Below are 72,089 nucleotides of genomic sequence, written 5' to 3'. Positions count from 1 at the left end.
CATGCTATTGATTTTTGTAAGCTTTGCAATTTCTATTTTTTCAGTCTACTGTCTCTTTCATGCTCTGGCTTATAATTTGTCTCACCTGCTGGGCATACTGCTGGTGGAAACATTTAATCTGAACTTCAGCCATTTTCCATCTGGGCCTCAAAGAAAAAAAGAGTTTTTTGATTTCTGTTCACTTATTTACTGGGGGAAAAGTGTAACACATTGCAGAAAGAATTAACTGAACCCAAATTATGTTGAGATAGCAACAGATCTTGATAAGATACCTGCCATGTTGCTGGCTTAATACGCTTTATGGTTTGTGTGCACAGATTGGTTCCTTTGCAAATTGGTCTGTTGGGCTTAACAAGTCAAGAGAAAACTTTAAGAAAAGATTTTTGAGACTTAACATTTAATTTGAAAGAGAAATTTTATAGAATTAGGAAATAATTGTGCAAAACAGTCAAAGAAAAGCAGAAAATAAATTTCAATATTGATCTACTCTCTGAAGTTTGAGGCAGGAAGCAGCACTGAAAAAAATCACCTAAAACTTTTTCAAAAACAAAAAACCAGACTAGAAAATACTTTGTGAATTCATGTATCGGATTTTATAAAGAGCTGTCTGTAGACACAGAAACATGGTAAGCAACCAATACATAAATTTTTAAAAAAGAAAATAAAAAATATCCAAAAGATGAAAAGAACTTGGACAGCATATATAAGGACATATCTCAACACTTGTAAACAAATATTGCCATGTGGTAACATTTTGTTCAAGTTCATTAATCTGTTTTAGGATCCCTCCTGAATGTTAGTAAAGGTAGAATGAAGCTGGTTGGGATTGAACATGCCCATTGGCATGATACTTTTTTGGTAATATCCATCAAGAGGAGAAAAATGTCAACACTTAAAATAAGTTATCCCTCCTCAGGACATTTGTGCTGAGACATACTTTAGAGAAAGGAACATATCTATCTAAAGATTTTCGTAGCATTTTAAAAATAATAAAAAGCTATAAAAAACCCAAAATGTTAGTAATGACGGCACATGCAGATATTTAAATAGCTTTTGTGAATACCATCTACTGCAAGAAAAATGCTGCTGATTATATTAAATAAAACTTTGGATAAAAAAACTATATGTCCAAGATTCTTGTAAGGATTAACGAGAGCCTAGCTCCATTAATATAAATGTATTTATTTTTCTATTTTAAGTAATAAAATGAAAAATCAGAAAAGAATATGATAAAATTTCTTGCCCTGAGAAGCAAGAGACTTACCTGGTTCTTATTCCATGCCTGATAGAATTTTTTTAATTAATTAATTAATTTTTTAATTGACATCCAAGTTAGTTAACATATAGTGTGACAGTGACTTCAGGGGTAGATTCTTTAATGCCCCTTAACCATTTAGCCCATCCTCCTTCCCAAACCCCTCCAGTAACCCTCTGTTTGTTGTCCATAATTAAGAGTCTCTTAGGTTTTGCCCCTGTCCCTGTTTTTGTATTATTTTTGCTTCCCTTTCCTTGCATTCTTCTATTCTTTGTCTTAAAGTCCTCATATGAGTGAAATCATATGATACTTGTCTTTCTCTGACTGACTGATTTTGCTTAGCATGATACCCTCCAGTTCCATTCACGTAGTTGCGAATGGCAAGATTTCATTCTTTTTCATTGTCGAGTAATACTCCGGTGTGTGTATATGTGTGTGTGTGTGTGTGTGTGTGTATGTATATATATATATATATATATATATATATATATACATACACACCACAGCTTTTTCCATTCATCCCTCGATGGACATTTGGGCTCTTTCCACACTTTGGCTATTGTTGATAGTGCTGCTATAAACATTGGGGTGCATGTGTCCCTTTGAAACAGCACACCTGTATCCCTTGGATAAATACCTAGTCGTGCAATTGCTGAGTCATAGGGTAGTTCTATTTTTAGTTTTTTGAGGAACCTCCATACTGTTTTCTAGAGTGGCTGCACCAGATCCTCTTTCTCCGCATCCTCACCAACATCTATGGTTGTCTGAGTCGTTAACGTTAGCCATTCTGACAGGTGTGAGGTGGTATCTCATTGTGGTTTCGATTTGTATTTCCCTGATGATGAGTAATGTTGAGCATTTTTTCATGTGTCTGTTGGCCATCTGAATGTCTTCTTTGGAGACGTGTCTATTCATGTCTTTTGCCTATTTCTTCACTGGATTATTTGTTTTTTGGGTGTTGAGTTTGGTAAGTTCTTTGTAGATTTTGGATACTAACCCTTTATCTGATATGTTGTTTGCAAATATCTTCTCCCATTCTGTCAGTTGCCTTTTAGTTTTTCTGATTGTTTACTTTGCTGTGCAGAAACTTTTTATTTTGATGAGGTCCCAGTAGGTCATTTTTGCTTTTGTTTCCCTTGCCTCTGGAGACGTGTTGAGTAAGAAGTTGCTGCGGGCAAGATCAAACAGGTTTTTGCCTGCTTTCTCCTCAAGGATTTTGATGGCTTCCTGTCTTACATTGAGGTCTTTCGTCCATTTTGAGTTTATTTTTATGTATGGTGTAAGAAAGTGGTCCAGGTTCATTCTTCTGCATGTCTCTGTCCAGTTTTCCCAGTACCACTTGCTGAAGAGACTGTCCACTGGATATTCTTTCCTGCTTTGTCGAAGATTAGTTGGACATACGTTTGTGGGTCCATTTCTGCGTTCTCTATTCTGTTCCATTGATCTGAGGGTCTGTTCTTGTGCCAGTACCATACTGTCTTGATGATTACAGCTTTGTAGTATAGCTTGAAGTCTGGGATTGTGATGCCTCCTGCTTTGGTTTTCTTTTTCAAGATTGCTTTGGCTATTCGGGGTCTTTTCTGGTTCCATACAAATTTTAGGATTGTTTGTTCCAGCTCTGTGAAGAATGCTGGTGTTATCTTGGTAGGGATTGTATTGAATATGTGGATTGCTTTGGGTAGTATTGACATTTTAACAATATTCGTTCTTCCTATCCAGGAGCATGGAATATTTTTCCTTTTTTTTTTTTTTTTTTTTTTTTTTTTGTCCTCCTCAATTTCTTTCATAAGCTTTCTGTAGTGTTCGGTGTATAGATTTTTCACCTCTTTGGTTAGATTTATTTCTAGGTATTTTATGTTTTTTGGTGTAATTGTAAATGGGATCAACTCCTTGATTTCTCCTTCTGTTGCTTCATTGTTGGTGTATAGGAATGCAATCAATTTCTGTGCATTGATTTTATATCCTGCAACTTTGCTGAATTCATGAATCAGTTCTAGCAGCTTTTTGGTGGAATCTTTTGGGTTTTCCATATGAAGTATCATAGAATTTTTTAAATGTGTGCTTCCTAGATACCCTGTTTTAGCCTTGGTTGCTTGATCTATGAAGTGGGACTGATCTGGATGAGTTATTGAAGTTCTAACCTTATTGGTCCTTAAAAGTGAGAGCTATCAACACAAGCATAATTGTAATTTTTTTCCATACCCCATTTTAATAATAATTTTACTTCTAGTCATTGCGAATGTTTGTCCCCGATTAGGAATATTCTCCAACTTTAGATTTGTAACTGGAGTAGAACCCTGAAAGCACCAGATATCTAGCTTGAAAATTGAAAACAACCACAGCCTAGAGATAATGTTGCTTTTGTTTGATTATTGGACATGAGTCACAGAATGTGCTGAGTCAGCTTGGGTTGTGTTCAATCATCTGAGAACATGCTCAATTTCCTGGGATTGGGGTAAGTGCATGAGTATGCTGAGTCAGCCCAGACTATGCTCAGTCAGCATGGACTCAAAGGTAGGGATGCACAGGAGAGACTCTGGTCACTCCCCCACATCTCTCAACTCCATCAAAATTGTGTTCCTTATTTATAACTATTGGTTACCCACATGCTACAGGTAATATATCTGCACAATGATTCCAGTTGTTTTTGAAAATTCCTCTAGGGGCATCTGGTTAGCTCACTGGAGCATGTGACTCTTGATCTCAGGGTCATGAGTTCAAGCCCCAGGTAGGGTGTGGTGCCTACACTAAAAAAAAAAAAAAAAAAAAAAAAAAAAAGGAAAAAAAAGAAAGAAAATTCCATTACAAGATCATGTTAGTTCCTCGAAAGACTCAATGACCTTAACTATTGTGCCCTGGGTTTTGATGACAGGCTAATTTTACCCGGCTGTCAACACAGGATTGTCTTGAACTGAAAACAGGAGAAAACTGAAAGGAAAGCAAAATCCATTTTCGCAAGAGAGAGTCATCAACCTGAGTAGTAAACACTCAAGCTCCACTTGAAAGTCAGGCTTTCTCTCCTCAGTGGGAAAAACAAAGATTTGAAGCAGGAATGAAATGTAAAGAGAATACAGAAAAGAAAAAGAAGCTCAATCAGATGTCAACAGCATGAAGATCCAGGCTGACCTGGTGCTGTGTGTAGGGGTTCAAGCCAGGGCCCCTCAAAGAAAGCTGTGTATTATAAAGCAGGATATAGATTAAGAACTCCACGGAAGCTGTAACAACACTTTCCATGTTAGTGAGAAGGGGATTAAGAAATAGGACTGAAGAAAATGTGCAGACTGGAATGAAAACAGGGAGGGTTTCATGCATTGTTGGTAACATTGACAAGCCTGTTTCAGGGTTCGTATCCCTGACCAGCAGCCTTGCAGCAGAAGGCCTGTCAGTGACAGGGTCTTCCAGAGTGCACAATATTACATTTTTATGGCTTCCTTTTTTACAGCAGATATTGCCTAATTAGGAAAAGAGGTTTAACTGCAGATTTTATTTTACTGTAAAAGTCAAAGCACTTTCAGGAAATGAGTGTAGCCATTTCCCAAGGTTCCTAGCTAAATGAGAATTAAAAAAAAAAAAAATGGCAAGTGGCAAAATCCTCTCCTTTCCTGTGAATGATTGGTGAAAAGAATAATAATGGAATCTTCTGCCTGAAAAACATAAATGCCTATCAATGTAGATTAAATCTCTAGTATTGGAAGCTGTAAAATTCTTCATTGAGTTTTATACAGGTATCAACCATCGTGGGAATGGCAGATTTGAACTTACACATCCATTCAGCCTTGATTATCTAATATGCACAGCGTTGTGCTGGATTTTACAGATTCAAGTTGGTTCTACTAATACTATCCATCACTCCATTTCTGTTCTGGATCCGTTAAGAAATATGACAAAACAGAAGACTATCCCAAGTTACTGATCCTTTAAGAAATCCCATCAAGGATCCTTGCTCAATCCGTAGACCACCTACCCTCTTGGAGATTACCAATTAGTAGTTCTGTAGGAAAATATAGACTGTAAGTTTTTCCTAAAGATACTAATAAAGCAACATTAATGAATACAATAGGAAGGATTACAGAAAAGGGGGAAGAAGAAGATTGGATAGGATGAGTCACACACTGCGGTACAGCTATGAGAAAATTTCCTGCTCAATGGATTCTGGATTCCTTCCTGCTCATCTAAGGATTGGACTGTACAGTCTTTCCCACCATGCTCGGTCATTTGCTGGGACCAAGCTGTGTGGTAAAGGCTCAAGGCAAACACAGTGTCACCCAGAGGGCCTCAGTGGGGTTAATAGTCAATTACGACCCCAGCAGCAAGAAATTGGTGTTGCATTTTCATGGCCACCACACATAGTGTGGTCATGATGATTGTTTTTCCTTTCTGACTTAAAGTTCAGTCACTATAGTAAATATTAGTACAAAGCTCTCTGAGTTTTTTCATCTGCAAACATCTTTGTTTCACCTTCCTGCTTTAAATAGATTCACTGTGTGACGATATCATATCGACAGATACTACTTCACAGTCCTTTGTAAATATCATTGCATGGCTTTCTAGCTTTAATTTTGCAGTAAGAGGGCAGATTTAAGTCTAATTCTCTATTTTCAAGTCCATGTTTCCTTCTGGTTATTTTTAAGATAGTTGTCTTTGATGTTCTGCAATTTGACTACAATGTGCCTAGGTATAATTTGGATATATTTGTACTGAGATTTGCCGGCATTACTCAGTCTGGGCATTTGTGATTCCTCCCGACTCTGGAGATTTTTTTCTTCCACTTCTCTCTTGCTGGTACTCATATTAGACTTACAGTAAGACCTGTTTCTCCAATTGTTGGGAGGTATCTGGAGATAGATTTTGCTCAACTCAAGGAAGAGTTGATTAAAAATTGGATATTTCTAAAGCTGTCCTACATCACGTAAGCAGTAAGAGTTGTTTTTAGCATTGGACATGTCTGAGCAGAATCCAGGCACATTTGAAGAATACCTACTTCCTGATATTGAAATATGATAGTGGTAAATTTATAAGATGATCCTTAATTTCCTTCATATCTTGAAATTCTATTATTGAATAACAATGTTCAAATAATTTTATTTCAAAAGCCTTCAAGGGTTGTTAAATATAGTTATTTAACATAAATCTTATAGTAGTATGTGCAAAAAAGGCCTATCTCATCATTGTTTCAATAATGCTGAAATTAATGTAAAATGTTCTAGATAGTTGACTCTGATGTTCACTTAACAAGGATTAATGTTGACATGAATAGTACAGTTACCTGTCAAAATTATTTTAGATTGCCTCAGTGTTCTTGTGAAGTTTTAGTCAATTTAAAGGTGTGTGTTAAAGAAGCAAATCTTCCTACTTTGGATACAGTTCATATTTATTGTTTTGTAATTCTTTTTTTTTTTTTTAAGTCTTGACAATAGGGTCTTTGAAAAAAAGAAAAAAGACACCGAAAACCAAAAAAAGAAAACCAGTTGGAATGATGGATAAGAACTATTTAGTAATTAGAAAGAGCAAATACTTCTGTTTGTCCAAATGCTTGTCTTGAGAAAGCATTTCCACCACCTCCATCCCAGATTTCTTATACTTGTTAGATTCATAATGTAATTCATATCAGCCTACTTTCCCCCCATACTACTGAGCTGCCTTTATTATCACTTCCTTATAAATCAAACTGAAAAAGTAAATGAATTTATATACATAGAGCATTTAAGATAGTGCCTGCAGATAGATGAGAAAGAATATGTCAGCACATGGGAGCTCACAAAAGAAGAGCTTATGACCCCTTTTACCCTTTTCATGGTCATTTGGGTCATCTTTTCACTGCCTTGTACTGTGACTGATCATTACAGCCCCTACCTTCTCTCCATCCAGTCCAAAGGACCTTCTTAGTTACAGCACAAAAACATAATTGGAAATGTAACCCAGCCACGAGAAGGCTGGAAGACTGTTACAGTTTCCTGGACCAAGAATCAATGTGTTGGGTGTCAGGGTTTTTGCAGAGGTTGTGACCTGAAACTTTTTAAAGAGCCATTCACTCTTTGGAGATGCATTTCTCAACTGTCCATCACAAACCATTTCTTCTAAAATATCATCATAAAACACTCATTTGTTGATTGGAGCTGTCATCTAATGTGATGCACGTCTAGATCCAGATGAAACATTAAGCTGTCTTCCTCCTGGGGCACCTGGATGGCTCAGTCAGTTAAGCATCCAACTTCAGCTCAGGTCATGATCTTGTGAGTTCAAGCCCCACACGGGGCTTGCTGCTGTCAGCCTGTCAGGGTAAAGTGTGGTTGGGATCCTCTGTCCCCCTCGCTCTACCCCTCCCCTGTCTTGCTCTCCCTAAAATAAATCTATATTAAAAAATGTCTTCCTCCCTCCTCTCACAGGTCTTCTGAAGCCATTATGCAGTATGTACGTGGTCCACAGCACAGAAGCAGCATCTAGACTAAAGCAGTTTCTATTTATAATGTTTTCACATCGTCGAATAGATCAAATCTTTAACTGAAAAAAAATGAATTCAATAACTGTTCTTTTTCCACTTTAACAGACCTGCCATATTGTACAACTCCTGGGAGCATCTATGTAAATGGCACCCATGTATTTATGTAGTACATAGCCTGTGTGGCTGTACAGGTGGCCATACATATTAATGTATCTGGCAAAAAGTTATCACATTTTCTTGCATAGTTGAGAAAAATGTTCTCATTGCAGCGGTCATAAAGCAGCTCAATAGCTATTATGACCACTCTGAACCACTTACCAGTAGCATTAATCATTAAAGTGCATCCCTTTGATCCAGTATTTATTGACATATGTATGTATAGTCATTTATAATTTTCAAAAAGTTAAAATCGCATGCAAATACAAAATAAACACACGTCAGCAATGTTATTCAACTAGAGGATTAAGGAGCAAACTAGTAATATGTAGACTGGTTGAAAGAGAATTTGGAGAACATCCATTCATATGTGTGTGCTGTAAAAGATAGGTTATATGATACTAAACAGGTTCACATCTCTTAGGGCAACAAATTGAAATTTTTGTGGTTATCTTTTCTACATGGCAGAGATTGCTTGTATCTCTACTGAATGAAATCCATGTGTATTACTATGGACACATATTGTTTACATTACCAGTAGTTCTGTGAAAATTAATTTTTAAGTCACAAAATTATAAAATAGCCTACAAAGAGAAAATCAATTAAATGTGCACCCTCAGATATAATGAGATCATCGCTGGCGGGATTCTTGGGAAATGCCCACTGAAATCCTTTACTCATTTCTAAGTCTCAATGCAGAGAACTACAGAATACATTAGGGATATGAAAAATGTGAATATGGTTGAAGACACATGAACTGTATTGTCCTGGAGCAGTTTTCTGTGAACATATAAATGAAGGCTGTGTCTGTTTAATTACTTATTCATATAGTTACATTTATCTTGGAGCTAAGAGTAGTATTTATTCTTGAGCAACAATTTTTTTTTCTGTCATATAGTCTTTCTGGGTTAATACCTCACGTGTAGACACAGGTGTGTGTTGTATCTTTAACATATTACATGCGTAGTACTTTGTATATGTGTCTGATTACTTACATCTTTAATATGTTGCGTGTAAAAAATTAAGATGTAACATCAATGGATATAAGCAAAAAGTCTTTCCAAGTCTTTACAAAAGCCCAATGTTAAGTTTAATTTTTAAGCAATTCCAAATAAGCTTATTATCCATTAATTCCATCTGCTGTGACAGTTTATGTAATGATTTCAGTGAACATTATCTCATAATTTAAAATTTTTTCTTTCAGGTATCTAAAGAGTAAATTTATTTTCAGACTGTTCTCAGAGAGTTTAGACATCATCTGATCTAGTATATTTCTTTTTTTTTTTTTAAGTGTTTTTCAATGTTTATTTATTTATTTTGAGAGAGAGACAGAGCATGAGTGCGGGAGGGGTAGAGAGAGAGAGGGAGACACAGAATCTGAAGCAGGCTCTGGGCTCCGAACTGTCAGCACAGAGCCTGATGTAGGGCTTGAACCCACAAACCCTGAGATCATGACCTAAGCCGAAGTCAGATGCTTATCTGACTGAGCAACCCAGATGCCCCAGTGCTAGCATATTTCTTGCCTAACAATTGAGCTTAATTTTTTTTTTTAAGTTGTCTTAAACTGTTGAGCTTTTGTTTGGGGTGAGATGCTCTATGTTCTTTCTTCCTTTCACATTTTCCAATTCCTTGATCGTATTCCAAGGCATTGATTGGCTCGTATTTATTAATGGCAGAGTCACTACAGCCTGAAATACTGTGGGTAATACTACAGTTCAGGCTTTTTGCCCCAGAAGTGTTGTTATGTTACCTTGTGTACTTAGTTCCCTAGGGAAACCTGTGTAGAGAAGGACTGATTGGTAACTTTACTTTCACACCTAATGGTTGTGACTATTGATTCTTTCTGCAAAATACATATATTGGTTAATTTTGAGTATAGATGGCTGTACTTTTACATTAAAGTTCTTTGTGATATAAAAAGAATAATGTTTTTCATTAAAAAGAATAAGAATGGAAAATAGGTTTTTTAAAAGCGTTTTTCCTACCCCTCACCACTCTGCCAAAATGTCATCAAAATACTTAAAGAACACAAGAAAAAAAAGAAAGCAAAGCAGAAGAAAGAGAAATTAAAGAAAAGGGAATTGTGAGTCTTTAGTGAGTTTCTTTTATGTATCAGGGGCTCAGGCACTCCTTGAGAGGCAGTATATTGCCCTAAGGAAGGGATTAGACTGAAATCTTATTTCCTGGATGCAATCTTCTTTTTTTATTTTTTATTTTTTTTATTTTTTATTTTTTAATATATGAAATTTACTGTCAAATTGGTTTCCATACAACACCCAGTGCTCATCCCAAAAGGTGCCCTCCTCAATACCCATCACTCACCCTGCCCTCCCTCCCACCCCCCATCAACCCTCAGTTTGTTCTCAGTTTTTAACAGTCTCTTATGCTTTGGCTCTCTCCCACTCTAACCTCTTTTTTTTTTTTTTTTCCCTTCCCCTCCCCCATAGGTCTCTGTCACACCTCTCAGGATCAACATAAGAGTGAAACCATATGGTATCTGTCTTTCTCTGTATGGCTTATTTCACTTAGCACTGGATGCAATCTTCTGCTTCTTACTGGGCTAGGAGGTAACTTGGGGCAAATTCTATCACCTATTTACTCCTCAGTTTCCTCATCTGGAAAAAAAAAAAAAAAGAATGGTTGATGATAGGATCAGGTGACTTATTCTTTATAAAGCATATGGTAAGTAGGTGATTTTGTACTGTCACCTTCATTTTTCACAATCACCCTGTGAGAAGCACTTAACATTTAAACGAGAAAAAATAACCAACATGGAAGATGACTTCTCAATTATTAGCACTGCTTCTTAATGTAATACAAGGTGTAAGTATGTGTCTTTATTTTGGATTTATTACAAAGATTTGACCCAATGTGGAAGTCTTCAAGAGTTAGTAAATAGTAGTCTCTAAACATGGAGTTTATCTATTTTTCTCATCAAGAGTGTCCTAAACATATAGCAAAGAGAAGTAATATAGTGAAATAACTTTCTCTATTTTCAAGAAAGACTGACAAGAAAAGACATTTCATTTGGAGAAAAGTTAAATCCCTTTTACTAAGTCTCCTTTGTATTGTGGTCACTATTTACCTTTTCCAAATTATTATTATTATTTTTAACATATCTCAGTTTTTTAGGCAAATAGTGCTACTTGTTTTTCCCATATATGTGCCATTTTTTCTCATCTCTGATATAGACACTATGGTATTTGAGTCAGCCCTAGAAAGCATTTATTCTCTCTGAATTATCTTTGCCATACTTCTAGGCCAGCCGAAATGCAAACACTTCTAAGAAGTCTACACTGAGTGCCCCAAGTAAACACAGTTTCTCCCTCCTCTAAACAGACTTCATCCCTGAAATCTAAATCTAGAAAATGAAGGGAATAATAAGGGAATAAAATATAGCTTGTTTGATATAATATTCGTATGTCCTATATAACCCCTGTCTCTCCTGCTAGGACTCTGATAGGAAACTTCACAGAGAATCTGTACAGCGGCCAGCTTAGTACCATATGTGGATAATGTAAAAACAAACAAACAAACAAACAAACAAACAAACACCTGTGAGAAGCAAAGAAATGAAAATGGAATAGTATTTAAGTAACAGGCTTGGGGGGCGCCTGGGTGGCGCAGTCGGTTAAGCCTCCGACTTCAGCCAGGTCACGATCTCGCGGTCCGTGAGTTCGAGCCCCGCGTCAGGCTCTGGGCTGATGGCTCGGAGCCTGGAGCCTGTTTCCGATTCTGTGTCTCCCTCTCTCTCTGACCCTCCCCCGTTCATGCTCTGTCTCTCTCTGTCCCAAAAATAAATAAAAAAAAAAAAAAAAAAAAAAAAGTAACAGGCTTGGTGATTTTTAGATCCTGGCTATATGTCTGGCAACAGTAATGCATCATGTATTTCTTATTTAGTATGTACGAATTACATATGAGAAACTGTGTTAGGCTCTGTGAGAGACCCAGTGAATAATTAGAGTTGACAAATGTGAGAGCAATATAATTTCCTTAACAAAATGACTGGCCTAAGGGGAAATTAGAAATCAGGCATTCTAGTTATTTCACACTATTATATCAGCAGCCTTGTAGTTGGCACTAAATTTCTTCAAGTTTTTTTTAGCATATCAGAAATCTAGGAAATAAATCCTTCCTATTATTGCAACAAAATAAAGCACAAATAACTTAGAAACTGCCTCAGATTTTCTTATCATATATCAAAACAACAAATAATGAAAGTTAGGTATCCTTATTCACAAAGAGTGAATCATTTGTAATATAAGGCTACTCATATTTCATTTTCATAAAGATTCACAAAGCAGGAGCATATTAAAGACCCTAAAAGCAGTAGCAGTAAATAATCCTACTGAACTAAATCAATATTTGCAAAAATACTTCAGTAAGGATTTTTTTTCATGGTATATTGGTCTTCTACTGAAGTGAATTTGAAAAAATGTTGATTTTTTCAAAATATTTAATTAGAATAAATTAAATTATTAAAATGCAGGGATTAATTTTAACCATTTCTTTTGTCTTTTAACTAACCAAAATTGATAATATATGACAAATTTTCACTTTCTTAAAGTGTTTAACTGATTGATTTTTCCAAGTAACAACAAACTTAACCTTCATGACTCTGAAAAAAGTTATTTAGCATTCGTACCTTTGTATATATACACACATGCATATATATATGCATATGTATATACATACATACACAATTATGTGTGTGTGTGTGTATACACATGTCAAGAATTACAAATGAATGTGGGTTGTTGAAATGTTCAACAAATTAAATGAGAAAATAATTTGAAAAATTCAAATTCTTACAATGTATACAAATATACTAAAAAATGTATATTCTTTAACACGAAAAAACATAAAAATTTGAAGAAAATAGAAAATATTTAATGAATATGTTATTATAAACTAACTTGTAGGCATATGAACAATGAACATATTTTTTCAAGTCAGTATATATGACTGTGCTGATAAAAAAATACCTGTACATGGGGCACGTGGATGGCTCAGTTGGTTGAGTGTCCAACTCTTGATTATGGCCCAGGTCATGATCCCAGGGTCATGAGATGAAGCCCCACTTGTGGCTCTATAGTGAGTATGGAGCCTGCTTAAGATTCTCTCTTGAGCCCCCTATGCCCTTTTCCCCCACTCGTGATCTCTGTCTAAAATAAAAATAAATAAATAAATACATAACTCTGTACATTGAAAACATCATAACTAAGATTGAAAAGCAAACATCAAGTTGAGAAATATGCCACGTGGAAATGATTCAACCTACCGTTGTTGACTATAAAGGTGTTGAATGGGAGTGAGTCAAGGGACCTCTGCAAGCTGGAGAAGAGAGAAGAACTCTCTTCTAGAAACTCCCAAAGGACTGCAGCCCTGTCATCATTTCAATTTTCACCCAATAAGATCCACTGAAGACTTCTGATGTAAAGAACCATATCATAATGAATGTGTGTTGCCTTGAACTACGAAATTGGTGGTAATTTTTTAGAATAGCGGTAGAAAACTAATATATCAAGCGTAACTAAATGTATTTTACTATTTTGATCTCATTCTTCTACCTCTGAAGGTAGAAAGCACATATTCTAAACAACAACAAAAGAGACAAAGGAAAAGTAAGAGTCCTTTTCTATTTAAGGCATAAGGTTTGAGGTTCTCTAAACCCTGGGTCCAGCTAGAAACTAATTCCAACTGAAGGGTGTCTCTCATCAGTGCTAATGAGTTCAGAGAAGAGTTTATCCACTGGGCAGATGACTATGATGGAGCACCAAGAAACAAATCCACTTTCTGAATACTCAAAATCATTGTATTTCTATTTCAATATTAAATTAAGCCATTATTTTCTGTATAGTTATCTTTTAATTGCACCTTTTGGGATACCTCAGCAGGAGAGACATAATTATAAGGTGTGATATGAGCAATTTCACTTTGATTTCTATTTATTCAGTGACTAAGAATGGTTGAAAATTGTCCTCTTATTTTTCTCGTATAGTATTCAGGTATTTAATCTGATTTGAATAGACTGCAAAGGGTTTCTAAGCAATTACTTTGCTCACACATTGAAACCACAGCCCTCATTAAAATATAATCATCAAGTTCCATTTTGTACAAGAATGGAAACACACAATGCATTTATTGTCAATTTACTCTATACGAAAAAAAGATATTTATGGGAGAAAATCTGCATCTTTAGGAGCAAATTACTGATTCCTTTTAAAGTCACAAATGACAGTGCTCTAACAACTCTCTAAATCTATGAAAAAGTTTAAATTGACAAGAAGAATGGCTCAGACTTACTTTCGAAGCAGTACACCTATTTGCCTGCCTAACCCACATAGGTACACATTCTTGGGGAAAAAGAACCATGTTTTTTGAGCATCACTGATGTGGGGAATATATGATAAGTCTGGTGCATTTTGTGCACTGAGTTTACCAGTATCACTCATTGCTGGCCAACTGCCGATAACAAGCTAGATAATCCTACAGAACTCCTAGCACCATGATGAAAGATGTCAAGCAAGCACCTAAGCATTCCCACATCCTTGCTGTCAAAACAATAGGTTATCACTAGATCTCAGTTGCTTAAAACAATAGAAGACTTCATAAATATGTAACTGCACTTAGTCAAATTTTACATTTTGAATCGAAGCCTTCACTTTAGTAACCACCATCGAATATACATATTTCTGGGTATATACATGTAAGCATTTAAATGTGTATATACATATATGTATACACACACCACACAACATCATACACAGATTCCACAACTAAGGTTAAATGTAATCAAAGTTTTTCAGCCAAAATTTATTCTAGTCATTAAAATCTATAGTTGGAGAGCAATAGGATCTTTACAGTTAAACTTTTTCTGCAAAAGGAAATCTAAGACCCCAACGTGTTAAGAAACCAAACTGTATACAAATCAGGACTAAAAGTCAGGTCTTCTCTTGTTTACACCTGTTTTTTTTCTCTTGGCTTTATTCTCACTCTACAAAGAATACATAATATGCATGAATTTTATAAGCATGTGCAGATTTTACATTATTTTTTAGAGGAACACATCTGGCTTAAAAGTTTTCATTTAAGAAAGAATGCCAGGGCACTTGGGTGGCTCACTCAGTTAAATGTCCAACTCCTGGTCTCAGCTCAGGTCATGAAAGCACTGAGCCTGCTTGGGATTCTCTCTCTTCCTCTCTCTCTGCCCTTTCTCAGCTCACACTTGCACCCTCTCTGTCACTCTCAAATAAATAGAGTTTTTAAAAAGGAATGCCTATATAGTTCCCAAGTAAGGTAGGTAGGAGGTAGATATAAGGATTAAATGTATACAAACTCATATTTAACATACCTGGCTTATATGAGCAATGAATTAACTCAAATCTTTCCCAGGTATTTCTAATACAATGTATTTATCTACCAAATTTGTTTGATCTTGTATGTCTCCTTCCTTCCTCAGCGACAAGGAATTGACACAATTGCAGATTTTATGCAAATGATTTAGAAAACTAAATGTTTTCTAATATTCTTTGATCTGTTTGAAGTCTTTCGAATGAATCTCATTTAAGACATGTAAATATTGGATACTTCCTAGTGTGTTTTAAAAAGCGAGGCAAAATAAATCTTCCCTGCTTTTTTTTCCCTCTTCTTCTGATACACTAACCGTGGTGGGGTAAATTATCCCATGTGCTCCTTTCTTGTACCTCTTCCAAATTTTCAAAGTTTCTGTTCCCTTCTTCCTTTTGCTTCTATCCATATAACACTCAGTCTTTAAAAGTGTCTTCCTCTCCCTGAAACACCAAAGTACATGTGTAGAAGTTCATATATAGATCTTGTTAATTTGATTATTCACTAAGCCGGGCTAAGTCTACTCGAAATGGTTTGTAGTTTCAAATCACATGTGTGATTTGCTAATGTGACCATTTGGAAGTTTCTCTTTGGCATTAATTGATTTTATGTATAAACACAATTGTTTTTATTTTTTACTTTTAAAATCATATACAAACCATATAAAGACTCTGTTGAAGCCAAAGCCCACAGAGGAATGTTATGGAAAGAAGAAAAACAAACAACCTTCAGAAACGTCAACATTGTTCACTTACTTGTTTTGACATTTCTTCATGCATGTTCTTTACAGCAACATCCCTTAATCACTCTCTCCCATTGTAACTATCTCTCTCACTCTCTTAGAGCTGCTCTGGTCTTTTCTTCTGGACTCTCCTTGTTCCTTAATTCATTAAACTTTCAAAAATAGTCATGGAGCACATACTATCTATTTGCGAAGCCCTGGAGAGACAACCATGAACCACAGAGTCTTAGTCTCATGGAGCATTTATTTGGTGAGAGACTAAGATAATTTACATCTAAATAAATGACTGAATCAAAACAAAGCAAGATGAAGAACTAGAGAGTAATGAGTGAGCCACTGACTTCTGGGGCCAGGAGGCACTGAAGGCCAAGAGAAGTCTCAGTACTTTGGCGTCCCATCAGGAGAACAGGTTAGAAACTTTCTATCCTTGGCAGAGAACTAGCTTTCCTGGCCGTAAAAGTGGTGACGAGGTGGACTGCTAAGTGAGTTGTTCCCTAGGCTGGGAGATACAAGGAAGCCACACACCTGAGGACTTACCCCAGGTCCTTTGCAGGGTATGATGGCTCATCTGTTTCTATACAGTCCATCTGTAGGGCGGAAATGCTGTTGACTTCCACTATTTGTAGGACCATTCCCAGCTGTGGCCTGAACCTCAGCAGTTAAATAAAAGAACAACCTGTCTGAAAAAGACCAACATTCAAAGAAAGAAGGGCAAGAATACATATCTAGAGAAGTAAAGCAACTGAGGAATCCAGATGACGATTGGGTTAAAAATAATAAGAGTATGTAAGGTGATTCAAGTACAGAGAACACTCAGAAAAAGGATATTTGTCAATTAACAACATGTTTTATCAACCAAAAAATTCTAGAGATGAATTGAAGGACAGGATGTTTACTACTCAAATGTGTGTCCTTGAAGATCACGTGCAAGAAATATTCCAAAGCACAGAGGAAAAAATGTCAGGAAAATCGATGCAAAACCACAAGTGGGGGGAAAAAAAAAAGAATCCTGGAGGATATAACAGGAGACTTAATATAAGATTAAAAGAACTACCAGGAAGAAAAAAAATGCAGACTGGGGAGTCAATAAAAAGAAAAATAATAGGAAATTTTTGTGTGTGTGAACTCAAAACCTGGTGCCACAGATTAAATGGGCTTTCTGAGCCCAAGGCCAGACTGATGAGAAAAGACCTGATGCCTAAAGACATGCTGTAAAATTTCTGAACTCTCAGGGAGAAAGAAGAGAAAGGCAAAAAATGTTATAAGATTCCGGGTAAAAAAAAAAAAAAAAGAAAAATAGGGAAAAAGAATCCTCATCTACAACCCTAGAAGCCAGAAGATTCTAAAAGAGCAGCTACCAACCACTGTGAGGAAAATGGTATACTTCAAGAATCCTGGACCCGGCTAAGATTTTATTTCATTTCAGGGTTAAAGAAAAAAAAAATTTGAGAAACTACAAGAGAAACTCTCATGCAAGTAATCCATCTAAAAGAAAAAAACAGTAACGTGTCTTAAGTAAAGGAATCAGAATAGAAACCTAAAGGTGGCAGAATAGAACAGGAGTGTGTGTATGTGTATGTACGATACAAGGTCAAGTGAATAATAAAATTTTTTTCTTCTTCTTTTTGATGCTTTCCTGATCTAGTTTTGAGGCCCTGGCTACAAGCCAATTAGTTCCCCTTCTTGAGAGTCTGATGGATTCCACACCCCAACTGCTTCCCTTATCTGGCCCAAATACACTTACCCTAATTTCTCCAGGGCCAGATACCAGACAACTAGACAATCCCTCTGCCCCAAAGCCCAGAGAAATTGTTCAAATTAGCCATTCTCCTGGAATACAGCCAAATCTAGGTAAACCCCTACCCCACTTGCCATAGGAAAGCTGCTTCCCCCAGCTTCAGTCTGTTGTTATCCTGTCCCTGTTTTACAACCCTGGAGCGGCCCTGCCTGGTAGCTTTCTTCCATCTTGAGACATAAATAACAAAGATTTCTGCCTTTCTTCTATCAGAGTATTATTGTATTGTGTCTCACTGCCGAAAGAATCTTTAAATCTTATAGAACAAGGCGTGAAAGTACAGTATATTTCTGATTATGAAATCATTAAGGAAAAATTATTTGCCCTATAGAAAATTCTAATAACCTAGGGGCAAAATACAGAACTACCTAGAACCTTAGAGTGAAGCATAGTGGAAAGGGCTGGAGACTCGGTAAAATGAGAGTTGCAGTGGTAAGGAGAAATCTTGAGTTGTATTTTATGTATCCCACATTTAAGCTATGTACTGGACATCCTACTAGAGATGTCAAATAAGCAGTTGGATTTTTAAATTTGGCACTCAAACCTATAAATTTGGGAGTTGTCAGTGAATAACTAAATGTTAAGGAGCTGAGATTACTTAAAGGTACCATGTGGAAAAATGAATGGTGGACATTGGGAATGCCAACATTGAAAAGTAGAGGAGGAAGATCTAAGGAGAGAGACTCATAGGAAGAGCCCAGGGATGTCAGGGACAGCTGGAGCCAGGTGAAGGATGCATTTAAAGAATGAGAGAGAAGGGTGCCTGCGTGGCTCAGTCAGATAAGCATTCTCCTTTGGCTCAGGTCATGATCTCAGTTTGTGAGTTCGAGACCCAGGTCAGGCTCTGTGCTGACAGCTTGGAACCTGGAGCCTGCTTTGGATTCTTTGTCTCCCTCTCTCTTTTCCTCCCCTGCTCGTATTCTCTGTCTCTCTCTGTCTCTAAAATAAATAAAGATTTAAAAAAAATTAAAAAAAAAAAGAATGAAAGAGATTAATTCAATCCAGTGCTACAGAGAGTTGAGTATGGTGACTAGCAAGAATTAGGCCTTGCATTTGGAAATCTAGAGATCTTTAGCGACTTTGGCAGTAGTTTTGTAGTTTCAGTATGGTGTGAACAAAATCCGATTAGAAGAATTTCTAGGGAGAATGGAAAGTGAAAGACAGTAAACATAATGCTTTCAAAGGGAGAACAGTGAAATCAGGCAGCAGCTGGTTGGAGCTGTAGGATCTAGACAGATGTTTTGTTTAAAGATGAGACATAGTCCCTCTTATTCTGAGTTAAATTATCCTAGGTGAGGGAAAACGTTGGGTCAGTGGGGAGGAGGAAAGAGGGGAAGGAAAGAAAGAGGGTTTTTAAAGTAAAAACGCATTTGAAGAGGAAACAAAGAATGTTGTTGTACACAGATGTGTACTATCCTGTGAATGGTGCATAAATGGAGAGATTAATTAGAAGCAGAAACAGTTAATTCTTGGGAAGTCTGGGTGGCTCAGCTGACTGAGTGTCCGATCCTTGATTTCAGTTCAAGTCATGATCCCAGGTTGTGATATCGAGCCACTCATCGGGCTCCCCACTGAGGGTGGAACCTCCTTAAGATATTCTCTCTCTCTCTCTCTCTCTCTCTCTCTCTCTCTCTCTGTCTCTCTCTCTGTCTCTCTCTCTCTCATTCACTCACTCTGCCCCCTCCCCTGTTCATAGGTGTACTCTCTCTCTCTCTGAAATGAAATGAAATGAAATGAAATGAAATGAAATGAAATGAAATAGGAAAGGAAAGGAAAGGAAAGACAAAGACAAAGACGCAGTTCATTCTCAAGACCTGTGAAAAGACTATCTGGGTCCAGGTGCAAACAAGTAGGTTTGGTAGAAGAAGGTTAATAACATTTTTTTCTGATTGTTTCGTTTTCTTAAATAAAATAAGCATTTCCATTTGCTGAGAGAGAGGCTATGAAGAGGATATTGATGGTTTGAACAGGAGGAGAAGGTCTGAGGGTGGAAAAGTTTACTGACCCGAGAAATAATGCCTGAAGGGCACTGTTGAGGACCAACGGGAGGTCTGATAAACACTAAGGATGAGATAGATAAATAGAACTGCATTTTTCCCTCAGCCACAGCACCTGTTGGTGGTTCTGCACAGGCTGGATGCGTCAGAGTTGGGTTTGGCCAGGTCAGCACAGTAGTGATTCTGGAAGAGGAGCAGTGAGAGCATTCCTCCATATCCTGTTCTCAGGAACTTTGATCCTTGTATTGATCCTCCCTTCCCTGACTTCTACAAACTCTACCTTATCTGAGTTAGAAAAACTACCAAAATTGTCCATGAAAGGTAGGGAGTAATAGCAAACTCTGACAGGCAAAGCCAGAACCCTTTAAAGCAGGCAGAGTGAGGAGAAAAGTCTTCTGTGATCTATATACCTTAGTCATTGCCCTGGTTTCTTCTTCGTGTTTAAGCTCTGTGATTTCTAGTACACTTTACCAGTGTAGAGATGCCATTAAAATGCTACAGTAGAGGCATGTAAGTTAGGTGTTACTGGTAAATATAACTAATCGCCAAGTAGAAGACCACTGTTTCCTAACTTATGGTTTGACGCTGTACAGAGTACCTGCCCACTCCATGGTTTCAGAACCCAGAAAGATAGAATGAAATCAGCTCTATTAATCAAGCAGAAGGAGTTGAATGTAAACCATAGATTTGACCATAAAGATGCATATTCATAGGCAAAAAAGTGTTCTGTTGTTGGTGGTGAGTTAGGGTTCACTGTAAAATATGGGCTAGAGGGCCTGTGTACAGACACTCAATGTGCTCAATGTTAACTTTCTAAAATATACATTTACCTCCTATTTGCTGTAAAGTTCAATTTACCATTAGGAGCCTACTGGATAGTCTTAATTATTACTTTCTCAATCTCTAAAACTGGGAAGGATTTTAATAATTACTACTACAGGGCGCTTAGGGAGGTTTTAATAACTGAAAAGATGATTTTATGAACATAATTTTGCAATGTACTTTATTAGTTTTTTTTCTTTTTTGAAATTTTGCAGCACAAGTTACCAAGAAGAAGTAACAGATTGTATTTAGGTACAAGAAAAGTGAGGAGTGAGGAACCAAAAAACTAGTCAGAACCATTTGTAATAATCAAGCCAGGAATTTAAGAAACCTGGCTCTATATTCAAATAACTAGATCACCTCTTTTATGTGAATTAGCCTATCTTCTCTATGATAGAAAATCTCCTCTGAAAATCTTTATTAATATAGAAAAGTGGACTATTTGGCTATGTCGTGTTTCTATCCATAGATTAACTTGGAGTAATTTGGCCAACCTCATGGCCTGGCAAGGAAGTTTGCACCCTTTTCCATCTCCTGCCAGCATTGTCTAAGAAAACTGAGCTTCCCAGAGAAAGGAGGACAGCTTCTCCTCAACAAGTAGCATAGTAATATTTTCTTCGTTCATAATCTTCCAACACCCCAAAGTAACCAACAAACACAAACGGTGCATCACAGTGCGATGAGATTTAAACGTTGAAAGACTAGTTGCCAGAGAATGCAAGTCAAAATTAAATAATATCAAAATAGAATACTTTTGTAGCAAGAGGGAAAGATGTGTTGAGATATTCTGATTTAGGTTAATTTAAATTGTTCTTGAGAGGAGAAAGGAAAATAAGAACTGTCCAAATCCATTTTTGTGGTCATAAACACAGTATGACAAATGTTCTACCTTCAAGAAAACATCTTGTGCTGAACATTCCACAGAAATAGAAATGAGCCTGCGTGTCTGTGTTTGCACTGAGCTACTGCATTGTGTATCCACAGACAGTATCATACTGGGTTTTGATTGATGCTTCCATTAAAATGGCTTGTGCTGTCATTTTGTATTCCCATTCTTACCTAGATAAACAATTGATTTCTTTTAATGTAGAAAAGCAGAGGGAATGTAGTACATAAATGATATAATCTTTTTTAAACTAAAATATGTATTTTATAGATGTGCTGATACTGTCGTAAAGATCTCCCTAATTTACTAGGCATGGGGAAGGAGAGAAGGAAACAAAGCCTAATAGCGATTGAGTCCTATATAGTAGTCACTGTGTTTTACAAACACATTAAGCAATCTCTTTATTCAGAGCCTTTCCCTGCCTGTGCTTTCTGTTTGGAAACCTCTTTCCCTAGGATTATGCATGGTTCTGTCTTTCCCTTCCCCCCAAGCCTTCCTTAAAACCTCATCCCTTCACACAGGCTGGATCTGATCATCCTGTCGAACATAGATGCCACTTCAATGGTTCTCCTTTCCTTGTACTATTCGTCATAGCCAATCATCATTTTGCATATAGCATATTTATTTGCTTCTTTTATTGTCTGTTCCTTTCTGGCTCCCCCTACCCCATTATACTACAAATCCCAGAGGTGTGGGGATCTTGTCGATGTTATTGCCTGCTATTTCTCCAGTGCCTAGAACAGAGCCTGACCCATATTTATTGAATGCATGAATAAATTCTTCATTCTCTTCTATGTCTCAGTAAGTCAAAGATCCTTGCTTGGAGGTTTTCGTAAGCCTTCTGATTAGTCGATTAAATGCTTTGTTGGACTGTGACTTGGGAATGTCTCTCTTATAAAGATGTTCATCCATTCCTTCTTTAATCAATCCATACTTATTTGTGATGCCTATTGGGCATTCAAGCCGAGATATTGACAAGGCAGTAGAATTAAAGGCTGAAGTTCTGGAGAGAGGTCCAGACTGAAGGTAAATATTTGGAAGTCATCCACATTTCAGTGGTATTTAAAATCAAGATCCTGCATGAGATAGTGCAATTGCAGATAGAAAAAAGGGGCCTGAAACTGAGGCCTGAACATTCCAACAGTTAGAGGCTAGGAGGTGAGAAAGAACCAGCAGAAACTGAGCAGCAGTTTCAGAGAGATGAGAGAAAAACCAGGTGAGGATAGTGTATCACGTGTGTGTGTGTTGGGAGAGTGGGGGCGTATCTGAATTCAATGTGGATAGTTCAAGGAACATAGGAACAGGAAATTACCCATTGACTTCTCAATGGAGGACACTTTTGACTCTCATAGGAGCAGTTTGGATGCAGCCATGTGGGCATGTGCAAGAGAGTTGGAAGAGGCAAAGATTATAAATGAAACTTTTGAGTACTTTTTTGTATAAAAGGAAGAAGATAGCAAAAGCTGGAGGGAGAAGAGAAGGTTTTGGCATTGTTTTAAAGACAAGAGAAATAAGTCTCCTTCCCACAGCCAACGGCAGAAAAGATTTGCCTACTTTGGTTTTATACAATTATGGTACCTGCATAAGTGAAGCATTAATCTATGTACTTTAAATGCCAGAATTCACGTGGTAAGTATTGCTTAACAGGAAGCACACTAACACCTCATGAGGCAATGCATTGTCTTCTACAAGGCAGTACTGGTTTTCCAACATACAGAGAAAGGAGCTTAATAACATTGATGAGAAAGCAATTTATTTGACCTGCTTTATTTTATTGAAATAGAATGAAAATAAGTATATTGAGCCAGATACCTCTTGAGCACTAAGACCTCTCTGTTTTTGTTATAGCTTTTAACTTTGTAACTGTTGTATAACAGAAGTGGATTGCTCCCTGGCACTTGGAATACAGATAATGTCGCTTTGTAAAATATTGGCTGAAGTCTCCAAACACCAAGGTTGGTGGAATTTTTAATGCTAGCCAGTTTTCAAGGCTCCCTCCTTACTTCTTTTATTACATAAAAAAAAAAAAAAAAAAAAAAAAACCCTGGGACCTATATTGCCTTTTTAATATATCCTAAGAAATAGGTCAGGCCCCACTTGCCCGTGTTGGCATCTGTGTTTGTTGCATTTGGCCAACCAATGCTAGCAGCAAAAGTGGAATTTTTGTTCCCCCTGGGCCAAGTGTGAATACAAGAGGCTCCTGGCCAAGGCTGCAGAGTACTAGCTTGTCGTTCAGTACTCACTGACCACCAAACACATCTCCTTCCAGAATTCACGCTCCTTTAAGCGAACTATGCTTGGGTAGGTACAACTGTCTGTGACACTTGGAAAAACCGTATCCTCTTTCCCAGTTATGAAGGCTCCAATGCCACCCTCTCTGAGTCCTCCCTGCCTTCCCCTCACCCCATCACCAAACTTCCTCTGCCTTTGGCAAGTCCAACTTCATCCCTGAAATCTAAGTTCTTCATATACAAAAACCTGTTCAGAGGTTTTCTTTAGGGCAAACCGTGTACCTTGAAATTTCTCTTTTCTACCAACAAATGCGTTAAAAGACTTATCTGTGCCCCTGGAATGTACAGACTTTCAGGATGAAGTGTCCTGGGAAAGGGCAATGCAGTGGAGGTAGGGCTTCCTCAAATGAATCACCCTGCTGCACTAGCATTGTTAAATGTACCTGTAGGATAAAGATGAGGCAGAAAGTGAAAAACTATTGTACCCTTTCCACTTAATTTCCCTTTTTTAAAGCTCTGAACTCTGGGAGGTTGTTCTTCTAACCCACTGCTAGCTGGATGTGACTTGCACTGTGTAGAGTCATACTCATGGACCAGCGGGTAGTTATGCTCTCGGAAGCCATGAAGTGGCAGGACGTTAAGGTGATCTGGTGTTACACGTGGTGCAGCGGAATACATCTTCGACTTCAACTCAATGCCACACCTATTCGAAGACCAACTTTGTTCTACGCGACATGAAAGATAACCATTATTCGTTCCATTATTTGTACTTGTCAGTGAGTCACACAGATAAGAAAAGTAAATGAGGTATCATTAAGAAAAGGCTGAGTATGGTAAATACCCTAAGAGAGGCAGAACGTGCTTCTGCACAGGGAGGCAATAAAAGCAGCCTTAGAAGAAGGAGTAAAGGCAGTATTTGACATCAGTCTTGAAGAAATGAATTTCAAACTCTGGGCTTTGACTCTGGTGGTAGAAAAATAAATTTATGGAATACATGCAGCATTTTAAAGAATCAAATCAAGTTGAAGACAGAATGTCAGAGGGTGCCATTAGTAAGAAGGTTAAATATTCTTCCTCAAATTCTCATTTCAAAGTACGTGTAAATAATGTGCCTCAACAATGATGTAAAAATATATTCCTTGGACTTGGTCTTGGCTAAAAAAAGTGTAAGAAATGTTTATTAATGTTGCATGGAATATAATCAGGTAAAAACAAGAGAGTCTGTTTCAAACAGGGGCACTATCATAACCTAACCATAGATAGAAAAAAGCTGTAGGCCCTGCTGTAGAGGTGATGAGCTGTCTCATCTATTACAATCATTGAGTAACAAAGACTCGTGAGAGATAATAATAATAATGGAGGTGACTTAAGAAAATAAAAGTAAGTGTTTTCTCCCTATCTCAAATCTTTTTGTCCCGTGGTCTCACAGTCTTTAATAGTTGGTACCTCCCACTCCATTGCTCAAGCCCAAAAAAACTAGAAACCATCTTTGGGCTGTGGCTTTCATTCCTCCCCATGCAAATCCATCAAGTGCTATTTGCCACCTTCAAAAATATCTGAAAACTATCCACCTGTCCTCATTGCTGCTACCACTGGGGTCCAAGCTGCCATTATCTTTGCCATGACTATGTCGATGGTGTCCTAGTTGGCATCTCTCTCCTCACTTTTGTGTCTTCACCTCTGCCCTCAACTTACTCTTCATCCAGAATGATCTTTCTAAAGCTCTGCTGACCAATATGGTAGCAAATAGCTACAGGTACTGATTTAAATTTAAATGAATTAAAATAGAATTGGGGCGCCTGGGTGGCTCAGTCGGTTAAGCAGCCGACTTCAGCTCAGGTCACGATCTCGCGGTCCATGAGTTCGAGCCCCGCATTGGGCTCTGGGCTGATGGCTCAGAGCCTGGAGCCTGCTTCCGATTCTGTGTCTCCCTCTCTCTCTGCCCCTCCCCCGTTCACGCTCTGTCTCTCTCTGTCTCAAAAATAAAATAAAACGTTAAAAAAAAATTAAACAGAATTTAAAGTCACATAACTTAGTCTCACTGGCCACATTTCAGGTGCTCAATAGCTACGTATTTCATCTGATATGGCAACTCTACTGGGCAATGCAGAGAACATTCCCATCCCTCCAGGTGGTGTTATTGGACAGTGCTGTTCCAAAGCATGAGCCAGGTCATGCCATCGCCCTGCTCAAAAACTCCAGTGATCTCTCATTACAGCTAGAGTAAAATCCCAAATTCAGACCATAGACTGCCAGTCCTAAACCATATCATTCTTGTGTATCTCACTAACCATGTACCGTTCTCATTCCTCAGTGGCTCGCTTCCTTTCTCTTGCTTGTTCAAATCAAGGCCTCAACTGAGGCCTTTACATTTGTTGTTTTCTTTGACTAAAATATTCTCTCTCTACTGCCCTTCCTTCCCACAGCTGGTCTATTTAAATCTCTTAAGTATAACTTCAGGTTCCCTCCTCAGAGAGGACTGTCCTAGTTATTTTATGTAGCATCAGCTTGTTTATACCATTCATCATAGTTACCATAATTGGATTTATGTAACTTATTAGTATGTTTATTGACCATAGTGTTTACCCATCGTCTTTCTTCCCCCTCTGGAAGACAAACCTGTTTCCTGCCTTGCTCACTACAGTATCTCAAATACCTAGTACATTCTCAAAAAATATTTGATGAATGAATGAACCCCACAAAAAGAGTTAAACCTATAGAAATGGTGGGGAAAGAGTCTTAAAAGCAAAATAGACAATAGCTGATGTAGAGATGTTGAATATTTATAGGAAGTGGCATAATCAGATGCTTTTGGAAGACTACTCTTCTAGCTCTTCATGTTCAGTTCGGAAAGTTGAAATAGAGAAAGACCTAAAATTGTACTGCATTAGGGAAAGCTGGGGAAAGAGTACATGGGACTCTATCCCGTTTTGCAACTTCCCATGAGTCTATAACCACTTCAAAAATAAAAAGCTAAAAAGAAATTGTAGCATTTCTCAGTTGATGCAATAATGACCAAAATTACAAAAATAATGCATTGGAGTTTTAGTTGGAAAAATAATTAAGGGAAAAAAGTGTCTAATATGACTCAATTTAGTATGTTTTGCTTTATACATTTGCATTAATGTGAGCTTTCTGTTTACAGACTTCGTTAGTATGCTCAAGTTGAATGCTTTGAATTTCAGTACCCAACAATCCACAGAAACATACAATAGGCCATTCTATGACTTAATCAGGAGAGTCTCCTATAGATAGGAGTTATAGTTGATGGCTTGGTGCCCATGTCACACTCTCTGTGCCCACCTCAAATTCCACCCACAGTTGTCACTATGCACTGATAGCATTTGACCTCAAGAGGGCTGTGCGCCTTTCCACCCTCTCTGAAGCTGCAGGGAAATTGCAAGAGATTCATGTGCCCAGGAGAAGTTGTCAAAGAATATGAGACAAGTACAAAGTCAATTAATGTCCCAGCCTTCTGTCCTTCAGAAGGATAATTCTGGGAGGTTAGCTCTATATTTCTCGGGAGTTCTCCATGGAATCAGCAACCCCCTTCCCCACCCACAGAAGGAGCCCACATAATTCCTTGTTTTACTCTTCCTTTTCCCTCCGTTCTACTTCCTTGGAGTCCCTAACTCCTAAATAAATTATCCTTACCCAAATCCTGGCCTCTGTTTAGGAGGAACTCACACAAGGTCGGGGTCTGAAGTGACCCTAGAAAGTAGAACGTCAGGATGGGATACTGGAAATGGAGCATTCCTCTAGTCAGATGGCAGCAACGAAGGCAGCGCTGGTGAACTGTGAAGTGACATTGGCCTTTGGCATGCTGAGAGCCATGATTCTTTCACCTCACATGGATCTGGATGAAGTACAAGTGGAAGGGACAGCATTGGATTATTCAATAGCTGTAGCGCAAGAACAAGATAGGAGCAATTGAAATGATAAGGACTGTGTATTATTGGCAAGTTTTTCTTATTTGTCTTGGAATCAGTCATTAAGGAAAACAAGAAAAGATAGGCTCAGATGAGTAAACTATCATGTCAGGGCTTTCTGTTGTTGCTACAACTGTTGTATGGCAGCATTTAAAGAAACTCTCACTTTCGCAGCAGTACATTGTGCCATGTTAGATATCCAGCCCAGGTTTTAATTAAAAGATTAGCAGGAACACAAAGAACACTGAATGTGCAGCTTGACAGACCTCCTCTACTAAACTCAGTGCTTTGCCAGAGAAGAGGTAAGATTCTGAGGCCTGGTATAAGTTTATTTGTGTGGCTGTGCCAGAATACCATGAAGCCTTGCATTCTCTACCCCCACTGGGCTAGCAGAAGCAATCTGCTTTCCCCTACAGTTGAGAAGACCAGCCTCCCTGTGTCTGGACACCTTGCAAGAATCTTACCTATAGCATGTGCCTTACAAAACAGAGCATGTCCCTTTCCAGATCTGTTCCACCTTCTCTCATTATAAGCAGGCCAATAGCTGGAGTCATGTCTCATTGTAGGCTAAAAGGGGGAACACTGTTCCTAATCTGGGACTATTTCACCAAAAGAGTTGGGGCCTGGCCAATATGTACCAGTGGGAAACAGGGGAACAGTGTAGGAAGTGGATCTAAGGGTTGTTAGACTGGAAAGGAGGTGGAGTATCAGGTTAGAAGAGAATTTGTTGATGTGGAAGACTTTGAACATCTTGGTAACTCAAGATTTTGCCTCCCAGATTGACTGTACCCGTTAAGAAAAATCTTTAAGGTTTCTTAGTTTGGACTCTCTCACCCTCTTGCCTGGCTAGGGATTCATATCCCCAAATATCCCATAACTTCTTTCTCTTTCCAGTTGTGTTTGTGTTTAAAACATATTTCTGGAATGCCTAGAAAAAAATCTGGCCACTTCAAGAAATGCCTCATCAAGAATCTATGGCATCACCAATCACCTGCATTTCCTTATGGTAACTTTGCTAATAAAGTAGTTTTTGCCATGGAAAAAGAAAGTGATCATTTTTACTTTAGTATTTTACTTCCATTAAATTTTAAGATCTGTTTTAACCGTAAAATTCAATAAGGTAAGTATAAGATGATAAATTGTATTTACATATATCAGCAATGATGCCTTTGGCCCTCTCAAATAGGCCCTGAAAATAAGGAAATGTACTGCCTCCAGAACAAAAGGTCTAGAACTGGGGTGACTCCCGGTGAGTTATAATCATTAAGGATGATGTCACCATTACCAGAGAGGTTATTTCCCCTCTCTGCTTTACCATCTTTGGTGTTTGGCCTTTGCTCTCCGGTTGGCTCCTTTCCTTTTGTAAGAGGCCTGCAGGAGTTCTAGATGTTAGATCTAGATCAGTAACTACAACACCACGAAACACATGTCCCTAATGCCTCTTTAAGAGCTAGAAAACAGATCTTAGAATCCCCTCCAGATGGCTCATCGGCCTCATCTGGGTCACTTGCCCAAACCTGAATGATCAAAGTCATGAACATAACACCACCATGATTACTTAGTCTAATTGAGATTCACCCAAGCCGTGGATGAGGTCATTTCCTTGATCATGTGGTAAATGAGCAAAGTCAAGGTTTTATTAGCAAGGGAGATAAGGGAAGTGAAAGTAGGCCATATAATCCGTTCTATCTGTCCTACACAATTTTCAGTGAGGATCCTGAGGGCAAGGCCATGAATGCATTATCCACGCAGCCTACAGCACAGTCTGCTAGGCCTGAGTAAGGTGCCCTTAGCAATGTGATCTAGTGATTGTTGTCCATTGTTCTGACTGGGCCACAGAAACAGAGTGAATTGGCACTTTATGTCTGCTGATAAAGTGTCACAGAATGACCAGAGCTTATGTAACTTAAACTCAATGTTAATATCTAAACTCACAGTCTTTGAAGGCAACCAAGAACACTACCCAAAGCAGATAATAAATAACATCGGAACAAGCAGCCTCATTTTGTGCTGTTGGCCATAGCAAATGCATTTGATATATGACTTGCACTTGCAACCTTCACCATCAGTCCCACATGATCTAAAAGATGAGAGATAGAGGCGCCTGGGCGACTCCGTCAGTTAAGCGTCTGACTTCAGCTCACGTCATGATCTCGTGGTCGGGTATGTGAGTTCCAGGCCACCTTAGGCTCTGTGCTGACAGCTCAGAGCCTGGAGCCTGCTTCATATTCTGTGTCTCCCTCTCTCTCTGCCCCTCCCCAACTAGCGTCCTGTCTCTGTCTCTCAAAAAATAAAATAAAAACATTAAAAATGAATAAATGAATGAATGAATGAATGAATTAGAGAGAGGTTCTGCATAGCTGGTTTTCCATAGGCTTGCATCCAAGCCAAATACCTAATACAAACTGAAGCCTTGTAGAGGTGACTACACATGTGTGGGTTTTGGTGTATCTTTCTTTATGCTTGCAAAAGAGATCTGTGAAACTATGTTTTATCCGTCCAAATATGTTCTCAGTGAATTGTTGGTTTAACTGTCTATGGCAAAACTATGAGGAAAAGTAGTGAATTAAGAAAAGCCAAGTTAAAGTAAATAATCCCTTCTTAATTCCTCTGGTGTGCAAATTTAGATTCATGTCCTTTGAAGTTTTTGTTTTGTTTTGTTTTGTATTCAGCTATACTGAATTTATCCTGGACAGCTTCAAGTGTCTATCTCCATGACTGCTCTAAAATTTTTAACAATGTTAGGATAATTTCACATGTTAAAACACCTATTATCAGAAATAGTACTCAAAGTTAAATTCTATAAAACAAAAACATACAAAAACATTCCAAAATTCAATTTAAAAATTTGAAATAAAAAAGTGGTCAAGCCATTTTGGTGAGTTTGCATTTGCTGCTTTGCAACAAAGCATATTATTGTGAAAAATTAGTACACTTTTCGTCACTTTTCCTACTCGTAAAGCAAAACTATCAAATTGCATACGTAAGGAGGTTAGCCAAAAGTGAAAACGCATTTACATACTCTTCCTTCTCAATTTATTTGAGTCACTGAGTTCAGCCAGTTGGGAAGACATTTCTGTTTAGTATAAAGAATCATATTCCCACAGATTATACTAACCCTAAACCAGCCTTTGATATAAGAATTAGTTTGCAGTTAGTTGCTTTTGTCAACAGTTTCAAGCCAGAATTAAAGAACTGTAAATTAGTTAAGAGCTATCAATGACCTCCAGAGCTCCATCTGAATAGTGGACCCCACTCCATCCTGCAATTACCTCATGAAGGTAACCATCAGCCCACGCAACCATGACAGAAAAAAATATGGTAACTGTAAAGGAAGTCAGGAAACAATGTTGTGAGAAAATTACCATGTTTAATTCTTGGTTACATTTCTTTGATGCTGGGGAAGAATTTAAAATATGAGACTTTCTATTCTGCTTTTTAAAATATATATATATATATATATATATATATATATAGGTTATTCGCATATGCTTGCATCTAAGAACACCCAAAAGATAACTGTTTGTCAGACCTAATCTGACCTCATGGAAGTGTAGGGCTGAAAGCTAATTGGCAATCTGATTCAAAGTCCTTTATTTTACAGAAGATGGACTCACTAGGCAGTTAGGAACAGAGCCGGAGGCACTTCTCGTTTTTCTCAGTCAGTCCAAGACTTCATTAAGCCCAGTATTCTGGGCAGTCTCGAAAGTGATGTTTCCTAAAACTAAACCGAAGTACAGCTTCCTAAACTATATTCTATAAGGTATAGTTAATCTGCAAATAAGAGCTTCAAAGAGAAGTAAATGGGCATTAATTTTGGTATCCTAGAACTCCGGTTCAGGGAACACAGATTGAGGTAGAAACCCAAAGAGTGTCCCACTTGTAGGGTGAAAGCATAAGAGGAAAAGTAAAGGGGCAATTCCATGAGTTGAAGAAAAGAAAAAGTTTTCTATGGTGTTAACAAGCTATGCTATTCTGGGTTTTGCATTGATTGATTACTGATTGTGACTGCACAAAGTCCACAACTGTTCTTATGATCAGGGTGTCCGTTCTCCTTCTGACTTCTCCAGCAATTGTTTAAAACCGTTGCTGTTTTTCCAGGTCCAAAGGCTCTGGCCAGGTTCAGACAAAGGCGAGTAAGGCAGTTTGTCTGCAGTGGTTGCTGAGGCTCTATTTTAAAATGGCTCCTGTGGTGTTACTTATCCACAATATTAACAAGTGTTTCACAAGAAAGGGATCATAGACAAATAATTATCTCTGGGAGGGGCTAGGTCAAAGTTAACCCACTTTTCTGTCTCTGGTAATTTACAGAGCCTTTAATGTGCTCCTATAGACTCCTATAGTCTCTTATATGGAGACCTGTAGGCATTAGATTGACGTTGACATAGAGGCATTACATGTAGGCTTTAGGCTGAAATGTGTTACGAACTTAATTGACCTCCTTGGTTCTTGTTTTATCTTGTTATTGTTTATGGTTGTTTAGTGTTTGGGGGGATTGTTTGTTTATTTACTTTTTGATCAAAACACCTAGAAGAAAAATAGTATTCCATGGAACCGAAAATGTTACTTCTATCACTTAGAACTTGATGTGCTCTACATTACAGAAAAAAACACAAAATATAAAAGGCTTAAACAAAATAAAATTTTACTTTTCTCTCAGGCAAAGGGAATCTGGAGTATTTAGGCAAAATTTTGCAGGTTCCAGAGTCCTCAGGGCTCATGTTCCTTCCATCTTTCTGTTCTACCTCCTAGTTTGTGGCTTCTATCCCCAAGGTCATCTCATAGTCCAAGTTGACTTCCCAAATTTCTGCCACTTTGTTCACAGTCCAGGAAGCAGCTGAGTCAGCTTCTTTTTGGCAGAGAGCGCCCACACAATACTTTTGTCGACAATTGACAAAGAGTACTAGAAAATGAAATACTTTAGGTGACTTCATTACCTCCTCCAATAAAATCTGGATTCTTCACCTAAGGGAGAATTAAAATGTATAGTCATTTAGCAAGAAGTCTTTTCCACACACTTCTAGGGCACAGAAGAGGAAGGAAGAGGAAGAAGAGGAAGGAGTGGAGATGAGGCAGGGGAGGAGGTGGAGAGGGAGGAAAAAGAAGGGGCAGAGGGAGGAGGAAAGGAAGAAGTTGTTTTTGAATGCATTTTTTAAATGTTTATTTTGTTCTTAGAGAGGGAGCAGAGGAGGGACAGAGAGGTGACAGGGATGGGGAAGGGGCACAGAGGATCTGAAGTAGGCTCTGTGCTGACAACAGACAGCCTGATGCAGGGCTCGAACTCACGAACTGTGAGATCATGACCTGAGCTGAAATCAGACGATTAACCGATTAACCGACTGAGCCACTCAGGCGTCCCTGAATGCATTTTAAGGTACATTTTATTACACAACAGGTATCTGGAGGTAAGGAAGCAATTTATTGACTGTAGAGACGGTAAATGTGTTATCATTCCTGTCAAGATGCCTGCTTAAACAGATCTCAGATTTTGACTGATGTCTTCCAAATGTTCAAATGCATGGCCTATCAAACTGTCTTCCTAACAAGCCCTAACCTGACTTTCTATACTTTGCATACGTTTACCGACTGCATCCATTATCATAATGAATAAAACAAGTAGGTGACAGTTCAATCATGAGATGTAATAGGGCCAAAGAGAGGTAATCACCTTGGTAAGTTTGGTTTTTGACAGTTTATAACATCTTGAACTGAAGTGCTTACTGATTGCCAACTACTTTTCTAACTTAAGCCAGATTTCTCTCAGTAAATAGTAGAGAAAATGAAAATATCAAGAAAGAATTACACTTGGTTATTGCAAAGGTTTTCTGTCAGTTCTTATAGGCATCTAAACAGTGAAGCAAAACTTCACCAATCTCTAGTTTTCTTGAAGATAACACACACGCTGTTCAGAAGTGCTTTAAGTGGATCTCTTTGGAGTAAGTGTTCATATATAAATTTTTTTTAATATTAGTATATTTCTTCTTTGAAAAAATCAGAGAAATTGAATGTCACGAAAATAACAGGTACACCAAAGGGAATATAGTCAGTGACACTGTAATAGTATGTGGTGACAGATGGTAGCTACAGTTGTGATGAGCATAGCATAATGTATAGACTTGTCCAACCACTATGTTGTACATCTGACACTAATGTGACATTGTGTGTCACCTATGTTTCAATCAAAAAAAGCAGAAAGAAAGAAAGAAAGAAAGAGAGAAAAAAGAAAGAAAGAGAGACACAGAAAGAGGAAGGAAGGAAGGGAGGGAGGGAGGAAAAGATCAGAGCAGTTGATTTAACTGGAGACAGAAATCACAGCAATTTTCACCAGAGTATATTTGGAAGAAGGTGATTAATGTCAATACAAGTATGGTTCCATAGTTTATAATAAGATACAGGGACTTCCCTCTGTCAGTTATGTTAAAGTGTACCTGTACATTTTCTATTTTGAGCTCAACTTAAGTGGTCTGAGTGAGGTAAGGAAGAGGAACAAGAAAATAAGGGACAAGAAAGTATCATGCATATTTCTATGGGTCAGGCACCATACTGAATGTCTCAGGTATATTTTCATACTTATCTGCCATGGTTAATTTATGAGCATGTTTATTAGTCCCATTTTAGAGATGAGAAAAATGTGGACAGAATACAATTTTTTTAAGAGGCTTAATCAAGAAAAGTAGACTGTGCTGTCCAAGTCAGCCTGGTTCTCAAGATATTTCCTTCTTGCTCTATCATACCTGGCATATTTTCTTAGGTGGTTAGTTCCCCAAGAGTTAAGCATTTATTTATTTCAAGCAAAAGCTCTTAAAAACAAGGTAGAGACTGCAGGAAGAAAGAGGAAATGCATACCTAAGCAAGGTTTTAGGAACCAAATTTACTTCCTTCTGGAAAGTGAACCGAAAAACCCAGAAGTTGGTAACTTTGAAATTAGTCTGATGAAGACTGACTCCATTGGAGCTCCTGGGCAGGACTATCTGGATTCCAGGGGCTTCCTGGAGAATATTTTTAAAAGAAGATTTCTTTATCCTGAGGAATAAATGAGTAGCGGACTGGAGCAGAACCAGAAAGAACTCTTGGTAGATACGCTGTTGGGGTGGTGATGGTGATGTAGGGACTTCAGGAATTTGGACAGTGACAGAAAGCTGAAAGCATACTTGTAGTAACATAAACACCAAAAAGACCTGAGTCCTGTGGGCAAAAGCAGTGAGGAAGAATTTTGTCACAGAGTGAACTTACCAGGAAGCCATTGTGAATGAGGCACAAGCGTGGAGCATAGCTTTTCTGGGCAGCACTGAAGCTGTTGTTCTCTTGACTAAATATATATACTTTAGAAGTAGTCTGAGCACTATGAATATTTATGAGCCTGGAGATATGTGGAATCTGGAAAAAAAAAAAAAAAGCAGTTGGTGAATCACTCCAGGAATCTCCTCACCTAGTTAAAGTATTTAGATAGGTTTTGATTCTAGCAAATTTAAAGGGGGCCAAACAGGAAACACTCCATCACTGATGAATAGAAATACACACTTCCCCTGCCCCAACACACACTCTACTCTCTTTCTTCCATCTAAAAGGATTTCCCTTTCTATCTTTCATTTTTCTGTGGAAAAAGAAGAATGAATGAATTGAACCAACCTCTGTTGAAAAAAAGCATTGCTCATCTCCATTTTGTCTTTGCTGTCTAACTGGGCTACTTATGAGGAGGTAGGAACACAAAGACTATGGGCCCAAAATGGTCAGGTCACTTTCTTTAGAATGGACTGCCTATTGTTAATGACTTTTTAATTCTAATTCTTTCAGACGCCACTGTATTACTGAATGTGCTAACTTGGTTATTTTGATATTTCCTTACCCAAGCAAGTAGAAACAATCCCATTCCTCAGTATAGCTTTGAAGATTTCACATATTTCCCCTGTCCATCCAGTTTTCATTTGTGACAGGAAACTCACAAAGAAATAACTGAAATTTTTATGGAAATACTTACGGGTAATTGTTTCTAGGACTCTGTATAGTCAAATTGTTTTTTAGGCTACAATGAAAGATTAGGGCAGCAACACTGCTTTCTGCACTCGGCACACAATTTCATGTAAGTGAATAACTCCGAACAAAAGGAAGCAGAGAAGAATAAAATGAAAAGCCACATTGACTGCGTGCCTTTTTCTCCCGTTATATTCAACCCAGAAAACACTGTGTGAGGAAGTATAACGCATAATGTAGCCAAGAACTACTGAATGTTACCGTTGAATGTGTTTAATCCATAGAATAAATACTTCATTTGCAGAGTAAGGAAACTGAATTTGATCTTTAAGCAGTTTCTTCAAGACACAATAATTACCTTTATTGTCAGCAGGAAGAAAATTTACTCCCCCAAAATCAAAAAGTCTCACATATGATCTGAGAAAACAAATGACATCGCCATACCTCACAATGTCACCAGCTCCCTCTTGGCTCACCCTCTCAGCAATTCTTTGGTCATCACTCCTTGCAGACTGAAGGATGCCAAGCAAAAGGGAACACAAATTCTGTTTCCATTTCCTTGTAATAATGGAAAGTTGGATGTCTGGTTTGAAAGATACAAATCTTACCAGTGGCTCTATCTAGATTTTGAACTTCATGAATGACTAGAGAGCACTACACATTTCCATCATTCCAATGAGCTTTCTTCAAAGTGTTACAGAGGAAGTGGGCATATGGTTCATTTACTGCACAAATACTGACATTGAACCACAAAGAAGTCCTGGGAAACCACTCAAAGCCTGGTTCACACACCAGGCTTTGGTCCTAAGGCTAAAGTCTGTGGGTTAAGAAAAGGAATTTGCTAAGCATCTACTAGTTTGTCCCTTCTTGCAGCCCTTAGCTCCAGACCCCATTCTTTGAAGTTTAGATTAACTGAGGACATTGGAAAAGGCATTACAGAAGGGAAATCAGCATTTGCAGATAAATTCAGGTATGTTTGGGAAATGGTGGGTATTTCAGTTCGGCTACTGTATGGCATTTATAGGCAGGAATGCTAGACAATGAAGCTAGAGATGCACGTAAGATGTTTGTAAGACCTCAACAGCCATTCCATACACCACAGTGACTGGTCAGTGGGGACAAAGTCGTGATCTTTCCCCAACTGGCCACATGTTGTATCCTCCCCCGTGTTTATTTCATTTCGCTTATTCAATACAGTCAAGTTCAGAATGGATGAGCAGAGATGCACAGTACCTTTGGAGATAAGTATCTTCCTCCTTACAGTGCTAAGGGCATGAGCAAAAGCAGAAGAATTCACAGAAGCTATCTGCGCTATGAATCATTATTTATAAGCAGAACAAATTTAACTGTGGTACCATAAACAGAGTCCAACAGATGAAGGTAAGAGTTTAACTCTTACCTGGATTTTTTACTTCCATTTAGTATGTAGAAACCCACAAAGGAAACCCACTCCCAATCAACTATAAAAGAGAACCATATAAAATACAAATCATAAGTTTCTATGAGCCCATCAGGGAGCTGAGGTCACAAGGAAACTCAGAACCTGAATTGCAAGGAGAGATAAGCCTTTTTAAGCATATGAACTGTATCATCTGTGGTAGATCCTGAGGAAAAGAACTAACCATCGTATTCGTGAGTAAGGAGAATCAACGAGATTTTAACAGATCATTAAAGTATAAGCGTATACTAGGATCCCAGTCTAGAATAGCTGGAGGCCCCAGACATAAGGGAAGTTCATGCTAATCCCTGACAGCCACCAATTTGTTCTCTGTTTCTGTGAGTTTGTTTCTTCTAGATTCTACATATATGTGAGATCATATAGTATTTGTCTTTCTCTGTCTACTTACTTCATTTAGCAAAATGCCCCCAAGTTTCATCCATGTTGTCACAAATGGCAGGATTTTTTATGGCTGAGTAATAGTTCATGCTCTCTCTCTATACCACATTTTCGTTATCCATTCATCTGTCCGTGGACACAGGTTGTTTCCATGTCTTGGCCATTGTAAACAATACTCCAGTGAACACAGGGGTGTGGTTATCTTTTCAAGATAGTAATTGAATTTCCTTCAGATACGTACTCAAAAGTCCAATGGATGGATCATATGGTAGTTCTTTTAACTTTTTGAGGAGCCTCCATACTGTTTTCCACAGTGGCTACACCAATTTACATTCCTATCAACAGTGCACCACGGTTCCTTTTTCTCCACAATCTTCCCCACACATGTTATCTCTTATCTTCTTGATGACAGTCATTCTAACAGTTGTGAGGTGACACCTTGTTATGGTTTCAATGCACATTTTCTTGATGATTAATGACATTTGCACCTTTTCACAGACTTGTTGGAGTTTGGAATACCTTCTTTGGCAAAATGTGTATTCGGGTTCTTCGACCATTTTTAATTGGATTATTATGAGTTTTTCTGTTTTATTTTGTTTTGCTTTTGAGTTGTATGAGTTCCTTATACATTTTAGATATTAACCCTTTTTTAAAAATTTTTTTTAATGTTTATTTATTTTTGACACAGAGAGAGACAGAGCATGAATGGGGGAGGGGCAGAGAGAGAGGGAGACACAGAATCGGAGCAGGCTCCACGCTCTGAGCCATCAGCCCAGAGCCCGACGTGGGGCTCGAACTCACAGACCGCGAGAACGTGACCTGAGCTGAAGTCGGACGCTTAACCAGCTGAGCCACCCAGGCGCCCCATTTTTTTTAAAATTTTTTTTAACGTTTATTTATTTTTGAGACAGAGAGAGACAGAGCATGAACGGGGGAGGGGCAGAGAGAGAGTAGGTATTAACCCTTTATTAGATATATGGTTTGCAAATATTTTCTCTGACTCTGTAGGTTGCCTTTTCATTTTGCTTTTTTTTCCTTCTGTGCAGAAACTTTTTAGTTTGGCAAAGTCCCATTTGTTTACTTTTACTTTTGTTGGTTATGTTTTAGGTACCATATCCATAAAATCATTGCCAAAATCAATGTCAAGGAGCCTTTTCCCTATATTTTCCTCTAGTGGTGTTTTGGTTTCATGTCATACATTTAAGTCTTTAATTCATTTCTAGTTAATTCTTATAAGTGGTTTAAGATAGTGGCCCACTTTCATTCTTTTGCATGTCAATATCCAGTTTCCCAGCATCATCTATATTGAAAACACTATCTTTTCCCTTTGAATATTCTTAGTTCCCTTCTCAAATACTAGTTGACCATATATGCAAGGGTTTATTTCTGGGCTTTTGATTCTGTTCCATTTGTGTGCATGTGTATGTGTGTGCGTGTGTGTATATTTATGCCAGTATCATGCTGTTTTCATTACTATAGTTTCATAATATAGTTTGAAATCAGGAAGTGTGATGTGTCCACTTTGTTCTTTTTTTTCCTTGGGGTTGTTTTGATTCTTAGAGATCTTTTGTGGTTCCATACAATTTTTAGAATTATTTTTTTCTACTTTGGTAAAAAATGCCCTTGGAATCTTGATAGGGATTGCATTGAATCTATATATAGTTTTGGGTAGTATGAACATTTTAATAATATTAATTCTAATCTATGAACACAGGATATCTTTCCATTTATTTGTGTCTTTTATATTATTTTTATATTACTTGTATAAAAGTCTTATAATTTTCAATGCATAGATCTTTCACCTGCATGGTTAAATTTATTCATAAGTATTTTATTGTTTTTGATGCTTTTATAAGTAGTATTATTTTCTTTCTTTCTTGGATCATGTGTTTTAGTGTAAAGAAATGAAACTGGTTTTTGTATATTGACATTGTATCCTGCAACCTTATTTCTTTCTTCTTGCCTGACTGTCTTGGTTAAGACTTTGAGGACTATGTTGAAAAGCAGCTGACAGTGGATACCCTTGTCTTGTCCTTGATATTAGAGGAAAAACTCTCAACCTTTCACTGTTAAGTATGACATTAGCTTTGGGCTTGTCATATGTGGCCTTTATCACGTTGAGACGTGTTCCTTCTATACCCAACCTCTAGAGAGTTTTTATCAAAAATGGGATGTTGAATTTTGTGCAATGCTTTTTCTACAGCTATTGAGATGATTATATGATTTTTACTATTCATTCTATTAATGTGCTGTATCACATTTACTGCCTTGGGTCTGTCACCATAAAGCTTTTTAAAATAAATAAAGTCATCGGAAGATGGTGGCATACGAGGTGAGCTGGGCTCACCTCATCCCGCTGGTCACTTAGATTCCACCCATATCTGCCTAACCCAGAAAACTTCCAGAAGACTAGCAGAACAGGACTCTCCAGAGCCAACCATAGACAAGAGGCCAACGGAAGAGGGTAGGAAGGGCAGAGAGGCGGTGCATGCTACACGGACTGGAGGGAGGGAGCTGGAGCTGTGGAAGGGCAGACCGCCTGGCAAGGCAGAGCCTCTGAGTCTGGCTTGCAAATGCGGAGGGACTGGACTCGGCGAGTTCTGTCAGCCAGCAGGACTTAACATCAAGAATGTTATAAGTCAACAGCTCCACTCAGAGAGCAGGAAGGTGAGAGGTCACCAGGGGGGAGAGGTGTTGAACCCTGGAAGACAGAGCTCAGCTCTGTGGGGAACAAAGGCACTGGCCAGCGCCATCTCCCTCTCCCATCCCCCAGCCAAAATCCCAAAGGGAACCAGTTCCCGTGGCTGACCTTGCTTGCACCACGCAAACGCCCAACGCTGTGCTTCTGTGGATCCATCCCTCCGATGGGTCTGCCTCCCTTCTGGTGCTGCAGGGCCCCTCCTACAGGGGACAACCTATGGCAAAGTGAGCTAAGCCTGCCCCTCCCGCCCCCTGTGCACCTTGCAGATCCCCCCGGCTAATGCGCCAGATCCCATCAAAGCAGCACCACAAGCCTGGCAGTGTGCAAGTAGCCCAGACAAGGGCCACACCACTCCATAGTGAGTTCTGCCCCTGGGAGAGGGGAAGATAAGGTACACACCAGTCTGACTGTGGCCCCAGCGGTGGGCTGGGGACAGACATCGTGTCTGATTGCGGCCCTGCCCACCAACACAAGTTACTCCAGACAGCACAGGGGAAGGGCCCTGCAGTTCTGTGCCACCAGGGACTATCCAAAATGATGAAATGGAAGAATTCTCCTCCAAAGAAACTCCAGGAAGTAGCGACAGCTAACGAATTGATCAAAAACGATTTAAGCAATATAACAGAGCAAGAATTTAGAATAATAGTCATAAAATTAATCGCTGGACTTGAAAAATAGAGGACAGCAGAGAATCTATTGCTACAGAGACCAAGGGACTAAAAAATAGTCATGAGGAGCTAAAAAAATGCTATAAATGAGGTGAAAATAAAATGGAGGCAACCACAGCTCAGATTGAAGAGGCAGAGGAGAGAATAGGTGAATTAGAAGATAAAATTATGGAAAAAGAGGAAGCTGAGAAAAAGAGAGATTAAAAAATCCAGGAGTATGAGGGGAGAATTAGAGAACTAAGTGATGCAATCAAACAGAATAATATCCGTATCATAGGAATTCCAGAAGAGGAAGAGAGAGAGAAAGGGGCTGAAGGTGTACTTGAACAAATCATAGCTGAGAACTTCCCTCATCTGGGGAAGGAAACAGGCATTGAAATCCAAGAGGCACAGAGAACTCCCTTCAGACGTAATTGAATCGATCTTCTGCACGACATACCATAGTGAAACTGGCAAAATACAAGGATAAAGAGAAAATTCTGAAAGCAGCTAGGGATAAACACACCCTAACATATAAAGGGAGACCCATAAGACTAGTGACGGATCTATCTACTGAAACTTGGCAGGCCAGAAAGGAATGGCAGGAAATCTTCAATGTGATGAATAGAAAAAAATATGCAACCGAGAATCCTTTATCCAGTAAGTCTGTCATTCAGAATAGAAAGAGAGATAAAGGTCTTCCCAAACAAACAAAAACTGAAGGAATTCATCACCACTAAACCAGCTGTACAAGAGATCCTAAGGGGGATTCTGTGAGTGAAATGTTGCAAGGACCACAAAATACCAGAGACATCACTACAAGCCTGAAACCTACAGACATCACAATGACTCTAAACCCATATCTTTCAATAATAACACTGAATATAAATGGACTAAATGCTCCAACCAAAAGACATAGGGTATCAGAATGAATAAAAAACAAGACCCATCTATCTTCTGTCTACAAGAGACTCATTTTAGACCTGAGGACACCTTCAGATTGAAAGTGAGGGGATGGAGAACTATCTTTCATGCTACTGGAAGTCAAAAGAAAGCTGGAGTAATGATACTTATATCAGACAAACTAGACTTTACATTAAAGGCTATAACAAGAGATGAAGAAGGGAATTATGTAATAGTTACAGGGTCTATCCATCAGGAATAGCTGACAATTAAAAATGTCTATGCGACAAATATGGGAGCCCTCAAATATATAAAACAATTAATCACAAACATAAGCAACCTTATTGATAAGAATGTGGTAATCGCAGGAGACTTTAATACTCCCCTTATAGCAATGGATAGATCATCTAGACACAGGATCAATAAAGAAACAAGGGCCCTGAATGATACATTGGATCAAATGGACTTGACAGATATATTTAGAACTCCGCATCCCAAAGCAACAGAATATACATTCTTCTCAAGTGCACATGGAACATTCTCCAAGATAGATCACATACTGGGTCGCAAAACAGCCCTTCATAAATATAAAAGAATTGAGATCATACCATGCACACTTTCAGACCACAATGCTATGAAGCTTGAAATCAACCACAGGAAAAAGTCTGGAAAACCTCCAAAAGCATGGAGGTTAAAGAACACCCTACTAAAGAATGAATGGGTCAACCAGGCAATTAAAGAAGAAATTAAAAAATACATGGAAACAAATGAAAATTAAAATCCAACAATCCAAACGCTTTGGGAAGGCAGTCCTGAGAGGAAACTACATTGCAATCCAGGCCTATCTCAAGAAACAAGAAAAACAAGAAAAATCCCAAATACAAAATCTAACAGTACACCTAAAGGAACTAGAAGCAGAACAGCAAAGACACCCCAAACCCAGCAGAAGAAGGGAAATAATAAAGGTCAGAGCATAAATAAACAATACAGAATCTAAAAAAACTGTAGAGCAGGTCAATGAAACCAAGAACTGGTTTTCTGAAAAAAAAAAAAAAAAATTGATAAACCTCTAGCCAGTCTTCTCAAAAAGAAAAGGGAGATGACCCAAATAGATAAAATCATGAATGAAAATGGAATTATTACAACCAGTCCCTCAGAAATACAAGCAATTAGGGAATACTATGAAAAATTATATGCCAACAAACTGGACAACCTGGTAGAAATGGACAAATTCCTAAGCACCCACACACTTCCAAAACTCAGGAGGAAATAGAAAGCTTGAACAGACCATAACCAGTGAAGAAATTGAATCAGTCATCAAAAATCTCCCTACAAATAAGAGTCCAGGACCAGATGGCTTCCCAGGGGAGTTCTACCAGACGTTTAAAGCAGAGATAATACCTATCTTTCTCAAGTGGTTCCAAAAAATAGAAAGGGAAGGAAAACTTCCAGACTCATTCTATGAAGCCAGCATCACTTTGATTCCTAAACCAGACAGACACCCAGCAAAACAAGAGAGCTACAGGCCAATATCCCTGATGAATATGGATGCAAAAATTCTCAATAAGATCCTAGCAAATCGAATTCAACAGCGTATAAAAAGAATTATTCACCATGATCAAGTGGGATTCATTCCTGGGCTGCAGGGCTGGTTCAACAATCACAAATCAATCAGTGTGATACATCACATTAATAAAAGAAAAGATAAGAACCATATGATCCTGTCAATCGATGCAGGAAAAGCATCTGACAAAATTCAGCATCCTTTCTTAATAAAAACCCTGGAGAAAGTCGGGATAGAAGGAACATACTTAAACATGATAAAAGCCATTTATGAAAAGCCCACAGCTAACATCATCCTCAATGGGGAAAAAACTGAGAGCTTTCCCCCTGAGATCAGGGACATGACAGGCATGTCCACTCTCACCACTGTTGTTTAACATAGTGTTGGAAGTTCTAGCATCAGCAATCAGACAACGAAAGGAAATCAAAGCATCAAAATTGGCAAAGATGAAGTCAAGCTTTCACTTTTTGCAGATGTCTTGGTATTATACATGGAACACCCAATAGACTCTACCAAAAGTCTGCTAGAACTGATACATGAATTCAGCAAAGTCGCAGGATACAAAATCAATGTACAGAAATCAGTTGCATTCTTACACACTAATAAGGAAGCAACAGAAAGACAAATAAAGAAACTGATCCCATTCACAATTGCACCAAGAAGCATAAAATACCTAGGAATAAATCTAACCAAAGATGTAAAAGATCTGTATGCTGAAAACTATAGAAATCTTATGAAGGAAATTGAAGAAGATATAAAGAAATGGAAAAACATTCCATGCTCATGGATTGGAAGAATAAATATTGTTAAAATCTTAATACTACCCAAAGCAATCTACACATTTAATGAAATCCCAAAATGCACCAGCATTCATCTCAAAGCTAGAACAAGCAATCCTAAAATTTGTATGGAACCATGAAAGACCCCAAATAGCCTAAGTAATTTTGAAGAAGACCAAAGCGGGAGGCATCACAATCCCAGACATTAGCCTCTACTACAAAGCTGTAATCATCAAGGCCGCATAGTATTGGCACAAAAACAGACACATAGACCAATGGAATAGAATAGAAACCCCAGGATTAGACCCACAAATGTATGGACAAGTAATCTTTGACAAAGCAGGAAAGAATATCCAATGGAAAAAGACAGTTTCTTTAACAAATGGTGCTGGAGAACTGGACAGCAACATGCAGAAGGTTGAAACTAGACCACTTTAGACCACTTTCTTACACCATTCACAAAAATAAACTCAAAATGGATAAAGGACCTGAATGTGAGACAGGAAACCATCAAAACCGTAGAGGAGAAAGCAGGAAAAAACCTCTCTGACCTCAGCCACAGCAGTTTCTTACTTGACACATCCCCAAAGGCAAGGGAATTAAAAGCAAAAATGAACTATTGGGACCTCATGAAGATAAAAAGCTTCTGCACTGCAAAGGAAACAATCAACAAAACTAAAAGGCCATGGGAAAAACTAACGGAATGGGAAAAGATATTTGCAAATGACATACTGCTCAAAGGGCTAGTATCCAAAATCTATAAAGAGCTCACCAAACTCCACACCTGGAAAACAAATAATCCAGTGAAGAAATGGACAGAAAACATGAATAGACATCCAGATGGCCAACAGGTACATGACAAGATGCTCAACGTCACTCCTCATCAGGGAAATACAAATCAAAACCATACTCAGATACCACCTCACGCCAGTCAGAGTGGCTAAAATGTGGTGGGAATGCAAACTGGTGCAGCCACTCTGGAAAACAGTGTGGAGGTTCCTCAAAAATTTAAAAATAGACCTACCCTATGACCCAGCAATAGCACTGCTAGGAATTTACCCAAGGGATACAGGAGTGCTGATGCATAGGGGCACTTGTACCCCAATGTTTATAGCAGCACTTTCAACAATAGCCAAATTATGTAAAGAGTCTAAATGTCCATCAACTGATAAATGGATAAAGAAATTGTGGTTTATATACACAATGGAGTACTACGTGGCAATGGGAAAGAATGAAATATGGCCCTTTGTAGCAACGTGGAGGGAACTGGAGAGTGTGATGCTAAGTGAAATAAGCCATACAGAGAAAGACAGATACCAAATGTTTTCACTCTTATGTGGATCCTGAGAAACTTAACAGAAGACCATGGGGGAGGGGAAGGGGGGGGAGAAAGGTTAGAGAGGGAGGGAGCCAAAACATACGAGACTCTTAAAAACTGAGAACAAACTGAGGGTTGATGGGGGGTGGGAGGGAGGAGAGGGTGGGTGATGGGTATTGAAGAGGGCACCTGTTGGGATGAGCACTGGGTGTTGTATGGAAACCAATTTGACAATGAATTTCATATTAAAATAAGTAAATAAATAAAATAGAATTCTGATTTAGGTGAATCACAAAAAATAAAAACAAATAAAATAAATAAATTAAATTAAAACTTTTTTTTAAAGAACACTTAAATTGATGCAGAGATAGGCTGCACTTCCAGGATAAACTACAATCATATTTTAGACTAACATAAGACAAAATTGTTCTAAAGTTATTCGGAGGAATACATATGTGAGAATACCCATGCCATTTGTGGAATGGTACAACCAGATTTCAACACATTTTGTAAAGAAAGAATTAAAGACTGGGACACTGGTGTGAGAATGAAGAGTTCCTGTAAACAAAACAGGAAGTTTAGGGATATATTTTATTCCATGAAATATTGTAGGTTAACACGCAAGTGACATTTCAAAGACGTTCAGAAGATAAATTATTCAACAAATGCTGTTGAGGTATTTGTTTCTTGGGGGGAAGAAAAGACTATGACCCTATGTGAATTCACAATGTAAAATACAGATAAATTAGATTTAATTCCTATAAAATGAAACCATAACTGAAATATAAGAAAATAAACACCCGATTTCAAGTTGCAGTATATTTGCATGATAAATGTCTAATATTAGAAATATGTTAATTAAAAATATAAATAATAGATGGGGCGCCTGGGTGGCTTGGTCGGTTAAGCATCCGACTTCAGCTCAGGTCAGATCTCACGGTCCGTGAGTTCGAGCCCCGCGTCGGGCTCTGGGCTGACAGCTCAAAGCCTGGAGCCTGTTTCAGATTCTGTGTCTCCCTCTCTCTCTGCCCCTCCCCTGTTCATGCTCTGTCTCTCTCTGTCTCAAAAATAAATAAACGTTAAAAAATTAAAAAAAAAAAAAAATATATATATATATATAAATAATAGAAAAAATAAGAATAAAGCGACTATCTCAACGTGGAAAAGTTAACTATAACTTGTCTTATTTAGATAAAACAAGAAGAAAAAAAAGCAAAAAGACAATAAACAAGATATTAAGATAATCAAATTTATTAACATATTCACATTTATTAGTTATCAAAATAAAATCAAACTACACCAATACACTAGAAGTTTCCTATTATCAACATAACGTTTTCAAATTATGAACACTCCACTTGTCGAACAAGTGATAGAAAGTACCCTCCTGTATTTTAATGAAAAGGGTATAAATTGGTTCTGCCTTTCAAGAAAGAAAAGTAGGAGAATATATCAAAAGAAGTCATGTTCACACCTCTTGACCTTGTAATTCTATGTCTATGGATTTATTCTAATGAAATACAGTCAGAGATGTTTACCATGCTTTACATATGATGGCATTTATCATATCAGTGTCATTTATAACTAATAAGAAAACAACTGAATATTAAAGGATTAAATTAATACTAGTATAGTGGCATGGACTATAGCTTTATAGTAATTAAAGTCTTGCTTTTAGAGAATAATTAATGACTCAGGGGATGTTTATGGTATTGACTCCTTTAATAATATACACACACAAGGAAAATGTATTAAAATAACCATGATTATTTTTAAGTAGAGAGTTGGAGTTTTTAAATACCTTTTTTTTTGTGGATTTTTGCATATATTTTAACTTTTTGAGTAATTGTCTATATGTAACTCTCCAATTCTACTCCACCCCTTCTAACTTAAATGTACTCCGTTTAGGCTTTTGTTCAAATGAAACTCGTGAAATGGCTTTTGAGAAGTCCAACAATGATGCCTGATTCGCTAAATCTAATGGCCCATTGGTTCAGTTTTTACCTTATCTTGAACATTATAACGTTCGACCCCATTGATCACACCCTCTTCCTTCATAGACTTTCTTCACTTGGCTTGCAGCCACCATCCCCGCTTAGTTTCCTTCCAAACTCTCTCTCCCCAGCCTTTTTGCTGATCGCTCCTCTGCTCCCTGAGGATCCCACAGCTCAGTTGATCTTTTCCTAGTTCATTCATGCTAACACTTGGCGAGCTTAGGTTGTCTTACAACTTTAAATACCACCTTCAAGCCCACAGCACCCAAATGTATACCTCCATCCTGGATGTCTGTCCTACACGTCACAATCAGATATCCAGCTGTTAAAATCCACACCACTTTAATATCACATAGGAGACGTCTCTTCACCTACAACCTCAAGGAATAGATCCAGCTGACTCTATCCTAATATATATGGAAAATCCAACTCTTTCTCACCTAGTCTACAGCCTACCACCATTTTTTTCCCTGAATAACTGTAATAGTCCACTCACTGGTGTCCCTGACTCTTCCACTCCTCAAGAATCTTCTGTCAACACAGCCACCAGAGTGATCCTTGAAAACGTGAGGTGAATCATCTTATGCTTGTGACCTACAAAAGCCTATCCGTTTCATTAAGTGAAAGAAATGACCTCACAGTGCCATACAAGTCCCTGTATGATCGTCCCTCACCCTCCCGCTCGACCTCTCTCTGAGCTCATCTCGTTCCTTTCACTTACTCCGCTCCATTGTACACCGACCTCTTGCTGTTCGTCAGATACGCGAGGCATGCTCCTACCTCAGGACCTTTGTACTTGCCTAGCATACTCTTCTCCAGAAAACTTATAGTTAACTCTCCCTCTTTTATTAAGGTTTTATTCAAACTTTATCTTCTCAAATGGCTTACCTCAAAAACTCAACTTAAAAGCAGAACCTAAGGAGCAGGGGGTGGGGGAGGGGCAAAATGGGTGAAGGCGACTGGGAGATACAGGCTTCCGGTTACAGAATGAGTAAGTCATAGGGACAAAAGGTAGAGCATAAAGAATATAATCAATGGAATTATAATAGCATTGTATGGTGAGAGACGGTGAGCAGAGTGTAACGTATGAGGTTGTAGAACCACCATGCTACACATCTGAAATGCATGTAACATATGTCAACTCTACTTCAATTTTTAAAAACATAAAATAAAAAAATAAAGCAAAACAAAATAAAAACAGAAACTGGCTCCCAACTCTAATTTCCTAATCCTTTATAATCTGTGCTACTTTTTCCCACAACTGGGGTAAACGTTACCATGCTTAGATCCAGGCAAGAGAGGCCCCTGACCTAGGCTCCACATGTTGAAGATAACGCCCTGGCCCTTCTCCAGCTGAGCCTTCTTCATGGAGTGAGGGAGCCAGTCCACGGGCGCAAGGGGCACACGCACATGGAAGCAAAGGCCCTCCTTTCCTGGACCCTGATCTAAACAACAAGCATTCAAAACTGCCTTACCAAGCATCTTGTGAGAGCCTCTTCCCTGTGCATGTGCCCTCAGGATATCCCAAGACACTCGTATGTGCGGTTGGGTCACAAGGGGCCCAGGAGAAGCTGCTGAGGGAGAGACTTGAATAGAGTCTGGAAAATGTAGGCCAGAGTGTTATGTGGGTGTGCACAAAGCTCTTTCCATGTGAGCTGAAACAGGGCTGGGCAGCCAACGGGGCTGAGCCAGAAACCAGCTCTCCATTTGCCTCCACTATCTCGACTTGAAACTCTGAAATGACTGAGAATCATAAATTGGCTTTTGGACAATAGATACGTTGTACAGCAGGTCTGCGATCCATTCATTCCCTTTACAAAGTTGTGGCCACAAAATTCTTGGTGGAAAAAAAAATGTAAGAAAAAAAAGGAGGTTTGTTGATTCCACAACTCACGACTGTGACTGGCTTTCATTTAGAGCTTTCTTTTTTCTTCCTGCCAAACTGAGAGCAGGAATCAAATATATACAGACCTTGTTTTGTCATATATGGCTCATGAGAATATAAAACCTTTCTAGAAGATAATTTGTCAATATGTATCAAAAGTGAAAATGAGTATTTTTTTATCCTGAAATACCACATCTAGAAATGTACATTTAGTGTAAGTAGACCCCAATGGATCATTCATGTTTGGGTAATATTAAATATTACATTATTTAGTTTTTGATCTACATAGAGGAGTCCCTTTTCTGTTCCCTTATCGGAAAGCAAGTTCACCGTTTTCCAATTATGACTCAGAAACATAGTGTGCTATTTTCCTGGACCATGCAGATTTCCACTGGCTACAAGCCCTGATATTACTTTAAAGGAATTTCACTATAGCTAGGAATTTAGGCATAGGTTTCACTGCTAAAGTTTGCCCAAAGTGAGAATATTCTCTCTTGGAAAAAGAAGCTAAGTTCTAGTCCTGGCCATGGCTATATGACTCTGCACAAGTCACCTTAAAATTCAGAACTTTTAAGGCCTTCATCTGTCTGAGGGATTAGACTAAATATTCTTTAGGGTTTCTTCTGACTGTAGTTTTTATGAATTTGTTCCACATTACAGGCTATAGCTGAGCACTCCAGAAAGGGGTAAGACATAATGGGATTTTTTTTGTTTTTGTTTTTGTTTTTGTTTTTGTTTTTTTTTTTAGTAACTGGAAGTTTATACCTCTTAATTCCCTTCCCTTATTTCATCCCCACCTACCTCCCCTCTGACAACCACCAGTTTGTTTTCTGTATTTAAGAGTTTGGGTTTTTTGTGTGTTTTTCTGGACCGTGTTTGTATTCTTGAGAGTCTGACCAAGAAAGTCCAGTTGACAAGAGACATGCTCAGTGATGATCAGAGCAGGGTAGAAAGTATTAACAGTACCTACAAGCCTGAAGTGTTTGACATTCCACTTGACTAAGAAAAGAATTGGTTGCACCTTTAGGATGATTCTAACTGCAGGAGAGGGTGGTCTATAATTCTGGTAGAGGAAAGAGTTTGGCCTTTGAGAAAAGAAGACTATCAGCGTGGGATTCATCCGTTATTATGCTCGTTCTGTTAATCATCATTTGGCTCTGCTTTCAAAATACCTCCCAAATGCGTCCACTCATCTTCGCATGCCTTGCGAATCCCCTACTCTAAGCCACCATCATCTCTCAGGGAGACTTCCAGAAAGGTCTCCTCACTGTCCCTCTACCCAATTGTTGCCCAGCTCTGTTCACTTACCACACAGAAAACAGAAAAAAATTTCTTGCAATCAGATTATAGAACTCTAAAATGGCTTTCTTACCACTCTAAGAATAAAACTCAAACCCTATTAGTGGTGTATAAATTCCAACATGGAGGTCCAGCCCAACTTTCTAAATGTATCTCTTTTCCCTGCAATCTACACACTAGTGTATCCCAGCAGTGACCCAGACTGAATTTTTTTGTGTTCTTCCAACGAACCCAGCTATTTCTTACACTGGGTCCTCTACACTTGGTTTTCCCTCTGTCTGGAACTTTCTTCCACCCCATCGTCTTGTATCAGTTTGATGAAAAGCCATTTTCTCACTTTAGTCTCAGAAGTCAGTGGGAATTTCTTGGCTCTGACCACCTCCACCCTTTCATTTTGCCCCAAGCAGAGAGATATACATATATAATTATAAATATATATTTATACATTATAAAAATATGAATATAATACATAAATATGTAATAACTAATATATAAATATGTACTTGTATGTTATATAAAATATATATCTATTTTTTCCATTCTGTTTTTAACTATTTCAATTTATGAATTAACTTTTTTTAATTCACTGATGTCATCAAAATCTCAGCCATTAAGTCTTGAGTTCCTTGTCTCCCTTACCTAGAATGATTGCCTACTACCACCAGCATTTTCTAACACATGATTCTGCTCTCTTCATAGCATTTAAGGATTCAGAAATCCATAAAAATGCTCTGAAGTCAAAAAATAAATCTACACCATTTATATTCCAGCAATTATTACCAAAGCACAACTAAAAATGAAGTGATTTGATAGTTAAACATTTAAATGCTATTTAGAAAAAAAGGGGAAAGGTGGAAAAAATATTCTTGCGTGACAAGTTTCCAACAAGGACTTTTGTAAGGAAAGAATACTCTTTGTTTAGGTAGCTTTATTCTTTAGATATTTCCACTGTAACAGTAAATTTTACAGAGTAATTTAATAAAGTGCCTCAATTTAAATAGCTGTTTTCTTTTCCCTTGAAGACATTCCTCTTTTGTGATTAGTGCTTGAAGAACAGTAAAACAATTTCTGCACTAATCTAGGAACCAGCAACCAAGAAAGCATGATGCAAATTTTTAAATTAGTCTAAAGTTCAATCCTCTCAGGAACTTTTAGGAAATCAACAGGAGATTCTTATAAAACAAAATCAAGAAAATCTCATAAAGTGTTGTTTTTAAAGATCTATTAATACACTGTGGTGTTAGTTCAACTTTACAACACAGCATATCATATCATTGGATGCAGGGGAACAGTTTCACAGAGCCATGAAATAAAATATTACTGAGTCTTTATTACATGATTATTAGCTCATTAAAGCCACCAATGTCTTATTCTTAAGTAACCGACATGATTCTGTTACTGTTCAGAAATAAAATGATGTGTAGCTGCCCAATGGCTATAATAAAGTCACAAATAAGGTATCAAAAAGTAACAATGCTAAGTGACATTGGTGTGAACAGTAAGGGACATTCTTGTTTGCAGAAGTAATAACGCTTGTATCTGAAGTCATGACTTACGCAACCTGGCATGCATTCTTTGCCCACGGAGTTTTTTCTGAACTTGCTTGAGTATAGGGCTACAGTAAAGAAAAGGCAAATTGAGTATACGTTTTCATTGTCTGTGGATAAATGGACACGTTGGATAACTGACCATTTTAGACTTTCTTCTTCTCCTGCCCCTCCTTTTTCCTCTTTAATGGAATATATTTAATGTTCATGAAAGCTCATGGACTGACAGCTCTGGAGATGTATCGGTCCTCATGAATCCACAGGTACTGATCGGTAATTGGCAATATGTACTTTGCCCCGGAGAGGGGTTCAGTACCTGTGCTCGATGAGCTGTGGGTTTGCCAATGAAGTTATTGACGAGGATGGCAATTCGTGTCAGGCACAGAGAGGTCAATACAACAAAATCTGAGAAAAATAACTGACTTTCTGTCGAATGCACATAAATAAAACATCAGGGATATAAATCAAAGTGGAGGATCAAAAGGGAGATAATTCTGTTGTTCAGGTCATACTGTAACAGGGGACACTATGTGTCACATTGTCTTTTTGATCTTTAGCATCCGTTTTTGTATTGGTTGGTAGAGAAAAAAGTTCAGGAAAAAATAAAACAATACATATTTTATTATTCTGACTAAATCAGAAGTTACCTTTTGCATATCGTTTTTCCGGGTTCCTAACTACCACTGGAGTATCTTTTTTAGAGACTCAAAATATTACAAAGAAGAATAAGAGACACCAAGCAATCAGAAACCACAGGCACTATAATCAAACTGAAAAGATGCAAACTGTAAAAAACCAATATGATATTCTACAAAGTCTTCACATCAGTCTATGCTTTTTTTTCTGTAGGCTCACATTTCACTGATTCATTTTTGTGAACTCTTCTACTTTTGCAAATGTCAAGTTATTAGACTTCGTGAGACCAGTTGTGGAAAGTTAGGAAACTGTTGTCAGTGTAGTGTATTGAAAACAGCACCTACTGAAATCAGTAAGACATGAGTTTGCTAGGACAAATCTACTCATCCTAAATAAATGAATTTGGGCAATGTATATCACCTCCATGAGCATCCCTCTTCCTAGACATAAAATTTTAAAAATATAGAGTTATTTAAAAATAAGACAGTGGCTGTAAAATCATAGTCATCAAGAGTGATATATAAATGTTAAAAATATGTGCACTCTAGTCAAAGCCTTCTGTAGATAGCATATACTAATACTAATGAATTAAATATTTGTATCTAATCAAATAGTGATTTTCTTTTTTTTTTAATTTTTTTTTAACGTTTATTTATTTTTGAGACAGAGAGAGACAGAGCATGAACGGGGGAGGGGCAGAGAGAGAGGGAGACACAGAATCGGAAGCAGGCTCCAGGCTCTGAGCCATCAGCCCAGAGCCCGACGCGGGGCGCGAACTCACGGACGGCGAGATCGTGACCTGAGCTGAAGTCGGATGCTTAACCGACTGAGCCACCCAGGCGCCCCTCAAATAGTGATTTTCAATTTGACAACATCAAAACAAGGAGAAGAGGAGTAGTAAGACTTGATAAAGAAAAATTACAGTGCAGTGCAGTTCTTCAAAAACACGATCTTTCACCCTTATTCCAAAGACCTGTAATCATTATGACATCTTGGTGAATTTTCTTTAGGAAATTTTGAGTTATCACCAGAAAATGTACGACATTAGTGAGCTAACTATAAGAGAGTCAATGATAGATATATATCAAATTTAAAAGTGTTCTTTTCAGCAGCTTCAGCTTTACTCTCAGGATCCATTTAATGAAATGATAAATAATCCCTCACTAGATTCACCTCCAAACTTGTGCAAAGCCTTTAACTTTGCCCAGAGGACCAGCTCTCTTCTCTCCCACTTGATCTTGTTGAATGGTATTGCTGCAGTCAAGGTATGAGCTCATGGTGATTAGCAGAAATGGCTCATTGGCTCAGATGATGACACATGGGTGGCATAGGAATAGTGCTATAGAAACACTCTTGAGAAATGCTACAGTGGTGAAAGTTTTATTACATAGGATTTGTACTGGGGCTGTATATCTAATAGTAGTATTTAATTTTTATGTTTATACTGGAATTTCAGAAATTAAATGAAATTGAATGATAGAAGAGAGAAGTCCTTTGTGATGACTCTAAAATACTGGTAGGAAACCTGAGTTCCGATGCTCCATCATGTTATCCTAGCTAGTTAGGCCCACTTCATAACATTGTACCCTCATTATACTGAAATTAACTACCCTCCCTTTCAGCTCTTTGGGCAACATTGAAAGCAATTTGGTAGGCTGATCCTGAGCCTTAAAAATATTCATGATCATTGACACATTATTATACTTCTGAACACCTATACAATGGAAATAATCTAAAATATAGAAAGAAAGAATCTAGATGCCAAAATATTCCACAGACATTTATATTTCTAAAAATGTTGGAAACAACATATGTGGCCACTAGAAGGTAAACAGTAATATAAAATCAGTTTTATTCTTAATATGGGGAATTATACAGCTAATGTTTATAAAATTATCTAGCCAAGTGTGTGCTAGTATTGCAATATTAAGTGAAAAAGTCACAATAAAAATTTTTATATGCACCATGATGTGAAAAACATTCTGAGACAAAAGGTTGAAAGAAATAGAACAACATATTAATGTTGATTTCTTGTATAAAGAGAATTTTTTTCCACTTCTTTTAACTCTAATGTACTTATTACTATGTATATATTCCCTTCCTAGTCAAAAAACAACTTATAAAAGATTAATATGGGCATCATTTAGCTTTAGAAGCATTGGCAGTTTAGGGAAATTTCTCCAACGTACAGTCGTTTAAAGATTAGATCTCAGAGGAAATTGAACCTCCTAAATAATAATGAAGGTAGAGTCTTAGTAAAAAAATGTATTTGATTCATTACTGAGTTATTCCTCTGGTATACTGGTAGATCTGATAATAAGACTCTGAAAGTCTTTGAAACTTCTCTATCCAAAGCATCTTTTTGCTTCCTAAATCAACCTGAAATTTGGAGAAAAACATGTTGGTGATTTTTTAAAATGTACCAGTCTCTGGACCACCTTGAGAATGCTGGCTATGGGTATCTGACATTACAGTAATATATCACTGTGATGTGACATCCAGGGAAGACATCCTGATGAGAAATCACTTGCAAGACATTGAGTACCTCCTCTGATAATACGCTGCTTGAATATACCCTTGATAGAACTGATAGCTAGAGGAGGAATATTCTAAAAGAGCCTCCAAGAATCTCATGACAAAAAAAAAAAAAGTACATGGTTTAATTTTCAATTCTAGATTATCTCAACAGGGAGAAACATTGGCATGAATGTGTGTACAGCATATAGGGGAGAACTGATAGTACAGACATACCTTATTTGAACGTGTTTCACTTTATTGTGCTTCACAGATACTGTTTTTTTGTTGTTGTTTGTTTTTTTGGGTTTTTTTTTTGTTTTTTTGTGTTTTTTTTACAAATTGAAGGTTTGTGGCAACATGGCTTCAAGCAAGTCTCTGGGTACCATTTGCCACCGATGTTTGCCCATTTTGGGTCTCTCTGTCACATTTTGGTAACTCTCACAGTATTTCGAGGTTTTTCATTATCACTGTATTTGTTATGGCGATCTGCCATTGGTGGTTGTGTCTCCCTGAAAGCTCAGATGATGGTTAGGATTTTTTAGCAGTAACAGATTTCTTAATTAAGGTATGTACATTTTTTTTTTCTGTTGCACACTTAAGAAACCACAGGATAGCATCAACATAAATTGTAGATGCACTGGGGAACCCAGAAATATGGGTGACTCACTTTATTGCGATATTGGCTTTATCGCCATGATTTGGAACCAAATCCATAGTACCTCCGAGGTATGCTTGTATAAAGAAAGTCTACCCGTGGAAGCATGCTTGGAAAGGAAACCTAGGTATGGCTATCAACCTGAGTAGAAAGTATCCCAAATAGGGGAGAAACAATTATGAATACAAAGGATTTCCATTGTATTGTTACCTAGCTCATTTCACTCTGAATACATCCTTTTGACAGAAAGTTGATCCTTAAATAAAGACAATGGGTTTTGCATGTTGATTTATACCATCTCTCACGCAGGACAGTAAAGATACCTTTAGTGTTTGAGAAATAAGATTTTCTTCTAAGTAGGTAAAATGTGGGGAAAATAGCTTCCAAAGTTGACATGGGTAATATTTATAAGACCATATGTCATAAGTGAGGAAACAACTTGCTACAGAAATTATGTTTAGAAAGAGCAAACAAATGAGTGTAGTTTTTAATGAGACCTGATTCATATATATGTACACATACATAAAATAGAGAGACATATGTGTATAAAATATATATATAAGTATATACATATACATACAAGTTATATGTATTATATATATATTTTTTTTTCTTTCCCCAAAATTCAGGTCACAAGAAGTGACAAGTTAGCACAATTCAAGAATTTATGTGACCGTTCATAGTTCCATTAATGGCTACACATCCACAAGAACACACTGAGAGGGAGCCAAGGTCTTTTCCTTTTCTAGAGAGAAGTGGGAAAGAAAGTCAATCATTGCCAAGATTCTTGCTCTGACTTTTGTCTCTGTTTCTCTCTGCCTGCTGGTTTCTTTCTCTCTTACTGCAGACTGGCTTCCTCACATAGTGGGCACTTGGGCTCCTATCATCTCCAAGCCTCCTTTCCAAAGGTTCCACCCTGGGCTACCTCTCCTCTCTTAGTTCTAATATTCAAATTCACAGGAAGGAGTCTAACTGGCCCAAATCTTGTCAGATATTCCTGTGTAGATTCCTCCTCTATGGCATTTGGGCAAATTGTGAGCTCTGAAATATTTGTCAGTAGAACCATATTAAGTCTTGAAAACGCCAAAGGAAATAATAGCAAATGCTACTACTGTTGAAACTTCCTGCCCATCCCATTCGAGAATTATGATTTTTACAAGGTTGTGTATACTTCGTAATAGCCTCTTCACCTCTGACACCTAGACCACAAAAGTAAGTAACTGCCCAAGTAGAGTGTGAATCTCTCTAAAAATTCCCTTGTATTCCTGTTGAATATTTTATAAATAAACTTTTCATTTTGACATTATTATAGATTCATAAACATCTGTAAGAAATAATTGGGAAAGATCACATGTACTCTTTATTCAGTTACCCCCTGCAAAATCTTTTAACAGTGCAGTACAGTATCAGAACCAGGACACCTGCCATTGACACGGTCAAGAAACAGAACAGGTGTGTCACCTCAGACACCCTACATGCTGCCCTTTTGGAGCCACATTCTCCCTCTGACACACCTTGGCAATTACTGACCTGTTCATCATTTCTGTATCCTTGTCATTTCAATAACGTTACATAAGTGAAATCATACACTGTGTAACTTTGGGGATTGGCTTTTTTCACTCACCATAATTTTCTTGAGATTCATCCAAGTGGTTACATATATCAATAGTTTTCTCCTTTTTACTGTTGAGTAGTGTTCCATGGTAAGTAAGGATGTGCCACAGATTCTTTAACAATTTATGCAGGGAAGGACACATTGGCTTGTTTCCAGACTGTGTGTATTGCAAATAAAGCTGCTATGAACCATTTGTATAGAGGATTTTATGGGAACACAAGTTTTCTCTGGCATAAATGCCCAAGTGTGCAAAAGTAGGATTTATATCGTACCTGCCTATTTACTTTCTATAAGAAACTGCGGAGCTACTTTCCAAAGTGGCTGTAGCATTTTGTATTCTCACCAACGATGGATGTGATCCAGTTTTTCTGCATCTCTAGCAGCATTTGGAGTTATCATTATTATTTTTTAAATTATAGTCATTATGATAGGTAGTCAGAAATAATGAGAAGTAATTCATTGTCTTTGCAGTTTGTATTTCCGTGATGACTAATGATGTTGCACATCTTTCCATGTGATTATTTGCCATCTGACTATCCTCTTTGCTGAAATGTCTCTTCATGCCTTATGCCCAGTTGCTATTTTTTTTTTTTTTTACTACTGAATTTGGAGAGCTCTCTCTATATTCTATGTTCTAGTCCTTTTGCCAGATGTGTGGTTTGCAAATATCTTCTTCCAGTCTGTTACTCATGTTTTTATCCTACCATCATCATTCACAAAATAAGTGTTTTTGGTTTTGATGAAGTCCAAATAATCAATTTTCACCCCCAATTGTCAGGCTTTTGGTGTCAAGTCTAAGAACTGTTTGACTTGACCCAAAAGTTTTTCCTCTTTTTTTTTTTTTTCTAACTGGTTCAGAGCTCTACACTTTAGATTTAAGTCCATAATTTTTCTTGAGTTGATTTTTGTATATGGTGTGAGGTTTAGGTTGGGATTTGTGTTTTGCCCACGGGTCCAGTTATTCTAACGGCACTTGTTGCACAGGCTGTCCTTTCTCCGTCAAATTGCTTTCACTCCTTTGTCAAAAATCAACTGAACATATTTGTGTGGATCTCTTTCGAGATTCTTTATTCTTTTCCATTTATCTAATTCCATCTCTCTGCCAGTATTTCACTGTCTTGGTTACAGTACTGGCATTATAGGCCTTAATAGTGGGTAGAGTGATTCTCCTATTTTTTTCTTCCTGTTCGAGATAGTTTTATCTGTTCTGTGCCTTATTCCTTTCTATATAAATTTCAGAATCAGCTTGTCTGTGTGTATAAAAAGACTTGCTGGGATTTTGTTCATGTTAAATTTTCAACCACCCTTAGAAAAATAAACTCAGAATCTTTCCAAAAGAAGCAAAAATAGAATACAAAAATTTTTAATGGAAATTCATTAAAATTCTGTCAATCCGAAGCTCATTATTAGAATTCCTTGTGTAGGTTGAATGTTTCTTGCCTGAATCCCTAAGTTGATGTTCTATAGCAGAAGCTGGCAAACTTTTGCCCGTGCCACCTCTGTTTAATAAGGCCTGTGAGCTAAGGATGTTTTTTACATTTTTTAAGGGTTGAAAAAACAAACACAGAAGAATATGTGACAGAAGCCATATGTTGGCCACAATGCCTAAAATGTATCTGTCTCTTTAAAGAGAAAGCTTGCTGACCCCTATTCTATAGTGTCACACATTTGCATTTTGGAACATAAAAGGAAATAAATTGTTACCATCTAAAAAATGTAAAAATTCCTCACTGATAACTGCATTTACAAATATATACACTTCTTTTCAGCCAAGTTAAGATCACCAAGTAAATGAATCTCTAAGCTTTTGAATAGATTGTATTAAAATTATGAAACAGGGGCGCCTGATTGGCTCGGTCAGTTAAGCTTCTGACTTCGGCTCAGGTCATGATCTCGCGGTTTGTGGGTTCAAGCCCCACATCAGGCTCTGTGCTGACAGCTCAGAGCCTGGAGCCTGCTTCAGATTCTGTGCCTCCCTCTGTCTCTGCCCCTCCCCCACTCATGCTCTGTCTCTCTCGCTCTAAAAAAAATGAATCATTGTTAAAAAAAAAATTTTTAAATAAGGAAAAAATAAAATTCTGTAACAGACAATATACGTTTCTAATTTAATGTAGTTTTGCAAACTGAAAAGCACAATACTTTTCAAATGGAAGGTATTATTATTACTCACATTATTAAAGCAAGATAATTTTATGGAGGCAGCAAAGAATACTGCTTATTAAAAACATGGATTTCTGATGGGGCGCCTGGGTGGCTCAGTCAGTTGAGTGTCTGACTTTGATTTTGGTTTAGGTCATGATCTCACAGTTTGTGGGTTCGAGTCCCAGATTGGGCTCTGTGCTGGCAGTGCAGGGCCTGCTTGGAATTCTCTCTCCCTCTCTCTGCATCTCCCCTGCTCATACTCTCTCTCTTTTTCAAAATAAGTAAATAAACTTAAAAAAAAAGTTTTTAAAAGGAACAGATTTCTGAGCTAACTGCTGTGAGTTGAATCTTTGCTTTGTGACTAGCTAGTTGTGTTATTGGCCAAGTATCTTAACCTCTGTGAGTTTTAGTTTTGTCATCTGTAAAAAAAAAAAAAAAAATGAAAACAGTGCTCATATCAGAGTGTCATAGTGATGATTAAATGTGTTAATACATGTAAAGAGTATTGCAGTGGCTGAAATAATGATCTGTGTAACATGCATTTACTAGTAATATTATTACTTATATGCGATTCATGGTATTCTTTGTTAACATAGTCCAAAAACTAACAACTTATTCACATCACCGAAATCTTAAGGAGATGATTCTTCTCATGGTAGTTGTATTTATAACTTTTAAAGGAAATAATTTGACATCATTATTCATTCAAGAGATATGGATTCTTTAGCCAGGCACTGCGATGGTAAAAAGATACAGGCTCTCCCCCCACAAGGATGTTACAAGGTGTATACTTGAAACTGATGCAGTGACAGACCTGTATATTTTACTCTGTAAATATAAGTAAATAGCATTCTGTGAAATTTAAATGCCAGCCTGTAAGCTGCAATATACTTAAGTAAACATATCAACATAATGGATTTTTATTACCTGGAAAGCAGAAATCATGAAAATAGACACAGAAAACTAAAACGTGAACATTACCCCAAGCTCCGTGCTTCAGAGATAAATCATGAACCTTTCTAATTCTGGCACAAAGTTATCGTGTATAATTTTTATCTCACAATAATAAAGCAGACAAGCAAAAGAATGCCTTGCCATCAAGTTATCCAAGTTGCATTTGTATAGAAAAAACCAATTCATGACTATTAGAGGCACAGTTACACTGAGCTGTACATCAGAGCAGGAAGGCAAGCTAAATTTCTTCGATGCAAGTTTGATTCTCAAGGGTTACCTAACTGCAGGCTAAAATGTAGTTGAACACATGAATAAGCTTTTCACTTTGTTGTCATGTTTTTTAGTATAGTTGGTTTCCTCTCAAACTCAGACTTGATAACTACTTTAAGTGTAGGGTCATTATTTTAAAGAGATGAAATGCTATGTCTGCTTTGTGTGACAGAAAAGGAAACTTTCTCCCTTGAGTTCCTTCCTTAACCTGCATTGTGCCTGTTATCCAATTATCCATCACGACCAGTATCTTTATACTAAACAGCTAAAACATTTCCAGAAAAAAAAAATCATTTCTAAAACGCAGGAAACATAAACATATACAAAAAATTTCAAGTGAATTTCTCTAAAATTTCCTACAAAAGATTAACCTGTTTGTAAGCCAATGAGTGAAAGGAAATACCAGCTTGTGATTCAGTAAAATTTCTTCCATTCCAAAGAGGGTAACCCGTAAGAAATATCTGGAAGTTTTTAAATAAGTTTTCCGAAATGTTATTTCTTGTTCGTCACTTTGTCACTAAAATCTTTAACCTGCGGTGTAACTTTTGTGGTTTGAAGACATGAGTCCGCTGACATCAGCACGCAGTCGGAGACGAACCAGATGGAGAGAGTATTGAGATTTCTGCATATTTTAAGCAGTAATACTCCACTTGAGATAACCTTTGCCTTAGTGCTTCATAAATACTTCCTTAGGCTGGAACGGGAATCCTATTCTTTGTATGATCGAAATTACCTACTAACCTACTAAATCTCTAGACAAAAGTCATCCAATCTGGCTTTCGCTTAAGTACAATATATTTAATCCTATACCAGACACATGTTCCTTTTTGAGACCTCAAGAAGAATAATACATTGAGGGATACTAACAGTTTCCCAATTTAAATAGGCCTCAGATTTTCACTTTGCTCTTAAAACAGCCCTTCTAGTTTCTGAACTTGTAGAATGATTTTCATGGCCCGTGTCTCAAATGATTTTAAAAAGTGATGAAATATCTTCATTAAACATACAATCGTGATTGAGCTGAGTTTTCCTGGTTTGTCAGACATTTAATGATCAAAGTTCATTTGACCTTAAGTGAACTGATGATGTGTATACAATAGCTAAATTCTGAAGCTATCTTTTTATTTGTAGAGGCATTCTCTTAAGCCCAGAATCCCTAAAATATATGTTCGGTCCTCAGATCGGAGGTGTAATAGCTAAATGATTTGTTTGCTGGAACATCTGAATATATTCAGCACCACAAATGCAGAGAAGCCTAACAGAAGGTAATTATAGGCCCGTGTTTACACCCACTTATTAGTAAGACAGAGCATATTGTGCAAGCAAGGGGTATCCACACGCTCTACGTTTAACAAGTTATCTCTCAGGCAGCTGTCATTCTCGTGAAGATAAGAGAGCCACACATCAAATGTAAATTACTTTTCACCTCATCGATCAGAGTCAGAAAAGAGCGCTTAAAAGTAAACAAAACCACCAGGCTGCTCAGCTCTCCCTGTGATTTAAGTCAACAGTTGGCATGAATGCTGAAGGGGAGTAAAGAATTAAGAGCACACGCAGCTCATTCTTCCTGGCTAGACAAATAACTTTCAGAAATTTAATTCAATTAACCAAATATTTATGAAGTGTCCACCGTGGAGAACGCAGAACAGGCTTCTCTCCTTTCAAAAGCCTACCATCTCTTAAATGGGGGTTGGGATGGGCTGGCGAGTGGCCAAAGGGCAGAAAGAGAGCTGCTAGGAGAATACAAATAACTAGACGGTAAAATAAATATGCACACTGCCGTGAAAATTCAAGGGAAGAGATCTCATCTCACACAGAAAGTGTAGCTGCCAAGTGTACATACTTCAATCAGACCCCTGGTCTAACTTTTAAGAAAATAGAGGCACTGTGGTATACAAGACTTAACCTTTCATCAGAAGCTCTGACCTTGCAACAGTATCAACGAGGAGTCCCCAGCAAGTCAGTTGACTACTGAGTTAACAATTCTGAATTAACGAATCTGCACAGGAAAACCTAACCCCAAAGAAGAGGTCCCTGCCAAATGACTTAACATTCCTTCAAGCATTATGGCTTTGTGAAATTACAGTTGTTGACTAAAATAGAGTTGTTGGCTAAATATAATCAACGAGGCATGTATGTAGGGGTCTAGCATCCGCCTTTATAAACACTTATTTAATGAAGGCAAGTTTTCATGGGGATGGAATTAAATTCCACAACCGCATCTCTGTTTAATAATATTAATTTCAGGGGCGCCTGGGTGGCTCAGTCGGTTGAGCATTCGACTTTGGCTCAGGTCAGGATCTTAAGGCTCGTGAGGTCCTGCCCTGCATTGGGCTGTCTGCTGTCAGCACAGAGCCGGTTTCAGATCTTGTGTCCCCACCTCTCTCTCTCTCTCTCTCTCTCTCTCTCTCTCTGCGCCCCTCCCCTACTTGCTCTCTCTCTAAAAAATAAAGATTTAAAAACTAATAATAATTTCAGAATCATCAGAGCAATCTTGTTTTACTGAAATCAGGTCTGCATTTTTTATCCAGGCCTGGAAAGGCAGGGGCTGTCCAGAGATCCACTGTCTCTCCATTTCTTCCCTGTACGGCACATCCTTGTCCTCATGCTGGGGAGCAATGACAATGGCCTGTCATCACATCCATTCTAGCAAGCTCATAGGAGAAAGGAGTAAGGAGGCAAAGGCAAAGCATGCCCACAAATTATCTTCCACAAACATTCCTAGAAGCTGCCGCACAATGAATTTGCATCTTGTTCTATCTTCTTTAGCAGAGTGGAGTCACGTGGCCACACAAGTTGGAAGAGAGCCTAAGTAATGTAGTTTTTCTTCTGCATGGCCCTGTGCCAACTGAAATTGAGGGTTGCTCTGAGAATAAAGGAAAGAATAGATTTTGGCCTCTTCCACATTGGCTGAAAAAGTATACATTCGTCAGCTCATCATTAGTCCATAACCAGCCGAAGTATACTTTGCTAAGATGAGAAAGTATTTGGGAATTTTTATCCAGGAATTTCACTCCTGGGAATTTATTCTGAGCAAAATCAAAAAGGAAAAAGTACTAAATGCACAAAGATGCCTTTCACAATGTTATGAACGGAAGAAGGATGGAAGTTCAACGACCTACAATAGGCAAATAGTTATATAAATATTGATAATTTCACAATGAAATAATATGCAGCAATAAAACATACTTATGAATTACACAGACTCCAGGAATATATTAAGTGAAGAAGTATATAAAATGCCTATATACTACTATTATAATAATTTAATAAGAACAAATACGCATGAAAAAACTTGGAAAGATATATATCAAAATAATACTAATGTCTATCTTGGAATAGTAGGATTAAGAGACACTTTTTCCTTTTTCTTCCAGTTTTTCATTTATAATGCAATTTAATATCAGAATATAATACAATTCAAATAATGATTAAGGATTTCCTCATTTTTCACACTTTTCAATCCATAATATGCTACTTTTATTTGTATTTCATGATTCTCTCTAGTCTTATCTTTTATGTGTAACTCCCCAGTTATATCTGAAGGTGTCCATTTTTTAAAGTATGAAAAATTTTGTCACTTCAGGTGACTTGAATTTATAAATAAATAGAACTTAGATATTCACGTTGTATTTAGTACACCAGCCAACTATTATTTAACAAATTCTATTTAGAAACTGATTGCTTTTGTTAATAAGTTTGAGTTTCCATGATTAAAGTTTTAAGTTTTTAGTGAAACCTATATTTTCTGTTTTAAGTTTGATAAGTATACCTTGTAAACATGCTAAACAATAAATTTTGCTAAATGATAACAACCAACTATTTAAAATTCATGCAAACCACTCATGGGAATATTATTACTTATTTGTCGCTTACCATGTATTATTCAGTATTAGTGCCCATCTTTTCTTGGGTTTATACGGAGAAGATGTCTGTAGCCAAAGTAAATCCAGGAAGTGATGGGAACTATTTAAAGTTCCAAAAGACCAAAATGACCACTGTCTGTGTTGTCTAGACTCTGGACAGCTCTTCCATGAGATGTATGGATGTCTTAATGTGTCCTCCAGAAACAATAAAGGAAACAAAATGACTCATCATTTCCAAATGAGCACCCAGTAAGGGTACTGAAAGTAACGTGATATGAGAGATCAGATGGTATTTAACTTAACTATTTCATGTAGGAGTGTTTTTTCATGTGGGAATAATAGGATACAAAAATCAAATTTTATATGGAAGTGGCTGGGTGGCTCAGTCAGTTAAACATACACCTCGATTTCAGCTCAGGTCATGATCTCAGGATTTGGGAGATAAAGCCCCACGCCAGGCTCTGACCCTGGCAGCGTGGAGCCTGCTTGGGATTCTCTTTCTCTGTCCCTCCCCTATTTATTCTCTCTCTCTCTCTCTCTCTCTCTCAAATAGATAAACTTAAAAAATGAAAGAGAAAAATCAAATTCTGTATGAATTAGAAGAAGAATAAAATCAAAACAAAAATAGTTCAGCTCCATGTTGAACTTTTTGTAAAACAAGGTGGGCAAATTTGTATGATTTTAGGAATTCACATATAGGTGCCTTGTCTCCTCTGAAATAATTCAGGCACCCTGGAAGACAATCTACAATGTTCCTAACTACCCACGAAGTCTGACCACAGATCTTTAAATTGAGAGAGACAGGTTTGTTAGAGGAACAGAAAGTTACAAGGGAAGCAAATGTGTCAAAAAAAAAAAAAAAAAAAAAAAGGATACGTGCTCACATATAATACTATATGCTTCTGGCACGGACTCAAATACAGATAATTTACCTCAATTACATAAATGACTTCAAAAATACCACAAGTTTAAGAAAAGCTTCTCCGTAGTAAAAGTCATTGAACTGAAATGTATTCATATAACAACTGTGTAAGGAAATGTCTGCAAGAGCATTTTTATATGCTCTTGTTAAAACTGAGAGAAAGTCCTATAGCATTGGCACAGACATGGTTACAGTTTCTTGAGTAAACACAATGTCCTCTGCCAGTTCACAGGGGATTTTCTGTCCAATTAGTTAGTCACCCACCTCATAGCAAGAAGAGTGTCATATGTGGGACACGTCTTGACATTATTAATGCACCTCATCACTGTTCCAATTTCCACGCAGTTCATTTTACAGTCACTCAAATTTTCCACCATGCATTTTATTACCAGACTACTTAAAAGATTCAAGCAGGTTTATAAATGAAAGGTAAGATTGTTTTGGATTGACATTCTTGCCAAAGGAAGAAAATCTGTAACTATCAGGGAAATATGTTCAAAATTGATACAGCAGGTAAATTAAAAAGACAGGCTGCTATACGCAGATATGTGATTATTAGGACTATATTTAATGGGCAGGGAGGAAATGTAGGAAACACAATGTATCAGAAAAGTAGGAGAACTCGCTTGTTAGTATTTAATGAGGAAAACGGTTATGTTCCCCCAAAGTCCTATTATGCCACCTTTCAGTGACCCTAATTGATTGGCTGAGTTAGTTAATGAGGTACTGTGTGCTAGAAATGCTAAGCAAAGACCTCTGTTCTTATTTTTTATGATAGCACGGATTGATTGCAGAGTATTCACCGGAGACTGGCAGATGTTTCTGGATGTTTCGTACATTTCATTTTCTATCTGCAGTGCTGAGATATTGTTCTTTGCCTGGAAAATTGACATTGAATACTACTTTTAATAGCAAACACAGTGATGTCTTTAAAATTCTAACTTTATGATAGCACTGTTCTACATTTAGTCTAAGAGAAGAACTTTTGGGAAAACATGCATTTGGTAGAAATCAGAAACGTGTGCTAGGTGAGACTAAGAAAACACGGCACAGAGTCTTTAAGAAAAACTGGCATAAGACATTTCTGCCTCAAAGATTATAAAACCATAAATGCTATATTTCTTAGGCAAAGGAAAAATAAAATAAAAGTATGATTCGAAGCCTCGTCAAGAATTGGCACCTTGTTCAAAAGTAAAAGCTAGTCACTTGTTTGTTGATTAAGATACCCTCACAAAATGTCCTAATGGCAAATAAGCCCCTCAGTCTCTGTTGAATATTTTCTCATTTTTAATTCATTTGACATTCCCATTAAATCCCTATGTCTTAGTCCAAGCTGCTATAACAAAATACCATAGACTGGGTGCTTCAATAACAGAAGTTCTCATAGTTCTGGAGGCTGGGAAGTACAAGATCAAGGTGTAGGCCAATGTGTTTCCTGGAAAGTTCTTTTTTCCTGGCTTGCAGATGGCCACCTTCTCTCTGTTGTCTCACATGGCTTTTTGGGTCCATGAATCAGGTGGTGGGTTGGGGGTGAGGGGTGGAGAGAGGAAGCAAGCCCTGTGATGATTCCTCTTGTAATGGCATGAATCCCATCATAAGGGCCCCACCCTCATGACCTCATCTAACCTAATTATCTCCCAAAGGCTCTATTCTCCCAATACCATCATACAGGAGTTGGTGCTTCAGACATAGGAGTTTGGAGGGAATATACACATTTCATTCATAAGGTCATATATTTACAGAAAGGTGATTTTGTGGTAACTAAACAGAATACTTGACTTTTTTTAGATAAAAATTTTTTAACTTTATTTTTGAGGGGGGGGGGGTAGGGGTAGAGAGATAGAAAGAGACAGAATCCAAAGCAGGCTCCAGGTTATGAGCTGTCGGCATGGAATGTGACGTGGGGCTCAAACTCATGAACTATGAGATCATGACCTGAGCCAAAGTCAGACGCTTAACCGAATGCACCTGACTTTGAATTCCAACTATATAGTTTGTTCTTGGTACAGTGCTTGGCATGTATAAGGTATTCAAAGTATGTGTGCTATTTTACATATATTATTAATACAAACTGCACATTTGGAAAGAGGGAAGTAGAAAGCTATTCGTGCTGGACGTTGAGAAGACAGGGACCCTACCAAATGTAAAGACTGGGCAAAGTCTTCATTCAACCTCAGTGCAAACAAGCAATTTGCTTTAATGGAGGCAAGGTACAGGGTGGATAATAGTTACTAGATTCAGATTTTTTTTTCATACTCAAATCGAAGGGCTAACTTTCCAACAATTCATCATGCCAAAGTATAATATATATATAGATTTGTGCACAATGTCATGTAGCCCTGCAATAGATATAATAATAATTTTGTTCCCCTTCATAACTACTTCAAAGAATTGTGTTATTAATCTACCTCTTTCTTCATTTCTTGAAGTCATTTACTCTGTTTATTCTTGGCCTTATAAGTCTGCTTATGGTGAAATGTTATATTATAGCATTTAAATGTAGGTATTACCCACCATTGCAGGATTTCAAAAATACATGGGGAGATTGCTTTATTCCTTTATTATTCCTTTATTTCTAAAAGTTTCAAAATAAATCATAAAATGTCACATTATCACCTGATGGAACAGAGCATTCACAAGTAGGTAAGGCAGGTATAGAAATAGCCAGACAGCCCAGGAGCTCATGTGCTCAGATCCCGGTGTTGTTACCACCTGGTGAAACCTGCTTGGGGGACTGATATAAAGTCCTGCTTGCTTTGATGAGGTGAGGCAGGACAGCACATGTGGGGCTTCACTCTGTTCCGTGCTTTTGGGGAGAGATACAACTCAATAGTTTATCATCAGTCAGTCCCTAAGAGACCAATGTCCTCCCTTTCTCTAAAGCACCGTTCTATGTAGAAATTTCTGCCAAATCATTAAAATCTATTCCTTCGAAGTCCAGCAGATGAGAGGCTGTCTCGTTCTTCGGGTTGCCTTGGAGACTGATTCTGAGAGATTTCCATGTATGGCTTTTATTGGTGAGTGCTCTTAGAAACACCCTTCAGTGCTGAGGGCAGCAAGATTCAGCAGAGAGAGAAGCAGTGAGGGGCAGCTGCCATAGGAGTCAAAGACAATTTTTGGGAGCCTCTGAGTCTCCCAGAATCTTCTACACTGAAGCAAAGGGATGCCACTACCCTGGGGAAAAACAGGAAGTAAAACTGGGTTAGAGGTAAGGGGTAGGGCTGACTTTGAGGTAATTGTAAGATGTCAGAGGGGAAATTTCCAGAAAGCACCTGTAAAGATAGGTTGGGAGTTCTAGGAAAAAGTCAGAACTGAAGATCCTAATTTGAGAGAAGGTGAAGGGAATTTTCATGGAGAGCTTAAGGAAAAATAAAGTCAAGGAGTGTTTTAGCAACCAAAGAGAATGAGTAAGGGTCATCGGAAATGGACAAGGAGACTCAAGAGAGAATGAGGCTGGAGACTCTGGGGACGTTCTATAACAGGAGTGGTAAATAAGATAAAATGTTGTAGTCTGGTAAATAGGCTTAGGGTTCTAAACCTATTTCTTTGAATTGATGATTAAAAAGAAATTGTGACCTCCTTGAAAGCATTTTGATATTGTCATGGTGAATGGAATTAGCATTATTTGGGATACAAAATGAAGTCATTGGGTAGCAAATATTTGCAAGGAATTTAGTGCCCAACAGGAAAAAAAAAAATACAGCACATAGCATGTAGGCAATGAGTATTTGTTGAAGAAAATAAAAGAATACATAGGCAAAAAAAAAAAAAAAAAAAAAAAAAAAAAAAAAATATATATATATATATATATATATATATATATATATAAAATAAAAAAGAAAAGACCTTTCTGAAGTTGGGAAAAAACATATATTCCCTTTAGTTTTGTATGATCTATATTTTGTTTTTTCTCTTTCTCAGGAAGCTGAGAAACTAGATTGCATTTGGTTGTATTTCATTTTTTGGCTATCTGGGCCATTCAGTTACTGCTCAAGGGGCAAAGGTAGAAAAGCATCATTTCAAAAAGCTCTCATTGGAAAAAACCAGTATCATTTTTTAATAATAAGATATGCTGAGAGGGACACATTATGTGGTATTTTTGCCCAAAATGTAACACCTGAATCTCATCATGAGGAAACACCAGACAAACCCAAATTAAAAGACATTTATAAAGTAGCTGGCTTGTTCTCTTTAAAAATGTCAAGGTCAAGGAAGGTTGACCCAGATTAAGAGGAAACTGATTCAGATTAAGGGAAATTAAAGCAATATGGCAAGTATACACAATATGTGATGTAAGATTGCATTCTTCCTAGGGAATAAATATCTACAAAAGACATTTATGAGACAACGGATGACCGTGAATTCAATAATACTGTTGTACCAATGTTGAAATTTCTTATTTTGAGAATGGTAGTACAGTTATGTGAAAGAAAGTCTTTGTTTTTAAGAAACAAACAGTTATTTCAGGGTGAATAGGTACAACATCTCCAATTTAGTCTCCATTCATTCAGAAAAAATTACAGATAAATGATTGATAGATGATAAATTAGATAGATAGAAGGATAGAGAGAGAGAGAGAGAGAGAGAGATGATAGGAAAATTGATGATAGATAATAGATGGATACAGTAAAAGAATGATAAAGTAAGTTGGGGAAAATGTAAACAATTGGTGAATCTCAGTAAAGCATATAAGAGAGTTTCTTAACTTTTCCTGCAATTTTTCTGTAATTTTGAATTTACATTAAAAAGTCATGAAAAATAGTCTTGAAAACTAAAACAACACTTTGTTTCCAAAGTTAAGTCTCCATGTTGGGAATTTTTATTAAATCCAAAGGTACCAATGCACTACAATAAGGGTACTGTGAAGCAGATGCAAAAGCAATCCTGCGGAGAATGGAAAAGGGTTATTTTAGGTGGTAATGGGCACAAGGAGTTTTGAAATGAGTACATTTCAGGCGAACACTGCCTGTGCAGTCTACTGAAACTGTCAAAAAGTAAGTTCATGAAACACGTTGTCAGGAAATTCATCCACATAAAAACTGCTCAAACTAACAAAAAGATGAGACAGGATCAGCTCACTGAGCTTTATGAACCTTTACATTTATACTGATGCTATTTTCAAAGGAGGAACAGTCAGGCATGTTTTGTTTTCCTTGACTTTGTGGGTTTAGAAATTGACACGATTCAACAGTACATGAATGTATCCTAATGGTTTGAAAAGAGCTAGCGTAAGAAAAGACATTGAGAGAAATATAAGAAAATGGTGTTGAAAAGGATGGAAATCTCTGTCCAAAAATGAGAAATGGAAAACTTTCCCCAAAACAGTGTGGAAGGTCACACTGACAGCACAAGGCATTCATCAGGCATTGCCGATGTTCTCTGGTCTTTGTGGAAGGCCCTTCTTTCCCGTCTATGATGTATTTTTATTCTCAAAGACTACGAAGAGACTCACTTCACTTGTGAACTAGTATCCACAGGTAACAAGTTTATTAATTTTTAAACAATCAGCTCCCTCTTAAGGATCTAAGGTTTGCATGGCTATTTGACAAAAGGCGAAGCTTTTGTGAAAACATGACTAAGCAAAATGCAGCAAAAGTAGGCCCTGGAACAGCATTGCCGATACTATCACCTTACTTTTTGTGAAACAAACATATAAACACACACACACACACACACACACACACACACACACACACACACACCTTTCTAGTCACCATCTAATATCCTATAGTCCTCCCTCTCTTGTTTTCCAGAACAGCCGGGCACAGGCAGTAACATCTGACTTATGGATGGCATCACATTGACCGTGTTCACATTAAGCCAAACCAATGAGTGTGATTTTAGTTTTCCTGGGAACTAGTGTGAGTGTAGGAAAAGCAGACTCAGTGAGAAGTAAACTTTAACAATATACCAACTTTGAGTTCATTCTTTGAGAAGATGGAATCAATACTAATGACAGACAATAGTATGTGGTATATCAACATATTCAATTCAGTAAATGAGGAAAATGTGGGAGACATCAGTCTTCTTTGCTTGCATGCTTTAAGAAAATATAAAGGCAAGGATCTAATTATTTGGTAGGTTAATATTTGGATTTTAAATTCCTTACCTAAAACATTTATATTTACTTACATGAAAAAAATTGAAATGTTGTATTTAAACATTTCTAAATCTTCTCCTTCCTAAAAATTCCTTGATTTTCTGATTCATTTAATATCCTCACTGTCTTGATAAACTTAAAAGATTTTTCCAAAACTCCCAGCTGTGGGAAGTGTTGCTTTATGCATCATAAAATTAGGTTGCACATTTCAAATGTGTTCTCTGGCTCTCGATTCTTCATGTCTAAACAAAAGACATTATGAATCTAAGTAATAATAACTATCACTCAGATTAAGAATATTTCAAAATAGTATGCGTTCACATAGATTGTAATGAAAGTACTATTTTTACATTTTATTTATT

At 37.6% G+C, this 72,089-nt stretch overlaps 1 long non-coding RNA gene across 1 annotated transcript; it reads right to left on the bottom strand.

The window, feature by feature from the left end:
- Positions 1-31,030: 31,030 nt before the first annotated feature.
- LOC132691594 (uncharacterized) lies at positions 31,031-64,900 on the bottom strand. The gene is made up of 3 exons (XR_009615886.3): positions 64,716-64,900; positions 34,839-34,982; positions 31,031-32,570 (listed from the first exon to the last, which is right to left on the bottom strand). It is a non-coding gene; the product is annotated as an uncharacterized LOC132691594 (long non-coding RNA).
- Between the last annotated feature and the right edge of the window lie 7,189 nt (positions 64,901-72,089).

This window comes from Panthera onca, chromosome B1 (genome assembly GCF_046562875.1).
Source record: "Panthera onca isolate mPanOnc1 chromosome B1, mPanOnc1 haplotype 2, whole genome shotgun sequence".
Taxonomy (NCBI): Eukaryota; Metazoa; Chordata; class Mammalia; order Carnivora; family Felidae; genus Panthera; species Panthera onca.
Note: the sequence above shows the minus strand (reverse complement) of the source record. Positions and strands in the feature narration are given on the sequence as shown.